Genomic DNA, 72,089 nt, shown 5'->3' with positions numbered 1-72,089 from the left:
GCAAACGTGTCGCTCACATCTGTCCAAACCTTTGTATAATCTATCTGCACAAGCTTGTTTTCATCTCTGCGTACCGTTGCATTGCGATCAGAAGTAATCACCTTGAACCACTTCACATCCAACAAAAACATCTCAAACCGTCTAAAGCTGACTTTCAAGATATCTGACACCAGACCACAATAATCCAGGTTGCTAGTGCTCTCATTCGTGTCTGTGGCACTGGCCCTGCTCTTTTGCATAAAACTAACCATTACCCCACTGTCAAACGTGTTTCTTCTGCTATCATTTTGTTGTGTTCTGAAATGCTTTCCATGCGACCACAGTGCCATGTATGTACGATACCTCCAGTCACATCCAATAGCCAGCTCTTCCTCTTCTGGAGATATTGGTTCTCCGATCTGTCGAGCTTCTCTCACTGTCTTGTCCAACCATGCCATTGTAGGGAATTCAGGTAGAGGAGCGAGACAATCTGGCAAGGGTAAGCCTCTAGTTGTTCGGCTTCGCCTCAGTGCTTGCGAATAGCGAGAATTTTGTAAATCATCCACCATTACCAGAAGCTTCACCGTATCGTGGCCAATCATACATAGTCCACATAAGAAGTCCATGGATCCTTGCATGCTGTTGTCTTGCTGGTTCAACCGCATCTGCTATATCGATCCCATGCCATAACTCCTGGAGCTCGTCAACTAGTGGTGCTAGATAAACATCCATGTTTTTTGCCTTGAACTTACCAGGCACAATCAAGCCTAATATTAAATGACCCTTCTTGATGGAAAGCCACGGCAGGAGGTTGTAATTGACAAGGCACACAGGCCAAGTGCTTCATGACGAGCTTCTCAAGCCAAATGGATTGACTCCATCCATTGCCATGCCCAAGCGCAAATTGTGTGGTTCACTCTTAAAATGTGGCCAGGTATCTTCAATGTGCCTCCAAGCCTTTGAATCAGCGGGCACCCTAAATGTTGCGTCAGTGGATCTATTCCTAGAATGCCACTGCATCAACTTTGCAATGGAACCACAACGAAACATGCTTTTTATCCTCGGAATAATAGGGAAATGCCGCAACACTTTAGCTGGCACTGACTCGCCAACCGCATCTTGTTTGTAGCGCATTGCTCCGCACTTAGGACACGTCAGACAATCTGCGAATTCATTGCAAAAAAGAATGCAATCATTTGGACATGCATGAATCTTGTTGTAGTCCAAGCCAATTGAGGTCAATAGTCACTTTGCGTCTGGCCTGGAGGAAGGCATTTCATTGCCAACCAGGAGTAGTTGCTCCCGCAACAACCTGTTTAAGCCACATTAAATTAAAAGCTCCCCAAGCACGCCACAGTTGCAATCGAAAAATCTCTTTTGTAAGTTACATACCTAAACAAAGCAGTGACGCTTGCATCTGACCACCCGTACACTGACTGCAGATTTAAAAATGACAGACAAGTACAAAGCACAGATATTTTGGCGCCTTCATAGATTGGTTGACGTGTCAACTTTCTCAACATGTCTTCAGGAGATAGGCACACATCATCGTTCTTCTCGCTTGTCTGAAAGAAGGCATCCAGCATCTCCTCCATGCCGTCGTCTTCTGTCTGTAAGCCCTCCTCTGCTTCCATCCTTGGCTCTAGATTGGTCGGACCTTAGAGCGTGCACGAGCATGCAATCTTTTCCTCCACGTTAGTTGATGACGTTACCATCTACAATGATTATGAATGTTGTTTCAATATATATACTTCTCACAATGTAAACTACCTCGCATTCTCTAGCCTTGCCCGATCTCTGCACACCTCGGTCCAGAGGTGTACGGAGTTCATGACCACCGGGTCAAAATCTCGTCTTTATTGGTCAAATCCTATATGGGTAGACACATACGTGCTCTCCCAGGTGTACATGACAATGCATGTAGCGGGCAAAACCCCTTTTCCTCTTTTAGTTCCATAGTTTCTTTTAGAGGGAGAGAAAGAGATAGAGAGAGTTTTTGTCCTTTTCACACAATTGATCAGCCAAGCTAACTCTTTCACGCCGACTTTCTCTATCTACTACTATCTCTCTCTCTCTCTCTCTCTCTCTCTCTCTCTCTCTCTCTCTCTCTCTCCGTAGCTATCTCTAGTTAATTATCTCTCTTTCTCTACCTCTATCTTTGGCTCTCTCTCTCTCTATAGTTTCTTACACACACACACACACACATTTCTCTCTCTCTCTCTCTCTCTCTCTCTCTCTCTCTCTCTCTCTCTCTTTCCTACACACACACACACAAACGATGTAGCTTGAGAGAGAGAGAGAGAGAGAGAGAGGGGGGGGGGGAGACATCAATAATACCTGCGTTACAGGTTTCCAAAGGCTAGATCTGTGCGCGCGCTCAAAGGCGAAAATGATCGTCTGCGCACGGATTTGGTTTTTTTTTCTCAAATTTTTCTCGTCGATATACGCGTGGAAATACTCGCCTTTCGACAGGCACTGCCACATGTATTACCACGTCTGTATCGACGCGTATATCGACGAGGGGTATGCCTGTCAAAATGCGCGTGGAAAGGTACGGTGCGTTGAAAAACACGACCTTGAGACTACTGATACTTTGCTATTGAGCTTCGCCTCGCTAAAAGGTTTTTCGATTGGCTTTCAATTGGTTTATCATAGAAACAACAGTACAAGTGTAGTTACGTCGGTAAAAATCTACAAGTCATAAGAAAGTTTGAAGCTCTTCCATATTTTTGTTAGAAAGCCATCTACGAATGGCATCCACTTTGGATTTATCTATATGAAGATCGGCAACCGAACTTACGAGTCCCAAATAGTGACTCATCTTTGAGAAAATTACACTTGGATTCCTTGGCATATAACTTGTTTTGTTACAGTAATTCAAACATCTGCTTCAGATGTTGTAAGTGCTCTTCTTCAGAGGCACTATACACTAGGATGCCATCGAGGAAAACGATAATAAGTTTGCTTGGATATGGTTTCAAGACATTGCCCATAAACGTTATGAAAGTAGCTGGTGCATTGGTCAACCCAAAGGGCATAACCAAAAACTCACATTGTCCACATCTTGTTCATAAAGTAGTTTTGGGTATATCAACAAGTCTATTGTGTACTTGATGATACCCCGACCGCAGATCTATCTTTGTAAAGATACGAGCATGGGGTGAGTTTATCAAATAAGTTTATCAACTTCGGGCAATGGATACCTGTTCTTAAAAGTAACGGTGTTTAGCCACGATAATCTACACATATGCGTATACTACTGTCCTTTTTTTTCACCAGCAAAATTGGAGAGGCCCATGGTGAAGAACTCCATTGAATGAACCCTCTCATGAGGTAATGAATAAGCTAATGTTCCACCTCGATAGCCTCAGAGTGATTCATTTTGTAGGGTGGTTTAGCAAGATAACTAGCAATTGTGTTTAGAAGTTAGTGAGATAATTTTGAGAGAAATATTATAGTGTTAGATTCATGACAATTACTTGATAATTAGTTAATTAGGTTTACTAATTATCTTGGCTTAAAGCCTGTTTTTAGCTGAAAATTAAGCAAGATAATTAGCAAATATGTTTAAAATTTAGTGCGATAATTTTCAAAGAAATATTTAGTGTTACGAACTCGTGATAACTACCTCATAATTAGTTGATTAGTTTTACTAAGAGGACATATGGAAGAGGGATATCCCTCCATTGCAACCTAAAGATGAAAAAGTGACAATGAGAATAGTTGAAAAGTTTTATCTCTGAGAGACCCTTGACATACTTGAGCTTCTGTTCAATTTTCATTAAATCATGACCAGGGCTCGGATTAGAGAGGCAGAAGAGGCCACCGCAGCCACAACTAAAGCCAATCAAGAAGTGGCACAACTCAAGCAACTAGTGGAAGGGCTACAAAAAGAAAATCAAGAGTTGCAAACAAAGCTAGAGAAAGCAAAAAAGGATGTTGAAGACACCTATAACTATCTTGAAAAGGAGATTAATGCCAATGCCCACTTTCAAATGGAGAGTGACAAACTTGAAGAAAAACTCGAAAAGGAGGGGATAAGTACTCAAAATTATGCAATCCATATGATGCTATAAAGCAACCCTCTCCACTCTACTTGCCAACCAGGATGCGGCTCCAACAGTGAATGCACCAAGACACTGACTCCTCTTACCTCTACTACTCCTACTACAATTCAAATGAGATCAAAGTACTCAAATCAAAGCTAGAACAAGAGAGGTTGTAGAGACAACTGATGATGATAGGAATACTGACTATACAAATGCCCACTATGAGCAGCAAGTTAAAGAGCTGCAAGAACAAATTGCAAGGGTGAAAGTAGAATTGGCAACACAAGCAAAGATGCATGCTTGGGAGTTGAAGGCAAAAACTGTGGACTTGGTAAGCACCTCTCAAATACTTGAACCTATGCCAATAGTCCAAGCGAGACACATTGAGTTTGAAAGTGTTGAGCAGATGTCATTGATAGACCTACCTAGTACATCAACTATGGGGGGTAGGACTTGGATGAGGACATACGAGATGTAGATGCTAGAGATGAGCTAAAGTAGCGGATAACAGAAATGCCAAACAATGTGGCTTTATGGAGTTTGAACAACGTTTAGAGTCTGTGGCATTATTGATGATCCAGCTAGATGAGCAGACCAAGAATTTTGGCCACAACATGCTAGCTTTGCCACTAATGAAACATGGAGTTGTCTTGCAAAAAAAAGAAATTTCTTCCTTCTTTAGAGCCAAATGTCCATGGAGAATATGAGGGAGTGGCAGTAACAAAGAAAAAAATTTTACTCATCCTTGAGAGCAAGCCCCTATGGAGAAAGAAATGGTTTGAAAAGCGGCCTCAGGATGAAACAACATAAAGGAATGCACCATAGCACCTAAGGATCAACCTGACCTACTGTCCTATTCCTAGAAGGTGATCTTGGAATAGCTATGTAGTGTGGAGAAGTAGGAGGGAGATGGTGTTGAACTATCCAGTCCTTGCCAATCCTAAACCGAACACTAAGCCACTGAAGGATACAGGTTTCACACGCTTTGGACAACAACACTTGTATAGGGGATTTTGATGGCATAGACAAGGCAGACCACCCTTGGAAGATTTTTGTTGAGGGAACAAACGACATTAGTTGGGATCTCCAGAAGGCTCTTTCCAAAAATGTTATTATGGGCATGTATGTCCGCATTATGTTTTTGCCATCTCACTACATGCACATTTTTTAAGAAACTTTTATGATTTGAAATGGATTCAAACATATTTAATCCATTGACAAAGGAGCTTCAAGTAGGACATGTGGCCTATCAATGTACCCTGCTCAACAACCCTCTTTGAGATCTCTCCTATAGGTAGACATATTGGCACGGGCACCAAAATTCAATAAAGCCCTAAAGTCCCTTGGGAAGCAACACTTTGAAAATTACAGATAGATCGTCTATCTATCTGTAGCATGCACGAGGATATGCATTGGCAAGGAAAGGGGAGTGTTTGGCCATTATAGCTTATGGGCACCCTCCTAGCTAGGCACAAAATTTTGATCCACATTTTTGATACATTGTACTTTATTTTTTCCAAGGGCCATGTACATGAGCTATTGTAATTTTGGTCCTAGAGCTACAGAGTTTTGAGTGTGAATGTCTTATTATGTATGTAAGGCCCAAGTAGCCGACCAATGGCCATTTTTTAAGGCCCTATGTATATAAGACAATACCTCTACTTTGAAAGGATAGCTTTTTGGATAAAGAAAGAGCTCCCAGTGTATGTACTGACAAGTGGCTTCTCAGCTCTACTTTGTAATCAATGTAACTCTTGATTGGGTAATCTATTCCAAATGTTGAAACTTACTTTGTGTTCCCCTTCTCTTGCTCTTTCTTTCAAGTGTAAGCATTTCAAGTTTTGTGGTGATTCATGACTAAGTGTCTGCTATGAGCTACATCTTCATTTTTGAGTGCTTAAAACTTTGTTTTATGTCATATTGACTATAGGAGAGTGTTATCAGACCTTAGGGTGACCTGTTTGGATACTTCTGTTGTAGTTTTGATGACTTGGTTCATGATGGATTGTGATTTTTGTGCCTTGTTTGAATACTGCCAGATTTTGTAGACTTGTTTCCTTAGACCTATTAAAGCTTCCCTTAAAGTTTTCTGGCTATCCGAATCCGTTTAGTCATTGAAATAGCGTGATGATCAAGAGTGATGAGATAGGACATAGACATATTTTCTGGTCTTTGAGTTGTTGACTAGCATATAAAGCCTGACATCCTTGCTTGCTAGGTTTACATCTTGAGATTGTCACTCTGAAAGAGCTCCGCTTCCATCCAAATCACTTCCTTGAGTATTGACAAGAGTATGTTAGGGCCAGAAGGATATGTTATGGACATCTGTCGTGGCGGCGACCTGCTAACAACCCACCAATGTGAATGCACTGACACTGATTGAGAAATTACAAATAAGGAGAACACTCACCACCATGACTATGATTGATGTGGCACAAGCGTTGGTAACTTAGTACAAGGGTTTGACTATCTATGACGCACTCTGTAAGTGCAGTGCCATTCATTTCTCAGAGAATTGGGTAACAATGACCCTTCCATTAGCATTGACCAAACCAACATGTAGCTGGATACTTTGGTAGATAAGGTGGTGAAAGCATAGTACCTCAAGGCTCCTATTGTTTAATGAAGGGGTCTTTCAATCAGAAGTAAGGGAGATTTTTGTCCACAATATGTAAAGGGAAGCGATTCACAAATGACACCTCGATCTTTCCTGGGTACGATTTGCCAAAGGCTCAAAGAGGAATAGTCGGTGTAGTCGTGGGGGTGCAAGTAACTGATTTCTATTACTAGGCTTCCCACTTGGCATTTGGTTTGGTCATTGCGCTAGAGAGGGACAAGTCATTATTAAAAAAAATTGGACTCTCCAAGGCCCCTTTTCATTAAAGAGTGATTAGGTATGGGCCAATGGGAGAGGAACTTGGATATCACCTATTACCTACTCATTGATAGGTGTGTAAGAGTTTTCCCCCTCCATTCCTTGGTTTTCTTCGATCGAACAAAGATATTGCAAAGCAATACTATGGTTTTCTTGTGAACAAAAGTCATCTTGGTAGGGCCACACTTCTATGGTTGAGCCCACATATTGCAAGGAAATACTATGGTTTTCTTGTGAACAAAAGTCACCTTGGTAGGGCCACATTTAATGCCCTACTAGGACCACTTTTGATGGGCCATCCTTCAAGTTTCAAAATTTGAACTTGAATGGGGGATGGGGGATGGAGGGGAATTCATTACCATTGTGGCAAGTGAAGGCAAGACCCTTTTCATAGTCTAGTTTTCACATAAATACCAAGTTGGCCAACTAAAGAGCTGAAAAGTATACTAGGATGGTAGCATTTCATTGCCATCCACGTGGCGCTACAAAACCCTCGTTCTAGAGTACACAACATGCACACCATACTATTAGCATAGTGGAGTGATTGCATGACTCGTGAGGAATCGTGACTGCGTACAAATGCATTGGGTGTCTAATGCTCATTGCGTACAAGGAGACTCTAGTGTTCATGTCCAAAGAACACATCAAAGTCAAAGATCCAATTTGAATACTTGAAGCACAACAAACACCTCAAGCAAGAGAAATCACAACCACAACAGGCAAAATAAAAGACCTTCAGTGAGAAAAGCAATGCACGACAAGTGTGGATACTAAAATTAGATTCCAACCAAGCTACCCAGCAATGACGTGTGGAGCAACGACTGATTCCAGTCAAGCCACTAAAGCACGAGTATTTTATAAAGGTAACACTCAAGTATGGTTACCATAAGTCATAGCTCAACCTGGAACAACGAAGATAAGTTAGGAAACACAAGTCTCCACCCTAAGGCAAGCAATCAAAAGGAAGAGCAAACAATCAAGGGTGCTATTACCTCTAGATGGATACCTCATCATCTACTGCAAAAGCAAGCCTTTTAAAATGATAATCATCAGGTTTGGATACCAGACCCTAGCGTCCATCAAGTCATCAAGCAAACGGAGCAAATGCAAAGGACGGTCACACAAGGACCAAAGACAAGGTGGGTTCCAAAATCGCTATTAGGAACTCAATCCCCACTCAATCACAAAGAACCCACAAACATATTCAACTGCTTCACATGGGAGATAAAGCAAAGGATTCATCAATCTCTACTTTAATCATAGGACCTGTTCCACGAAGCAGTATTGACAAACGACAAATAAAGTAAGAGGAGCCAACGTATGCCAACCTTCTGGACAAAATGGTGGCATTCAAAGACCAACACAATGAAAAAGGCCTCAAGAACCTATGAAATTGGGTTTCTGGCCTTGAATAGGTACGTCCAAGTCACCATTAAAAATACATGGCATAAGAGTCAAAGTTGGGGAGTTAAGTCACTAAATGAGCAAGGCATTAGTCCCAAAACTTCAAGTAATATTCTCTCTAGTCTATACGTTTTAGCTATTCTAGGTACCACTCAAGCTGGAAGAGTTCAGCATAATTACGGTGTGCCGCTCATGCTAATATAGGTGAGCCTAAGAGTCGAAGTCTATCTAATTTATGTCTGGTGAAGTGAAGGAGGAAGTTCAAAAGACACTCACACACTGAGCACACTGAGGTATGAGCAGAGAAGCTTCTATATCAAAAGACCTTGGAAACATGGAAGCTATTGCAACATCCTTTGATGTCACATGTGCTACATTTGTTCCTTGAAGCACCGATCAACTCCATCTTTCACATTGCATGCTTTTGTTTGGTAAATTTCCCATATGCATAGAGTGTCTAATAATTGGCACTTGCATTAGGCACTCTTCCTTTGTTTCTGCCAAGCACTCACCTTGCATGGTTCAAGTACTTCAAGTCCAATTATTCAGCTCCAATAAGAGCGTATACCAACGACGCTTCTCTCCCCGGGGTTTTTTTCCTTTGGTCATCCTGGTTTTAGACCCTAATCTCGAAACACTCATTGCTATCCTCTTGTATATATTCCTTCTACATCTACAATAAGGAAATGACTACCCATATCAATTGTCAAAGAATGAGAGCAATTACTACAGGTCTCCACTACCTGTCAAGAGCAAATCTTACCTTCAAGGACAACAACAAGGCTCCATCAAAAAACGGCAAAACAAAGAATTCCATACAAAGATCGTTGTCATAGTTCACAAATTATCCCAAGACAAAAATTCATGGCCATGACCTTCGCTTAGTAATTATGGGAATTTGAAGTCCCTCTTATGGTTTGCAACCTTTCAAATGGCAAAAACATCGTGTAGTAGCTTGGAATTGTCTGCAGCTAGCTAGGCTAAACTGTTAAACAATGGAGGATCGTGTATCTACACTAGTCCTAAAGAGTGATACAACCGTGCCCACTAATGTGATATAGAGTAGGCACATGATTTTGTAACTCTGCTCATTCGGCAAAGTCTTGAGCATCTGCCCAAAAATAATTTCATGTAACATTCAACAATTAATTAAGTGACTTTCCTCAACCTTCCCAATTTGGCATATTCCGTGTTGATTTCCCAAGCTACATATTCCGTGTTGATTTTTGTATATGCACAAAGCAATTTTAAATGCTCGCTCTTGAACTTCCACAGAGAGAGAGAGAGAGAGAGAGAGAGAGAGAGAGCCCAATTAAAGACGTCATGGGAGTGAGGCTTCAGTTGCATGCGTGTGTGGTAAGAGGGAATTAAGGGACTCAGCTACAATCATGATGATCATAAGGCACCCTGGAGTGCTCCTCCACTCGCTTCACGACTGTCTCTTGTCATGCTCCTTCTCGTCCACTGCTTGCTCCTTCTCTGCTACCTTGTCTAGCCCTTATCTTCCATCCATGCGCATGGCCTCATCAGCTCTTCCTCAACACGGGGGACACACACAATAAGTGCATCGGTTCCATAGGAGATTAGAGCTCTTTGTGGTGGATAAGCATGCAAAAGGGGTGGGGTTCCGCAAGACCAGTACCAACTTGCTTGGCATCTTGGGCCTCCTAAAATGGAACCTCACACCTCTTACAATTAACACCATGGCATGGAGCTCAATACTCTAGACCTGAAACAATATAACTGAGCGCACAGTTTTTGTCGATGTGGAAACAAATTGAATAGCCTCAGGTAAATAGGCCACAACGATGAGGTCCTTGAGCTTGGAACGATGGTATTGAATGCCCAAGCCATGCTACTACGTTTACTTAGGGGGCTATTGCAACAGCTTGTGAAGCGTAAGAGTTCGCTTCAACGAATCAGTAGTTGGTTGCCATACACACCAAGCAAGGAAAACTCTAGCACACAAGGTGGTGTAGCCATAGCCGCATTTGGGATGCCATAGCAGCCAGAAACGACTGGTGCACCCAAGCTCGGTGCAGCCTCCATGCATGTCGACAGGAGGGCTTGAGAAGAGTTTGGGACGGTCGGTGCAGCCTTGCATGCATGTCGACAGGAGGGCGTGAGAAGAGCTTGGCCAGATGGCCTACAACCAACGAAGAGAGAGAGAGAGAGAGAGAGTCACCTACATCTGCTAGATGCCGTAGCAGTGAGGAGGAGGTGAGGAGGCAATACCAGCCAAAAACGATGTAGTATGGGTGCAGCCATGTCGATTGAGGAGACCATGAGGGGTGATCTTGGGACGGCTTGCAACCAACGAAGACAGAGAGAGAGAGAGAGAGAGAGAGAGAGAGAGTTACAGGCATTGCTTTCCTCCTGCAGATGCATTGGAGTGATTGGACTCGCCCAAATCCTTTCTGGCATGTGCAAAAATGGCGAGACTTAAGAGATGATGTTGCACTGTTGCATGCATGTCTGTGCTTAAATTTGGAAAAAAAATGCAAGAGGGTACTGCAACATTCAATGGGTGCCGTAATCAATAACCTGTTCAGTATGATAAATTATAAATTCAATGGGAGTCTGGGATAGTCCTCTTTCCGTGCGCCTGCGGCTTCCTCATTCCGAGAGAGTCGCCTATATTTTTGGGCTCCTTGGAAAATGGGTTGTATATCTTCCTGCCACGCTAGGCACGGCAAGCGACTATTCAATTTTTTCAAGCTCTTTTATTATTAGGATCCATATATAGCATAAAAATATAAATATAGATATGGATAGAAGAATAGATGGGGTGCTTTTGGATTTCATGTTAGATGTTTTGTAAAATGAAAAAGGAAGTGATGGGTCAAAAGTTTTATACATAGTACAGATAGGCTATGCGTAACAACCTTCATATTTGACCTTATCGATTTATTTATTTTTGTTATGAAAAGTTCTCTATCTGTGGACCTTTTTTCCTTGAGTTGAAAGCTTTTTTGGCCCTTGGAGAAGTAAGGAGGGAGTGACACGTGGAGGGGCTCTTTGAGCTTGAAAAATTTAAGCTGCATTATAAAGAGTATAGATGCTTACGACACAAGGTATCCAAGAATTACTCTCTTATTCTTCTTGCACTCACGACGGGCAGAATATTGGCAATCAAAGTAGAATCTGTGCCATTGCCCTTGATGCAATTCTTAGAGCTGCAAAATTTTAGCTGCCGATCAAAGTTCCTCTAAGGTCTGGGGTCTCCAACGTAGAGTCTAGAGGAGGTACATGAATTCATCAATGGAGTTGGGGTGAGAGTTATAGGAGTTATACCTACAAACTCCAATAAAGTCCGCAATTCGCTAGAACCACTTCCTTGAATTTGTATGAATACAAACACTTGACCATGGAGGCAATCTTTGGGCCCATTCACATGGCTCTTAATACTTGGAGGGATGAACCCACTCAAGGAATTGCTAAACTGAGATCAACCCATAAAAATTTGGTGGCATTTGCAATCTAGGCAGGTATAGAGCCTCAGAGACTATTGATGGCCATTTCTAGCATTGTCAGTTGTTGCATGCTCCCCATGCAGCCAAGATTCTCCGTGTGAGCTAGTTGTTGGAGAGTAGGAGCCATTGCATTTCAATGAAATTGGAGAGCCCATAATAGACTAGAAAGGAAGTATGTTCTTATTTAGAATAAGAACTCTCAGTTTGAACAACAACCCTATATTCTGTTTTGGAACTTGTCCACAGTGAACTACATTGAGAAGCCCTGTAGTTTTGAAAGACACCCGAACTTAGGAGGTATCTCCGTGTAGATGATTGAAGAGCTAGGTCTAGCACCTCGAGCTCAAGTGCTGCAATTAGCGAGGGCTACTGGAATTTCTGCTACAAACCCATATTTCTTCCACAACGCAACAGCCTCCTACTAAATTACGAGAGGAGAACAATTTTAAATGCGAAAACCATCATGATACAATAAGCTGGAAGCTACATCTCTAACCTTTAAAAAATCATTTATTGAAGTGATTCTCCCTTTCCCTCTTTGTTCCCTGCTTTCTCCTTCCTCCCCAATCACATGTGCCTCCTCCTACCTTCCTCTTCCACCTCCTGCCCCCATGTTTCATCCCCCCCCCCCAAAAAAAAAAAAAAAAAACCCACAAAGGGCATGCCTCTCTCTGCCTCCTCATCACCATACCTTGCGCTTGACTAGTAGTCTCCATGTGACACCATACCTTGCGATTGACTAGCAATCTTCATGTGACACCATACCTTGCGCTTGACTAGCAGTCTCCATGTGACACACACACACACACACACACACACACACACACACACACACACACACACACACACACACGCGCCCCAAATAAATGGTTGGTAGCAAGCCGTGAAAATAGCACAGTTCAACTTCCTTGGCATTTGGTGAAAAGGCCTACCCTTCGCATCTGCTGAAAATAACTCAGAGCTTTTGCTTGACATAGACGCCAACGGGGGCGGTTATGGAGCGAGCTTTCGAACGAGCTTTTTTTTTCCCCATCCCACCACCACTACCGCCCATTCCCACCCCTTAGCACCCATGAACACCACCATCCTAGCCAACCATTGATTGTTGATGGTTCTAACTTGCTGCCACCATGTGCCGCCCCTACCTCTACCACCACCATCCATTGCAGCTCTCCCTCCAGTAGAGTACCTCTCTCTCTCTCTCTCTCTCTCTCTCTCTCTCTCTCTCTCACACACACACACACACACACACACACACACACAAGTGTGGTAGATTGGTTATGCCATTTCCCTCTTGAATAACAGATATTGAGTTCAGCTCTCCTCGTCGAATAGATCTTTAAGGTCTCTTGGGATAGTTTCCTACGACATTAAGATTCTCTTCTTCTTCTTCCTCCCTCTCCCTCTCTCTCTCTCTCTCTCTCTCTCTCTCTCTCTCTCTCACACACACACACACACACACACACAACTACCTCCATCCTCTTTGTTTGGGTCCCTCTCTCCCTCTCTCTCTTTCGCTCTCTCCCCCAGCCGGCTACCTCAATCCTCTTTCGGCCCCTCTCTCTCTCTCTCTCTCTCTCTCTCTCTCTCTCTCTCTCTCTCTCTCTCTCTCTCTCTCTCTCTCTCTCTCTCTCTCTCTCTCTCTCTCTCCATGCAGGTTCTGAAGGAGGTCGCCAAACAAGCGAGTGTAAGATTGCAGGCCTGATCGCCAAGCGGGGCAAGAGAGGCCTTATTTGTAGAGCACAATGTTCCTGAATCAGTCTTGGCCTAGGGGTTATACAGAAGCCTGCTGCAACCGGATGTAGGGTTGAGGAGTAAGATCTTATGAGCATGCTCAAACTCAGGCTCCTTAATTCTTGTCGTGAAGGCTGGTGTGCCAGAGAGTCTAGCAAGCGGGTGTAAGATTGCAGCCTAGTGGGCGATTGCAGGCCTGATCGGAGCACTAGTAGGCGCCTGTGAGTGATTGCAACGAGATAGTCCATGAGCTAGCATTAAAAAAGATCGTTCACAACTAGCGGTAGACTCAGCTTGCATAAAAAAACTCACTTAAAAAAAAAAAAAAGAGAGAACCGAGCAATAGCGATATCGCTAGTGCTTGGTTCTCTTTTTTGTTTCTTTCTAGAAAGCGATTCTCTCTAGCTTTCGTCGTAAGAAGTCTCTCTCCCACTTTCGTTGCAACAACGCCTCTCTATCTCTCTCGCGCTATCCATATCCCTCTCGTGTGCTCTCTCTCTCTCTCTCTCTCTCTCTCTCTCTCTCTCTCTCTCTCTCTCTCTCTCTCTCTCTCTCTCTCTCTCTCTCTCAGCTAGTTTCGGAGCCTCAGATGAAGCTCTGCCTTTTTAACACCTTGGTGGCCTCCGCATTACTCTATAGTGTTCAGATATGGGGGCCCCTCTTTGGACCATCATGGGAGGTCGGGTCACGCTGGTGGGGATGGAGAGACATGGAGGTTGAGGCGCTCACCATATCAGTCTCCTTTATACAACGCTTATGGGACCTCCCCAGAGATAGATATACGCGCCTAGCACTTGAGTCCTCACTACATTTAACTATGCAGGGAGATACAACATGCTGGTATGGAGAGATGACATCATGGTTTCAGGAAAATGGGTTCATCATGGATAGATTTCCCCCTCTCTCTGACTCTTACACAGTCTGAGATCATGCAGGCTCATCCGCTAGGACTTGACTTTGCTTAACACCATGAGGACTTGGATACAGCCAGCATACGAATTGGGCACGAATATGGCTTTCTATAGAGAACATCTTCTCCACCTCAGTGAGGATGGTTTTCTGATGAGGCCCTGATACATAGACACCTACTTATCTGATGGGATACGATGCGCTATTGGCCACATACGCACATCTTTACACCAGCTTTGGATCAAGACTGGTAGGTACAACGAGTACCAATAGAGGCCAGGACATGTCTCCTATGTCACATGGAGCCAGAGATAGAGTTGCAGTGAAAGGTAGAGAGAGAGAGAGAGAGAGAGAGAGAGAGAGAGAGAGAGAGAGAGAGAGAGAGAGAGAGAGAGAGAGATACAAGGTAGAGACAGCTGGAAAGGGAAAGAGTCAGAGAGAGATAGAGAGTGAGAGGGAGGGGGAGAGAGGAGTTAGAGGATAGAGGGAGAGAAAGAATGAGAGACAAATGGGGGGGGGGGGGAGAGAGAGAGAGAGAGAGAGAGAGAGAGAGAGAGAGAGAGAGAGAGAGAGAGAGAGAGAGAGAGAGAGGGTAGTAGGGGAAGAAGGGAGAACGAGAAGAGGACCTTGAGGAAGGTAGGAGGAGATGGAGAGAGAGCGATTGGAGGAGGAAATGGAGGAAAGTAGGGCGGCTAGAGGAGGAGATGGAGGGAGAAAGTGAAGGAGAGGGAGGATATTGAAAGAGGAGGTTGAGGAGGAGGAGCAAGGGAAGAGGAGGAAGCACACGGGCGGTGAGAGGAGGAAGGGGAGGTGGGGAGGGCGACCCTCAAAAAAAAAAAAAAAGCTCGTTCTGAAGCTCGCTCAAAGACCTAACTCGACGCCAACAAGCTGACATGCGCACGTGTGTGTGTGTGTGTGTGTGAGAGAGAGAGAGAGAGAGAGAGAGAGAGAGAGAGAGAGAGAGAGAGAGAGAGAGAGAGAGAGAGATTTTTCGATATATTGCTATAATTGTGACTTATTCAAGTCCCTAGTCTACCTTCCTTTTTTCATTAGCAAAAAGGGGAAGCATCGAGGCCTCGCCCCTTTGGGGTAGGCCAAAAAGAAGAGGCATCCACTCTTGCATACGTATTCCTTTCATGAGGATTCCAACTCCTCTTATCTGGGGGGGCAAGGCGGCTTTAATCTCGGCCGTCGGATCGTGCAATGAACTGGGGGTGAACTAAGGGTGAACTAGGGGTGGGTGAACTAGGGGCGGGTAAACTAGGGTGTGATCATGTGCCATGCCAACATGGGCATCGACGCACGCTAGCGTGGTGATAGGGCATTCGTGTGGCAACAGAGACGTCCCGGGTTCGCGACCCACATCCCTCGAGGTGGGTGAAGTGGGAGTGAACTCGGGGCGCCATTTTTGCCTCGAGTTCACCTATAGTTTACCCCAGTTCACAGAGTTGATGGACGGTTGAGATTGCAATGCGATTTTCGCTTCTCTTTCCCACCATAGATCCCCCCTGGTTGGAGCCGTGCCATATAGTGACGAGGGGGGGCCTGACGCTCTGTCCTCTGCACGCACGATCCAACTGCCCCCATTGCCTCTGCCCTCGCCGTCGGTGCTCGCGCTTGTGCTCCCCTGCTCCCACTGTGCCCATCGCTTACGAAAGGGCTCCCTTATTAGAGAGAGAGAGAGAGAGAGAGAGAGAGAGAGAGAGAGAGAAGCACGAGAAGTGCATCTTGTCCCCTCCAAATTCCAATTGAGAGAGAGAGAGAATCTCCACAAGGAATCCTTATATTAGCTTGTCTCAAAACGGCTCTAAAGAGAATCTAGTTTCAAAAATAATAGACTAGCTAACCAATGGTCGCATGTCCCTTACGTAGAGCGACAAGGAGAGCCTGCCTGCAAACAGAGCGAGTGAGCACAATGGGAATGCTGAGCAAAAATAAGGACGATTATGGCGAGGCGCCCATGCCCTCCTCTTCTGAATTTCACGCCTTCAACGATGTGGAGCCAACTGCTTCCCCCATCTCTGCAGAGCCTGACGCCGCAGTGGGGTTAAGTAGTGGTGATGATGAGGATGAGGCCCCGGATGTCTACACTCGACGGCCGCTGCTTCCTCTTAAACCTCCGACTTCCCCTCGCTCCACCTTCACCCTGTCCATGTTTGGGCGTCAGGTGCGACACATACAACCCACGCGGGGCGTCTTCCCCTTTTCATTCTCAGTTTCATGCACGTCTCTCTTGATCTCCTCTTATACAACCTGAGCTTCTTAGCTTGAGCAAGTAAGGGGCATGGCCTGAATGAGCGTGCCCTTGCACCAGTTTAGAATGCATTAGTGTCTACAGCCATGGCCTATACATCCATGGCTAGATGTAGGCCATGGCTGTCACGTGGTTCTTCATGAATCAAACAACAAACAAGGGATGAAATCCAAAGAACCTACCGATGTCACATTAGTTCTAAGCGTAAACTGAGCACCACTAGAAATCTCTGTGACAACAAGAGATGTAGATTCTTTCCAGCTCTCATCTCTTACCACTTGTGCATGTAGCGGATATGATTTCTAATGCCACATATTTTACAGGTTTTGTCCCAAAGAAAGACGGGGCCTACCATTTGTTTTGGAACTGCAGATAGGGCAACAGGAGAAAAGGTTTTATTTATTCTATTGAAATTTTCAATTTCGATTTCTGTTTGGTGTTGTGTGCAATGTTCTTGCACATGTGCATGATACAAGAAAGAACTCTAGATTAAGCTTTTGTCTTAAATCTGTCACATGAATGGGTGTGCAGCAATACTACAGCCAAGAGATGGATAAAGCTAGGGCAGGACTAGAGGGTCCTGGTGTGTAAGATGCCAAACAAAGATGCATTGATGGATCAAATATTTTTAAGTCAAGAGATTATGGTGCTGGATGGAAATTGATCTTGTTTCGAAGTTTTTATTTGGTACCGTGTATAACTGATGAAAATATGAAGGCCCCATCTATGAGATGAAGGTAACATCGATAGGAAAGCAGGTGGCAGCACAAAAGCAATCATTCCCAGAAGTTGGCTTTCCTTTGTCAAAGAGGTTCAATACGGTATTCTCTCTACTATACAGCTGCTCACGCTAGAAAATGTTTTGAACTTTTTTTAACAGTAACTACATGTTCATTGTTTACTCTCAAGAAGGTTTAAATGAGAGAGATCTTTAAAGCACATAGTTATTTTTACTTTTCTGTCCGGAAGAAAAAGTACATACATAATGTAACCTTTGAAATGTGTCAAATATAGTTGGGAAAAATAGAATTTGTATTGTTCTACGTTGTATATTATTACACATAATTCGAGTCTTAGTCTGACTCGAATAAATGGAGATAGGCCCCTGAGAGCTTGACACTAGGTCTGTCTCATTTCCCGGGTCTTATGTTTTTTGCTGCAAAATTTGGAAAATAATGTCCGGCCGCTGTTGATCTGTTCGACCACTCGCCGGAAGTGATTACAGTGGTATTAAAGCTTTAGCTACTTCCTTGCCCTTTGCAAACCCTCGCAAACCGAAGTGTGTTCCTCTCTGTGAACTACCATGACCGTTGCGAAGGACAAGACCGATTAAAATAAATTTCGGACCTATCCACGAGTCTGACCCAGTAGAAGATTTCACACTTGAACGATTGACAATGACACAATTTGATTGATGGTCAGCTTGATGGCTGGAGTTAAATTTCGAGCACTACCTCCAGCGTGGCGGAGGTAGTGCCCTGCCAACATGCAACAAAGGTATATGCCAAACCTCGATTAAATCGAAAATCCTAAACCTCGACTTGAGTACACTCTTGCGAGTGACTTTTAATAACAATAGACTAAAGAAACATGAGGAGGTTAGGGTTTCCTTTTCCCCAAGCCTTGATGGTTGGTTCCTCTCTAGCCAGCTCTGATACGGGTATGCCCTCACACTTTTACTTTCACTCAGCACGAGGTAGTCATTTTTGCTGTGACAAAGCTACATCCACAGCTATATATTCATATGGTCAGTATCTGCGGTGCCAGAGCCATATATACCCATACCACCACACATTACCATCATACCACCACACTGCACATCCCGGTTCTAGATCAGCTTTCATTTCAGCATTTTATTTTCAGTATTTTCTTTTCCGGACACCTGGACTACCACTAGATGTACATTGATTTGTCTCATAGGCTGACTTCGGCCTTTAGAAGACGTAAATAAAGCTTTCTTTCTTTCTAAGTGCATCTTGCCTCCTTGCCTACACTTTTCATTTTTTCTAAGCCACCTATGCCATTCTCTTAAGCCCGAGAGCCCTCTTGTCTTGACTTCTCTTTACAACTTTCTTCTTAATCTCCACATTCCTTATCTCTACCTACATACCATTGTACTTATCTTCTGAACCACCCCTATTAACTCAAACAAGAACGACGGAGCTGCACAAATCATTATTTCATCTATTTTTCATTACAAATCGACAAACGACATTCTAAGTTAGTTTCGAATTGTTGCCCTCTACTTGATTAAATTGGTTTTCACACGAGCCTTTTTACACTTGTTTTAACTAGTATCCACAGAAACCACACTAATGCCAATTTTGTGTGTGTAGTAACGGAAACCCAAATCAAAATCAAACATCCACCGGATAGTCCTTTCAATGCTAATGATTTAGAATGAGTAGACAAAAGGTGTGAAAAGTCTATTTATGGATATGCTTGTGTCGTTTATTTTCCACGGAGCCGTTTAAATGATTTTCTTAAAGGAGAGAAGACTCTTGCAAATATGGAACTAATTTTAGGCGGCATTCGGTGAAGGATTCAAAGGGGAAGCTTAAAAGAAACCTCGATTGACAGCTATTTGGAGGAGGTATTGTTTAGTGTGCTTATGGTCCTAAAGACATGCGTGGGAAGCAAACAATGGTTCTACGCACGGAGAAGACACCAAAGATAGGGAAAGGAGAATCGTATGTGTGGTTGCCAAAGTCACTTCTTTGCAAAGTGGTTGTATCTTCTTGAAGAGGTGACTTGTTTTCGCTACATTGAAATGTATCATGTTGATGAGAATGACGAACTCTGCCACAAAGAAGGCATGGTGACAAGTGTAGGTCGAAATCTATCTTTTGTACCTTGACTCTCTTTACAAATAAAAGTCATGGGTCTTCGACATGTTGTGTAAGGGATACACTCCCATTCAAGTGCATGAAGCTCACATTCAAGTAGTTCAGGATAAAAAAATGAACAATGCACACTACACATTTGCCTGTGATGATTTTCTTTCGATTAGAGACATCCTCAATATAACAAGCAAGCATGCTAGTCGCACGCATGAACTACACTCTACTGATGTCCAAAGTGTTCGAACGCCACGTCCGAGATACTGTAACAGACTTGGACACGCCAAGTCAAGAATCAATCGCGACAGCACCAAATAACCACTTCAAAACAATTCACAGATCACAATAGATTTGCACTGGCCCGGCGGAGTTCCGTGCCTAGAGATATTGGCCGCAAAGACTGGCGCCCCATTCGGTATTTCTTTATGTATTAAATCAATGTCAAAGTACAAAGAGTGGTTAGGGTTTCACTCTCAGACTTTGCGTCCAGATGCTCTGAGAAGTAAGGCCCTCACCACGTGTATAAAGATTACAAGAGATGCCCAAAAGCAGAGCCCCAAAAGCTTAAAATCAAAAGCAGAGATTCTCTCTCTCAAACTCTCTTCTGAGGCTTTTGTAAATAAAGCAAAGCAGCTCTCTCTCTCTCTCAATTTTGCGTAGCAAAAAAAAAAGCCTAATTTGCGTTGCTAGGTGCTTTTTTTTCCCACCTCTGTTATTTTCGGAATCTGTACACTGCTGCCACATGGCATGGCCGCCTGCTTCAGCCATTTTAGGGTTACGGCGAGCAGTTAGGGATAGGGTTTCCAGAAATTAGGGTTTTTGGTAGAAATTAGGGTTTGCATGATTTTTAGGGTTTCTAGCAGAAATTAGGGTTTTTGCTGTCGGTAGCCACGTCATCACTTTGTGACACACCCCCCTCTTGAAAGCATTGTAATCGACCACGATTACGCCTGCAAAACCGACAAAAGCCATAAAAGCCTTAGCAGACACTGACTGTTAGTACCTATGTACTAGGAACACACATCTAGCACATGTACCAAATCGACAATCACATCACAGGACATCACTAGACATCACAGGACATCACATGACATTCAACATTCATTCGGATCTTAGACCATGATTTATCGGCAATGTAGCTAGCGATCGCATCTAGGTCCAATCGGGACCTCATCGTCCGATTGACTAATCCCTATTGCAACCATGTCTATTCGAGATCAATCAGACCAAAATGCTGCAGTCATTTCGTCTATCAGCTCCTCCACTTAAGAGAAGTCAAGAACAAATCAGTATCATAATCAAGAATTCCATTTCATTAAAGTCATACAACAGAATACTGTCAGCTTTCAGTATCCCTGAAGCTCAAAGAGACATCAGTGACTCTAGTATCTAAATCAAGGCATCTGTTGACAAAGGAGTGGAGTGACTCCCCTCTTGTGCATCCCACTGCACCAGATCTCCGGCCAAGCTGAATTCTGGGTTCCGTTTGGAGTAGACTATGCTAAACCAAAAGCATCGAGGTAAAGTTTCACAATCTGAGGAGTATCTGCTAGGTCCTCCTCCATCCACTTCACATCCAATGCAGGATAGTTCTTGAACTTAACCAAGATCCGCCTTCGGACTTTACCTTTAGTCTTCGTATCCTTATGTGCCAAAATCTGTTCAGGAACAAGGATCTCCTCGTTTTCTTCCACTTCGAGTTGCTTATCAGGCTCCCCATCATCACGCACATCACCCTTAAAAGGTTTCAAGAGACTCACATGGAATGCATTGTGAATCCTCCAAGTATCTGGCAGTTGCAAGCGGAAGGAGACATCATTTATCTTTTCAGCGATTTGGAAAGGTCCATAGTATCGCATACTAAGCTTTGGAAAAAGCCTCTCCTTTTCCTTTTTCTTTCGTAGGCGTGCCTTCTCAAAACGTAAGAGCACCCAATCATCCTCCCTCAATTTCAAATCGCGACGATGGCGATCCGCTGCCTTTTTCTGTCGTTCTTGAGACTTCTGCAAAGTCTCACAAACCTTGGCAAAAGCCGTATCCAAATCTCGCGTGTATTCATCCGCTTCAAAGATCTTATCTTTCGTGCTTAGGAAGGGTGGAACCTTCGCAGCACCTTCAACAATCTCAAATGGCGCCTTTCCCGTCGAAGAGTGTATCGTGTTATTGTAGGCAAATTCCACCAAAGGTAAGTACTTTTCCCATTGAGTCTTCTGATCAGAGATATAAGACTTCAATAAATCTAGAACCACTGAATTTGCAATCTCAGATTGCCCATCAATCTGCGGGTGGAACGTTGACGAGAACTGCAATCGCGTGCCAATGTTCTCCCAAATTGCCTTCCAAAACAAACTCGTAAATCTGGGGTCTCTGTTGGAGACAATCGTCTCAGGCATGCCATGTAATCTGAAGATCTGGGCCACAAATAGTCTTGTTAAGTGATCCGGCTTGACTGTTTTCTTTACTAGAATGAAATGAGTCTGTTTGGTAAATGTGTCAATAACAGTCTAGATACCATCGTGACCACTTTGTGTTCTGGGGAGATAAAAAATGAAATCCATCGCAATACTTTCCCGGGGGGGGGGGGGGGGGGGGGTGGGTATGGGTAAAGGCCATAACAATCCCTATGCCTTATGCCTATCAAACTTGACCTTCTTGCATACTAAGCAACTGCGCACAAACTCTTCCACATCCTTTTTGAGTCTCGGCCAACAGAAGTATCTCTCTACCCCCTTCATGGTGGTAGCAATGCCGCGATGACCCGTAAAAGGTGGACAGTGGCATTCAGTCATAACCTTTTCCCTCAACGGTTGTGTAACGCACAACATGGTTTTTCTCATCAAGTAGCCTTCCCGAATGGAGTATCTTGCTACTGTCTCCCCATCCCGTATCCGTGTGAAAATATCTGCAAAATCTGCATTTGTGGCATACTGATCGACCATATCCTCGAAGCTCCTATGATGTATCGCGGAAATAGCCAGAACCAACGGCTTCCGAGACAAATCTGCCACCACATTTTTCTGTCCCTGCACATGGACAATCTGGAAGTGAAACTGTGATAAGATGTTCGTCCACCGCATCTGCTTTTCCGAAAGCTGCTTCTGTGACAAACTCTGATGGTCTGTAAGGACAGTAAAATCCGCTCCGAGTAGGTAATGCTGCCACTGAGTAAGAGCATGGATAACCGCCAAAAGCTCTTTCTCATATATCTATGCTATCATCTCCGGCCTAGAGAACAATCGGGTCTCGTAAGCAATGACATGGCCTTCTTGCATCAAGACCACACCCAGACTACGACCACAAGCATCACAATATACTTCGAATGACTTCTCCAAGTCCGGCAAAGTCAAAATTGGTCCCCTAGTCAATTTCTCTTTCAAAGTCTGAAAGGCAGTTACCTCTGTGGATCCCCACGAGAAAGGGACTCCTTTCTATGTCAAGACATGGAAAGGGGAAGCAACCTCTGCAAACTTTCGTATGAACCGCCTGTAGTACGAACACAGTCCCAAGAAGCTTCTAACTTCATGGACATTCTTCAAATCGGGCCAGTCACGAATAGTCTCTATCTTGGCCGGGTCCATTTGCACTCGTGCTGCTGAGACAATGTGTCCCAAAAAGTGTATCTCTGGTAGGAAAAATTCACTTTTCTTTGCATTAATCACTAACTTGTGATCTCGTAATGCCTGAAAGACCTGAAGCAGATGATCTCTGTGTTTTGCCTCATTCTTGGGGGAAACAATAATGTCGTCAAAGAAAGTGCCAACAAATAGCATGTACTCTCGAAAAATCCTGTCCATCATCTGGTTAAATGTTGCAGGAGCATTGGTTAAGCCAAAAGGCATCATCAAAAACTCAAATAACCCAAAAGTAGTCCGAAAGGTTGTCTTGTAGAGTCTCCCGACGCGATTCGGATCTGATGATATCTACTCTTCAAGTCAATCCTGCTAAAGCACGAGGATCCCTGTAACCTGTCGAGTATATCATCGATCCTAGGAATCGAAAATCTGTTCTTGATGGTGATTTTGTTGAGAGCTCTATAATCGATGCACATCCTCCAAGATCTGTCTTTCTTCAAAACCAACAACACTGGAGAGCAATACGGTGAAGTACTAGGCTGGACAAGACTCTTTTCCAAGAGGTCTTTCACTTGGTTCATAATCTCTTCATTTTGTGCTCGGCTTACACGGTAAGGTGGCCGGTTCGGTGGTGTGCTTCTAGGTATCAGATCAATGGTATGATCTTCAGGACGAGCACGTGGTAACTCTCCTGGTAGGCCCTCTGAGAAGCAATCGGCGTGAGAGTGGAGAAAATCTTGGCGTTCTTTATCAAGTTTAGACATATTTGTCCTATCCTTATCGCTCAATTCTTTCATAAAGATCGAGTAAACAAACAGACTGGATTTCATTAATTTTGAAATGGCCGAAGCTGATACAATAGGGACAGACTCGCCCTTCAGTTTAATATCAAGTACAATTGTTCTGCCCTTCTCTGTAGTCAAAGTCGCTTTTCTCGCCCGATAATCAACCACGGCGTTGTTCTTGTGGTACCAGGGAATCCCTAAGAGAACATCACAACCCTCCAAAGGAATTATGAATAAGTCCTCATGCCCCAAATACCCTTGACAATGCAACCGAAGTTTGGAAGTTTGCCAATGACAGGTGTAATGGCTACGTCCCTGCCGGGTGCCGCTAGAACTGCCTCCGCAAGTGGTCGCATCTGATCGGGAGTAATCTCGAGCTGCGCCGCCAATTCCAGTGAAATGAAGTTGGCCTTGGCTCCTCCATCAAAGAAGATCAAGGCCTCTTGATCTTTCACTTTGCCCCAAACTCGACAAAGTTCTGTACTCTCGTCCATAGTGCCGGGATCGGTACCCACACAATCTGGAACCAGTCTTGTTTTCATCTTGCCTTTTCGTCCACGTTCCTCAGCTGCTCTCGAACTCTCAGGCCTATCGTCGTCCTTATCATTCTGTTCTTTCTGTGCCTTTTTAGGGCACTTCACGGAGATGTGTCCATGTTCCCCGCATCCAAAGCACTTCCCCTCCTTGATGAATCGAGCTCACTCCTGAGGAGTAAGCTTGGGTCGTGCATCCTTTTTCTTTGGGTTGCTCTTTTTCTTTCTACTTTCATTCCCAGAAGTCTGTTCGGCTCGTTGTGTCATGGCCTCATCTGTGGGGTAGGTCAGACTGCCAGAGTGAATGTCAAAGCCCCGCTTAGCATGACTCATCAACTCCTGAATAGAAGCTGACTTCTGCTCCAAGCAGTGATCTCGGATCTCTATAGGTAGACCCAAGGTAAACCGCTCAATCTGTTCTTTGAACGAGGTCTTCTTGAATGAAGAGGTGGGTAGAAAAGAGCTCCAGAATCTCTCACAGTAAGCATTGATTGTATCTTTCTTGGTCATCCGAAGATGGTTCCAAGCAGCTCGTATATCTCGTTCATATTCTTGCGTCAACCAAGAAGAAATAAAAAGCTTCTTAAATTTCAGTCATTTAATTGGCGCAGTCTTGTTTAAAAGAAGCGTGGACCACCAAGTGCGAGCATTCCCCTTAAAGTAAGAGGCAGCTCTCCGAATCTTGGAGTGCTCTGAATAGCGTCCTCCCGCGAAAGCGATGTCAAACTGCTGTATAAAAGACAAAGCCTTCGAAGCATCTGAGTATCCTGAAAAAGTATCATACTTGATCGAGTGGCCACCTTCCTTAAACTCTCGGACTTTCTTGCTTTTATCTTCGAGAAAGTCATACTGGTTGGCTTTGTAAAAATTCTTCTTGTTCGTATAAAAGTTTCCTCATCGGAATCTGAGCTGTCTGTAGATGAGTTCTCAGTAGAACTGTCAGTCTCTGGGCGAGATTTAGCCTTCTTTGCCTTTTTCTTGCCCTTTCCGAAGTGTTGTTTTTTGCTTCACTTTTTACCTTTTCTGTCTTCTTCGCCCGAATCTGAAGAGCTAGAGGAACTGTCAGAAGAAGAAGAAGAAGAAGAAGAAGAACTGGGTACTCCTTCAAATCGAACACTGTTTCTTTGCCTTGTCAAATGTCGACTGATGACCCAAATATCCCGGGAAGTCAGTCCCTTTCTTCTGCTTTTTGCCGTGCTTTTTGGCTTTCTTTTGCGCGTCAAAAAGCTGAGCAATCCGTGCATCAACCACCTCTTGTAATTCCTTCTCTGAATACTGTATGTGATCAGAAGGTTTCTTGAGAGCGGGTTTCAGGGGTGGTGTAGTGGTTTTCTGCCACTGCGCATGCACTTCCTGAAAAGAAGTCTCGCTCATATATTTTGCCAATTTCGGATCCTTCGCAAAACTGAGCATCATCTTTGTTGCATCGTCGATCAATTGACGACGCTTCATCTCTCTTTGCTCCGCTCGAGTAGGCTAAGGCGGGCCATACTCTCTGTCGGAATCTTCGTTGTGATCCTTGCCCGCATCTCCAGATGCAGAGGGAGTCTACTGATCCTTGCGTGAAGCCATAGGTGCCGCGGAAAAAATAAATTGGGGATCGGATTTCCCGTAGAAGAGAAATCGGCCGTGCTCTGATACCACTGTAATAGACTTGGACACTCCAAGTCAAGAATCAATCGCGATAGCACCAAATAACCACTTCAAAACAATTCACAGATCACAATAGATTTGCACTGGCCCGGCGGAGTTCCGTGCCTAGAGATATTGGCCCCAAAGACTGGCGCCCCATTCGGTATTTCTTTATGTATTAAATCAATGTCAAAGTACAAAGAGCGGTTAGGGTTTCACTCTCAGACTCTGCGTCCAGATGCTCTGAGAAGTGAGGCCCTCACCGCGCATATAAAGATTACAAGAGATGCCCAAAAGCAAAGCCCCAAAAGCTTAAAATCAAAAGCAGAGATTCTCTCTCTCAAATTCTCTTCTGAGGCTTTTGTAAATAAAGCAAATCAGCTCTCTCTCTCTCTCAATTTTGCGTAGCAAAAAAAAAAGCCTAATTTGCGTTGCTAGGTGCTTTTTTTTCCCACCTCTGTGATTTCCGGAATCCGTACACTGCTGCCACGCGGCATGGCCGCCTGCTTTTAGGGTTTCCAGCCATTTTAGGGTTTCAGCCAGCAGTTAGGGTTAGGGTTTCCAGAAATTAGGGTTTATGCAAAATTAGGGTTTGCATGATTTTAGGGATTTTGGCAGAAATTAGGGTTTCTGCTGTCGGTAGCCACGTCATCACTTTGTGACAGATACCTTCTACTATGAGGAGATCTCCATGGACTCGAGGAGATTTTAGCATTGTTGCCATAGAGGTTAAACCTCTCAAGTTGCCAATGCGTTTGAATGCCAAGCACAAAGGGTCTACTGTGTGTAGTCTCCTCATAGTAGAAGACATCGTTGAGTCCACATTCGAACACTTTGGGCATCACTAGAGTATAGTTCATGCATGTTACTAGCATGTCTTTAATCGAAAGAAAATCATCACGGGCAAATGTGTAGTGTGTATTGTTCGCTTTTTAATCGTGAACTACTTGAATATGAGCTTCATGCACTTGAACTTACACAACATGTCGAAGACCCATGACTTGATTTCTAAATAGAGCCAAGATGCAAAAGATAGATTTCGACCTACAGTTCTCACCATGCCTTCTTTGTGGCAGAGTTTGTCATTCTCATCAATATGATACATTTGAATGTAGCGAATGCAAGTCACCTCTTCAAGAAGATACAACCTCTTTGCAAATAAGTCACATTGACAACCACACATACGATTCCCTTGTTGAGCACGTGGGCGATTTCTTTTCCCTATCTTTGATTGTGGAACCATTGTTTGCTTCCCATGTATGTCTTTAGGACCATAAACACACCAAAACAATACCTCTTTCAAATAGCCATCAATCGATGGTTGTTTTAAACTACCCCTTTGAATCCTTCTCACCGAATGTCGCCTAAAATTAGTTCTCATATTTGCAACGGTCTCTTTTCCTTCAAGAAAATCATTTAAACGGCTCCATGGAAAATAAGGGACACGAGCATATCCATAAATAGACTTTTCACACCTTTTATCTACCCATTCTAGGTCATTAGCATTGAAGGAACCATCTGGTGGATGTTGGATTTTGATTTGGGTTTCCATTATTACAAAAAAAAACCTTGTGCCTACATCATCGCCCTCGACAACCATGTCTTCTTCATTTTCATACCTTGCTCTTGAAAGCATATTCGCGACCGGATTATCTTTTCCTGCAATATGCTTAAATTCTGGATTTAAGGACTTTATGTAGGCAATCCATCTTAACATAGCAATGTCAGGAGTTGAGCAGCTTGTGATCATTCCAAGAAGAGGTAGACAATCAGTCTCCACTATTACATTTGCACCTATCAAATACTCTTTATCACATTTCAGGGTTGTAACTGCTCCCCATAATTCCCTTTTCACTTGTTGATAATTGCGTTGACGAGCACTTACGACTTTTGCTCCAAATCTCACTACATATTGCTTACCATCTTCATCATCTTGGCCAATCGCCCATCCAATTCCTGTGGGGCTATTATCTACTGTCACAATCACATGTCTTCCACAATCATAGTTTACTTTCCTCAAAGTTGGTGACATAAGTAACAACTTCTTTAATTTCCTCATGGCATGTGTATGCATTTCTTCCCATTGAAACTTTTGGTTCTTTCTCAAAAGTTGATACAAAGGCTCTGCTACATGTGCATAATGCGGAATCCAGATAACATAAAACACGTATGCACCCAAGAACCTTCGAACCTCAATGACATTTATGCATTTCTCTTTCATTCTTTGAATTACATCAATCTTTGCAGGACAAGGCCTTCTACCATATGGCCCACACATATGTCCTACAATAAGAACTTCATTCACACCAAACATTGCCTTTTGGCCAGACAAGGTAAGGTTCACGTCTTCCAACCTTGACAAGATCTTTTCACAATCATTGATATGGTTTGCCACATACTTGCGACACCCCTTCGAGTCCAGAGCCACATCTATATCACCTACATCACATTCTTTGATTGGCACATCATCAAGGAAAGGCATTGTAGTTTGAGGTATGAAGTCACGTAGAACTTTGTTCATACCATTCATCATATGTGCAACTGAATTAGTTGCTCCCTGAGGTAAGGTGCACGTCCTTACTAGGCCCAAAGGTGTCCTCATGGTAGTCAAGTCCCTGCTTTCCATTGCTAGTTGAAACTGATCATACCCTGAGTACAAATCTCCCATAGAATATATTGCCCTTCCTGCAAATGCCTCTGCAAATTCATCTACAACTGGCGCTGTACCCACATTTCTGATTGTCACCTTGTTTACAGGTTGCATATTCTGAATAAAGCGTAAAGAACCATTTTTCTTCGGAACTGCGAACCACCTGTTTGAATATGGAGCACAAGAAGGCTCCAAAATACCCATCTTGATCTTTTCATTAAGCAGCTTAATGAGTTTTGGCAAATGAGCCTTTGGAACTGGAATAGGTCTCAAGTTCCAAGGTACATGAGGGATAGTGAAGATCACTATAAGAGCAACAATGGATGGATCAACAGACCCTATCTCATGAGGCTCAAATGCAAAAGCTTTTCCGTGTTTGGCAAGCATGTCTTCAAAGCATATCTTTTCAGCTTTTGTCAAACTGTTCTCGCAACCAACCTTTAACTCCTTCAAAAGATTCCTGTGTGAACTTGTGTCCAATCTTGCTTGGGTCACGAAGGCTAGGTTGCAAAGCAGCTTGTTCCATTTTATTTTTGCAATCTTTTGGTAGAGGTAATGCCACTGGTTTCACTTTCTTTGCCACGGACTTGTACTTGGTCTCCACTTGTAAATCCTCAATGACTTTATACATTTCTATTGAGCAAACTTTGACAACCTCACTTCCCATACGCAAATTGCAATCCACTAAAGACTCCAAGTCTTGCATAGTATCCACAAACAAATACTCATCAAACACTCCTGTAATGCATTCATCATTTTCTAGCAAACCATTCATCTTCAAACCTCTTTGCACACTATTTACATGTTGTCGTTCACCCCGCTTTAAGTCCTCACACTTTGTAAAAGCAATAGATCCATAGTCTGTTAATCCTACAAAACCTGTATAAAATGTTTCCTTTGGATATACATCATGCGAGAACTTTTCTCTTCTTGTACCACTACAATCCCGCTTTACAATGGTACATGGCCAAAACCCCTCATATCCCTGTAGTCCTTGAATTCTTTGTTTGTCTTTGGCAAGGGTTGCTCTCTAAGACTTTCACTGTTCCTTTCATGGTCCACACAAACTGTAAGGAATTGTACTGCACGCTTCCCATCCTTGCTCCTTATCCCAACATAAGCTGACCCATTGTCCATTACCTTGGTTTCCATGCGAGTAGCAGTGATGTATGGCTGCCCAAAGATAAGAGGGTATGTAGACATCTCCTGTGCAAAGAAATTCTGATAATCTTTCACATCCCCTATAGTCACCTTTACATTTGGACAAGCTCCGTACAACTCTCGTGATGAGTTGTTTCCTGCATGGATCATCCATCCATGATTTATATCAATTGGCCATTTGCCCTTTTGATATAAACTCTTTGACATAAGATTAATTTCTGACCCATGATCTATCAACGCAATGTATGGCTCTTCTAAGTCTCCCACTTTCACTAGGGTCTCAATAGTTGCTCTTGCCCAATGACTCTTCAAGTAGTAACTCTTGTGAGTGGTCTCGACTTCATCTTCATCATCCAAGAAGTGAACCTGTTTTACTCCTCCCCTAGACTTGTAGCATTCAACAATAGTTTGATCACCTTGCTCACCATAGACCTGTACTCCTTGTGTATTTAAAGTCTCTTCTTCACCCTGTACATGGATAGATTCAGTAAGAGACTGCCGCTTCCTCTTGATGATATCAATTATCTCTTCATGAAACTCCCTTTTTGCTATTCTAAGGACCTCACCCAACGTAAATTCCACCTTACTGTTCAAAATTCTCTCTTCCAAAACCTTTTTGAGGTCTGTTGCCACCTCTATGTCAGATTGGAGCTTGTAGGCCGGACCCTTTGCTTTGGCTTTTGTTGCATCCTTCTTCTTTTCTTTAGAGGCTTCTTGCATATGCACTTCGGGGAGAGGCATCTGTTGTGGGGAAGGTGATCTAGGAGGCAATGTGTCATTTTTGCCTCCACTCCTCGTCGCCCGTTTTGAAGGCCCTTCATCCCCATTCTCATGCCTATGTTTCTCTTCGACAACGGCCTCATTGGCTTGACATTTGGCAATGTATGCATGCACTGACAAAGAGTCAACAGGGTCGTTCCAACCTGTTTCTAGCAGAATGCAGTCTCCAGCTTCATGTAAAACTTCTTTAGTCATTTTACCTTTCACAGCAGACTCTATTGCCCATGGCCACAGTTCTCCAATCCCATTAGATGCTTCTTCTCCAACCTTGACTCCTTTTTGCTTTATAGGCTCCACCTTCAGCCCATAGGCGGCTGCCTCAACCATTAAGATGGCATGGCTAGTAGCCATGTCCTCCACTAGCTTCTTCATTCCACCTTTGCCAAAGTTTGTACCCAAGAGCTTATCTGTTTCACTTAAGTGAATTTTGCCATCTTTAAAGAAAACAAGCTCCTTTGTCAATGCATCTTTGAAACTTTCACAATCCCTCCTTCCATGGTCAGTACTATCACACCATATGCATCTGTTTACAAAACCTTCTCTGCTTTGAGGTCGTTGCACTGTAGATTGGCCTGATGGTTGCCCCTTCTCTTCTAGCCTTGTAAGCTTTAACTTCAATTCTTGCATTCCCTTAACAATATCATCGAGGATGGATTTGTCACTCTTTGGAACCACAATCACAGGCTTCATGGGACTCTCGGGAACACTTGAGGCTTGAGTAGGGTTGACGATCATCTTGTCTCTTCTTCGTTGTAGCTTGGCTAGCAGTGAAATTGCATCTTCGACCTCATTCCAATCAGTCTTTAAGCCCTTTTCCGCATCCTTATCCTTAAGCAGTAACTCTAACTTCATTTTAATCTCTTTGCGTGCAGCTTGCAAAAAGAGCTCTGTCTTCTATGAGTTTAGGGTAGCCTTCTCAGTCCTTGAAAGTTGATCATAGCAGCGTTCAAATTCCCTTAGCAGCTCGGTAGGCGAAATTCCCTCTTTTGGCCGAACTACCCACTCTAGAAAAGTCCTCTTTGTCACCCTTTCAGAGTCTTCCATGAAATACTCTTCTTTCAAGGCTAATTTGAATGCTTCCCAAGTTGCCCCATGCTCATTTCTAATTCCCCCTTACATGTTCTCTGATCTCGGGAACCACAGCTAATTCAAAACTTTGCACCATCTCTGCTTCGGGCACTCGATGAAGCTCCATCTCCTCTACATATCCACATAGATACTTTGCTACATCTTTACCTTCAAATTGGTCCATTTTCTTCACCACAGATTGAAGCGCTTTAGTTGAGGAGCTCCCTCCTTTCCGCAGCTTGTTGTTGCTGCATAAACACTGTCACCAGCGTGTGACTACTATCTATCCTTTTTTTTGATTTCTTTCTTATTATTTATTTACTTTCACTTTTTGGAAACACCCCTCGGGAAATCTAACTGCCCTGCATTGCATAGCTAGTGTGGAACTGTTCAGAGGGAGTCCAGGCCTGAGGGCAAGAGAGCACTAAGGTTGGACAAAGACTATGGTTAGCCAAAGTGGGGTCATTGACTAGCCAAAGCGAATTCTTTGCTACAAAGGCTACATTTCAGTTTTGGGTTTGGCTGCAGTGTACAAAGGGGGTCAGATGACCTAGAAAGATACAATGGCAGCATCTCCTAAAATTTAGGAAACTGCTAATTGGGACCTGAAAATGTGTTTGCGTCATTACCTCCGGAATGACAAGGAGAACATTTTCTTACTCTGTCGTGAAGTCAACTGGGCGACCGGTTGGGAGATTTTTAGGCGGCAACCCCGAAACGGGAAAATGCTTGTAAATGTGCCAAGTGGCACATTCTTGTGCACTTTCCTCATGCAAGAGAAGGTGGCGCTGAATTTTAAGCTGGGAGAGGCTCATTTTCAGTTTTTGTCACAAGTTAAGAGCTATGGAGTGCTTGCTTTCCCTCTTATGTACAGTGCGGTGCAAGGAGTGATGCCCTGCACGCTACGCATTGCCCTCTCTCTCCTCTATGGCAGTATGTTATGCCCCTCTAGTGGGCTTTTCAATTGACCAATGTACAGTTGTGTGGGTTCATGTGCGATTGCCGAGGCAAGAGCCTCTTGCACAGGTACTGGATTAGCTAGCGGCTAATCCCCCGCAGGTACAGGTGAATTCGGAGAGGTTTCACGCCAGAAATCTCGTCCGATTCAAAGGGCAAGTAGCCCTACAGGTGCGGGAGCTCGAGGACTTGCTACGGATGCGACCGGCACGCGAAACGGAGCCCGAAACAGTAAATTACAGCCTGCTGTGTATTTTTGCAGGTTTAGGGTTTTGGCCCTAAACGGACCCTAATACCCCCAGGAGGTTCGGGGACGCGAGAGGACCGTTGTACAGGTGATCTGGCGCATTTTCGGGGCTGAAAACAGAGAATTCAGCGTGCTGCAGATTCTCGCCAGGTCTTGCAAAGTGCCCGTATGCGTCGGAGAAGTTAGTCAATGCGTGGGAATACTGACTGTGAAGGGTCCTAGTACAGTTATGTTACCGAAATCGGGCCGGAACAGTTGAAATTCAGCCAAGTTTGTGCGGGGCAGCTTGTAGGGAACTACAACGTTTATTCCCTCTTTTGAACAATAAAGAAATACCGAAAGGGGCGCCTAAGTTAGGGGCCAATCTGGTGTCGGTCTACTCATACAGGTGCAATCTAGCAGCCTGTATCCCTCTCCCCTTTGTTGTGTCTTGAAAGTACAGGTAAAGTGGACGACAAATTAAATGGGTGAAAGCAAATAAGGTTTAAGTTTAAAGTCTACCGCCCTTTTTGGATATTACAGGCCGGTTTCATGGTTCCATCGACGGGATTAAATCACTTTTTCCCATAGAAGTGAGCCTTGGTCAGTTTGGGCTTGAAGACACAGGGGATCATAGACCAGACACAGGGAATTGCAATTATGGTTGATAGACTAGATGATGTGATTGAAGAGGTTTCCTCTTCACAGGGTCAACAGACACATGAAGTGGGTGAGTCCTCAAGACCACCACAGACGGATGATGATATATTCAGGACCCAGTTGGCTACTGCTGTGGCTATGTTCACACAAGTAATGCAGAACCCGAGGTTTTTAGCCTTTCTGCAACCTCCTCTTCCGTCTCAGCAAGTTGGGTCACTGGATCATATTCAAAAGCCTGTTAAGGCTCAAGCACATGTGATTCATCTTGCACAGTCAATGGAAACACCTATACACTTGACGGAGAACATGCAGTCTCCACAACCTGTGCCTAAGGTGCAAGAACAGGTGGCTGAGATGCCAGTCTTTCAAGCTGTACCAGTTCAGCCAGCCACTTTTTAGCAGCCTATAGCCGGTTCTAAGGGGCAGAAAAGCAACCTACAGGCTATGCAACAAGTCTTCCCCCCACCTTCAATACACCCTGGCTATTTTGGAGGTGGATCGGTATTCCAGAACATGGCTGGTCATGCACCTGGAAATCAGTTTTACACGTCAGGAACAGTGTTCGGGGGTGCTCAAACGATGATGCCTAACCCCATGTATGGTGTCACGGGCATGCTACCAGGATTTCAAAGTACTCAGGGCCAATTTCGGATGCCACATGCAAATTTTGGTATGGCTGGAATTACAAATCAGCAGCCAAATATGGCGTTTCCAAGTCAACTTAATTGCGGTCAGGGAACACAAATGAACCCTAACAGTGTTCCCATGTTTGAGTCACTTCCATATGACAATTTAACGCCGCTGGAGAGGCCAACTCCGTACAAAGAAGGTGGCAAAGGTGTGACTTTCACGACCTTTACAGGGTTTGATGACAGGAAGAAGGCTCTCTCATTCCTCCAGCAATTTGACAAGGCCTATGCAAGGGGAAACTTTACAGAGGCTTCAAAGGTTCGCAAGGCAGCCACTTTCTTGACAGGGAATGCGGGACAATGGTGGACAACTTTATTGCTTCAAGGGCAAGCTCCGTCCACATGGATTTACTTCAAGCAGATTTTTGCAGCAGCATGGTTATCTGATGACTTTGAAGCGGATGTCATGACAGAATGGCACCAGCTTAATGCTGCCACTTGCAAGAATTTGGATGATTACAATCGGAAGTTTTGGAAAGCTCTACTTCCAGTAACTTCCTATAGGTTTGTGCCATTGACAGAACAGATTGAAAAATACTATTGTGGCCTACCCAAAGGATTGAGAAAATACTGCACGAAGACCAAAGTCACTACTTTGACGCAGCTCATCGAGGTAGCAAACACTGGCAATGGTTTGCTCAAGGGAGAAGATTGTGAATTCAATACTGGCGTCAAGGAAGGATCAGCCAAGAAAAATTCAGCGAAGAAGTATGTTCCCAAGGAGGCTCTGAAAGGGACTCAGGAGCCAGCCAACGCAGGGAAAGACAAAGCTACGGCTGAATCAGAAAAGGGACCTGCGAAGAAATGGAAAAGACGTTTTCCTCGCAAGTCGGAAGAGCAAAAGAAGGTCCTGAGCTCAGAGAACAAATGCTTCATCTGTGAGCAGCCTGGCCACATTGCTTACAACTGTCCTACAAAGAAAAGGCCAGTTGATTCTGAAGACAAGGAGGACAAGAAAGGAAAGAAGCCCATGGCTGGTCTAGTGCCAGATATGGTGGGCGACAAGCCAAATTCAGATGCAAGTGAGCTTTGTAGAGCATGGGGAAAGGTCAGGGATCAAACAGTACTTATCTTCTTTGATCCAGGTGCCAAAGCCAACTTCATTTCTCCAGAATTGGCTTCAAAGTTGGGAATCAGACCTGAAGAGATGGGGTATACAGCAGAGGCAGGTTTGGCATGTCCTAGCCATACAGAGGCTGTGACACCAATCATTGGAAAGTTGCGCCTACATATCCAGTCCTATGTAGATGCTGAAGAATTTTACATCATGCCACTGGACGGATGTGATGTGTTGTTAGGTATTCCTTGGTTGTTTCATGTACAGGGAATCATGGATGCCTACAACAAAAAGATCACTGTACAGAGCAGGGGAAAGACTCACATTCTGGATGTAAAGCTTAAAGTGGAGTCTATTCCCACTGTATCAGCTTCTGCTATTACTTCTGTAATGAAAAAGCATCTTTTTGCGTACTTGGTTTTTGCACGTGAAGTATCAAATTGTGATGAATCAAATTTATCTGTGCTAGATAAAGAAAGGTCAATGTTTTTACAACAGTATAGTGACTGTTTTTCCGATTCATTACCGTCTCAATTACCGCCAGAGAGACCCGAGGACCATGCGATAGATTTGGTGCCAGGCAGTAGCCCACCAAATAAGCCTCCGTACAAGATTAGTGCGGCTCAACAGAAAGAGATAATGGGCCAAGTACAGGAGCTGTTAGAAAAGGGGTTGATTCAACCCAGCTCATCTCCATTATGTTCTCCAGTGTTGTTGGTGCAGAAAAAGGATGGCTCATGGCGTATGTGCATCGACTACCGTGCACTAAACAAGAATACCATCAAGAATAGGTTCCCTATACCTAGAATTGATGATATTCTGGACAAATTAGGAGCAGCAGCTATGTTTAGCAGGATAGATCTAAAGAGTGGGTACCATCAGATCCGCATTAGATCAGAGGATGTGCACAAGACTGCTTTTAGAACAACGTTTGGCCTTTACTGATTTCTAGTGATGTCCTTTGGTCTCACAAATGCTCCTGCTACGTTCAATAGGATGATAGACAGAATTTTCCGTCCACACCAGCAGTTTGTTGGTACATTCTTTTATGACATGATAGTCTACTCAAAGAATGAAGAGGAGCATAGGCATCACTTGGCCATTGTGTTCAAAGAGCTACGCAGGCATAGGTTGCTCATCAATGCAAAGAAAAGTGAATTTTTTCTGGAAGAGATTCACTTTCTGGGACACATTGTCTCAAAGGATGGTGTCAGAATGGATCGTGCAAAAGTTGAAGCGATCAAGTCATGGCCAGATTTGAAGACGGTACACGATGTCCGAAGTTTCTTGGGACCATGCTCCTATTCCAGAAGGTTTATCCGAAATTTCGCTGAGATTGCTTCACCTTTACATGCTCTTCAAAAGAAGGCAGTCACCTTTAGATGGACACAAAAAGAGATTTCAGCTTTTAATCTCTTAAAGGAAAAGATGACTTCGGATCCAGTCATTGTGTTGCCAGATCTTAGGAAGTCATTTGTGGTCCTGTGTGACGCCTGTGGTAGTAGCATTGGTGCAGTGCTAATGCAAGATGGCAGGGTAGTAGCCTATCAGAGCAGAATTTTGCAAGGGCCAGAGATGACCATGCAGGTCTATGAGAAAGAGTTACTGGCTGTGATTCACGCGCTCTTAAGTTGGAAACACTACTTGCTAGGTGCAGATTTCGTTGTCCAAACGGACCATCAGACCTTGCGATACTTCTTGACACAGACAAAGTTATCTGAGAAACATATGCGATGGGCAAATATCTTGTCCATGTTCCATTTTCAGATTGTGCATGTGGAAGGCAAGAAGAACGTTGTGGCTGATGCCTTGTCAAGGAAGCCACAAATTTCAGCTGTGTCAATTCCTTATCATCATGAACTTGATGATATGAGAGAACAGTATGGAAATGATGAAGATTTTGCAAGGGTCTTCGAGCAGCTAATGGATGGACAACGTCATGAACACTATCTTCTTAAAGACCGGTTCATGATGATGCATGGCAGATTGTGTGTCACAAAGCCATTGCGACGCAAAGTGATGGAAGAGAGTCATGTCCCACCGTATGCAGGGCATCGTGGTATCGATGCTACAGTTAAAGCGGTTGAGACATTCTTCTATTGGCCTACATTGAGAAGAGATGTGGATCCCTTTGTGCGAGACTGCCTAATTTGCCAGAAGGTCAAGTTTGACAGGCAAAAGGCACCAGGGTTATTGCAACCACTACCTATTCCAGATAAACCATGGGAAAGTATTGCTATGGATTTTATCTTTGATCTATCGAGAACGCAGACAGGAAACGATGGTATTTGGACCATCATTTGCAGATTCAGCAAGCAGCCTCATTTTATTCCTGTCAGGAAGAAGATAAAGCCAGATCAGATGGCACGCTTGTTTATGAGCAATATTTTCAAGTATCATGGCATGCCACAGTCGATTGTTAGCGACCCTGATCCACGCATGACAAGTTTGTTCTGGAGAGGCTTGTTTGAGAATATGGGCACAACGCTCAAATTCTCTTCGTCATTTCATCCTCAAACAGATGGGCAGTCAGAAGAGGCAAATTCTACTGTCCTAGATCTGCTGAAGTGTTATGTGTCAGAGCATAAAGGAAAGTGGGAGCAGTATTTGCCATTGGTAGAGTATGCATACAATAATACAGTGCATTCATCAATTGGCAAGGCACCTTTTGAGATAGTTGAAGGTGGCAAGAAAGTTCCTTCCATACTGCATATAAAGGACAAGATATTTGAAGCAGATAAGTATGTTTAGGACATGGATGAAATGTACAAGAAGGTCAAAGTGGCCTTAGAAAAGACTTCGGCAAAGCAAAAGAAAGCAGCTGATCGTCACCGTCGTGAAGTGGTATATTCACTTGGTGATTGGGTGCTTTTGCGCTTTGAAAAGGCAAGGTTAAAGAAGATGAAGGGCAAGGAAAGACTGTTTCCAAAGCTCAGCATGCGTTATGGGCCTTTTCAAGTGTGCGACATAATCAGTGATGTTGCATATAGGTGGAAATTGCCTGACAGTTGGAAGATTCACAATGCGTTTCATGTGAGTCTTCTCAGACCCTATGTGGGTGATGTGCCAGAGGATATGCCAGCTGAAGATCAGCCGAAAGTCGAGGAACGTGACGAGATCTTGGTCCCAGAACAGATTTTGGCACATAAGGAAAGAAAAGTGAAAGGCAAGGTTGCTAGGCGTTACTTGGTAAAGTTCAGAAATTATCCACCAATGGATGCTAAGTGGATGGAAGAAGGTGAACTTGCAGAGTCACCAACTGTGTTATCACTTTACCTTGAAGCCTTAGATTTGCAACCTACCTTGACCCCTTGAGTTTCAAAGCTACATGGATTGTCAGTGTGACAGTGGCTTCTGAAACAAATGATGTACATGGTATTTAAAGTGAGCTCAAATGAAATACCTGTTACATGAATGTTAGAGCTGTACAGATTGTCAGTTTGGCAATTGCTCTTATGGAATGTCCAAAAGTGTGCTTAGTGCTGTAAAGGTGAGTATTTCTTGTCAGTTTGTCAAGGATACAATAATTGCTTCTATTCAAGGGTACATGTGTAAGTGCATTCTTGAATTGTCGGTTTGGGTATGCTCGAAAGTGTTACTGGGCCCAACGTGTACTATAAGACAGTGGCAAAATGTGTGGCTATCATTTTGTCATTGGAAAGTTAGTGACTCAAAGCAATGGCAGAGTGCGAAGCTACCACTATGTCATTGGGGCAAGGTTCACATGCAGGCAATACATGTGTCGACGAGGTGTTGAATACACCAGGGTTGACAATGAGCATGTATGTGTCGTACATGTGTCGACAGGTGTTGAATACATCAGTGTTGACTGTGAGCATGTACGACATAGATGCAAACGAGGACGTTTGAGATTTCAAGAGGGGGGTATGTCACCAGCGTGTGACTACTATCTATCCTTTTTGTTGATTTCTTTCTTATTATTTATTTACTTTCACTTTTTGGAAACACCCCTCGGGAAATCTAACTGCCCTGCATTGCATAGCTAGTGTGGAACTGTTTAGAGGGAGTCCAGGCCTGAGGGCAAGAGAGCACTAAGGTTGGACAAAGACTATGGTTAGCCAAAGTGGGGTTATTGACTAGCCAAAGCGAATCCTTTGATACAAAGGCTACATTTCAGTTTTGGGTGTGGCTGCAGTGTACAAAGAGGGTCAGATGACCTAGAAAGATACAATGGTAGCATCTCCTAAAATTTAGGGAACTGCTATTTTGGGACCTGAAAATGTGTTTGTGTCATTACCTCCGGAATGACAAGGAGAACATTTTCTTACTCTGCCGTGAAGTCAACTGGGCGACCGGTTGGGAGATTTTTAGGCGGCAACCCCGAAACGGGAAAATGCTTGTAAATGCGCCAAGTGGCACATTCTGGTGCACTTTCCTCATGCAAGAGAAGGTGGCGCTGAATTTTAAGCTAGGAGAGGCTCATCTTCAGTTTTTGTCACAGGTTAAGAGCTATGGAGTGCTTGCTTTCCCTCTTATGTACAGTGCGGTGCCAGGAGTGATGCCCTGCACGCTACGCACTGCCCTCTCTCTCCTCTATGGCAGTATGTTATGCCCCTCTAGTGGGCTTTTCAATTGACCAATGTACAGTTGTGTGGGTTCATGTGCGATTGCCGAGGCAAGAGCCTCTTGCACAGGTACTGGATTAGCTAGTGGCTAATCCCCCGCAGGTACAGGTGAATTCGGAGAGGTTTCACGCCAGAAATCTCGTCCGATTCAAAGGGCAAGTAGCCCTACAGGTGCGGGAGCTCGAGGACTTGCTACGGATGCGACCGGCACGCGAAATGGAGCCCGAAACAGTAAATTACAGCCTGCTGTGTATTTTTGCAGGTTTAGGGTTTTGGCCCTAAACGGACCCTAATACCCCCAGGAGGTTCGGGGACGCGAGGGGACCGTTGTACAGGTGATCTGGCGCATTTTCAGGGCTGAAAACAGAGAATTCAGCGTGCTGCAGATTCTCGCCAGGTCTTGCAAAGTGCCCGTATGCGTCGGAGAAGTTAGTCAATGCGTGGGACTATTGACTGTGAAGGGTCCTAGTACAGTTATGTTGCAGAAATCGGGCCGGAACAGTTGAAATTCAGCCAAGTTTGTGCGGGGCAGCTTGTAGGGAACCACAACATTTATTCCCTCTTTTGAACAATAAAGCGCCTAAGTTAGGGGCCTATCTGGTGTCGGTCTACTCACACAGGTGCAATCTAGCAGCCTGTATCCCTCTCCCCTTTGTTGTGTCTTGAAAGTACAGGTAAAGTGGACGACAAATTAAATGGGTGAAAGCAAATAAGGTTTAAGTTTAAAGTCTATCGCTCTTTTTGGATATTACGGGCCGGTTTCATGGTTTCATATTACAGGCCGGTTTCATGGTTTCATATTACAGGCCGGTTTCATGTTTCATGCTTCCCAAGTTGCCCCATGCTCATTTCTAATTCCCCCTTACATGTTCTCTGATCTCGGGAACCACAGCTAATTCAAAACTTTGCACCATCTCTGCTTCGGGCACTCGATGAAGCTCCATCTCCTCTACATATCCACATAGATACTTTGTTACATCTTTACCTTCAAATTGGTCAATTTTCTTCACCACAGATTGAAGCGCTTTAGTTGAGGAGCTCCCTCCTTTCCGCAGCTTGTAGTTGCTGCATAAACACTGTCACCAGCGTGTGACTACTATCTATCCTTTTTTTTGATTTCTTTCTTATTATTTATTTACTTTCACTTTTTGGAAACACCCCTCGGGAAATCTAACTGCCTTGCATTGCATAGCTAGTGTGGAACTGTTCAGAGGGAGTCCAGGCCTGAGGGCAAGAGAGCACTAAGGTTGGACAAAGACTATGGTTAGCCAAAGTGGGGTCATTGACTAGCCAAAGCGAATTCTTTGCTACAAAGGCTACATTTCAGTTTTGGGTTTGGCTGCAGTGTACAAAGGGGGTCAGATGACCTAGAAAGATACAATGGCAGCATCTCCTAAAATTTAGGAAACTGCTAATTGGGACCTCAAAATGTGTTTGCGTCATTACCTCCGGAATGACAAGGAGAACATTTTCTTACTCTGTCGTGAAGTCAACTGGGCGACCGGTTGGGAGATTTTTAGGCGGCAACCCCGAAACGGGAAAATGCTTGTAAATGTGCCAAGTGGCACATTCTTGTGCACTTTCCTAATGCAAGAGAAGATGGCGCTGAATTTTAAGCTGGGGAGAGGCTCATTTTCAGTTTTTGTCACAAGTTAAGAGCTATGGAGTGCTTGCTTTCCCTCTTATGTACAGTGCAGTGCAAGGAGTGATGCCCTGCACGCTACGCATTGCCCTCTCTCTCCTCTATGGCAGTATGTTATGCCCCTCTAGTGGGCTTTTCAATTGACCAATGTACAGTTGTGTGGGTTCATGCGCGATTGCCGAGGCAAGAGCCTCTTGCACAGGTACTGGATTAGCTAGCGGCTAATCCCCCGCAGGTACAGGTGAATTTGGAGAGGTTTCACGCCAGAAATCTCGTCCGATTCAAAGGGCAAGTAGCCCTACAGGTGCGGGAGCTCGAGGACTTGCTACAGATGCGACCGGCACGCGAAACGGAGCCCGAAACAGTAAATTACAGCCTGCTGTGTATTTTTGTAGGTTTAGGTTTTTGGCCCTAAACGGACCCTAATACCCCCAGGAGGTTCGGGGACGCCAGAGGACCGTTGTACAGGTGATCTGGCGCATTTTCGGGGCTGAAAACAGAGAATTCAGCGTGCTGCAGATTCTCGCCAGGTCTTGCAAAGTGCCCGTATGCATCGGGGAAGTCAGTCAATGCGTGGGAATACTGACTGTGAAGGGTCCTAGTACAGTTATGTTACCGAAATCGGACCGGAACAGTTGAAATTCAGCCAAGTTTGTGCGGGGCAGCTTGTAGGGAACCACAACGTTTATTCCCTCTTTTGAACAATAAAGAAATACCGAAAGGGGCGCCTAAGTTAGGGGCGAATCTGGTGTCGGTCTACTCATACAGGTGCAATCTAGCAGCCCGTATCCCTCTCCCCTTTGTTGTGTCTTGAAAGTACAAGTAAAGTGGACGACAAATTAAATGTGTGAAAGCAAATAAGGTTTAAGTTTAAAGTCTACCGTCCTTTTTGGATATTACAAGCCGGTTTCAAACACTGCAAAAGCTTGAAACATTTGCATTGTGACAGGATCAAACCGAACCCCCTGTTGCTCTTGTTGCTCCATAGCTTTAAAACTTTGTTTTGAGACCTTCAATAAGGCTTTTGAACCCTCACCCTAGCCTACTTCACGTCGGGTTCACCAAACTTATGTCAAGAAGTGCAGAGTGCGGCTAGGAAAGCGCTGGGCCTCTGACTGTGAGAGTTCGCAGCAAAATCAAGCAAGGCGTAGATGATTTGAAGCCAAAAACACACTAAAAAAGAACAAAACTCCAACCATGAAAGATTCTCTTTGAGAAAGAACCAAGATCAACTCAAAACTCTTGTGTGGGTGATGATTTGGTGTAGCCTCACTGCCAATTACACAGTTGCAGTGCTCTTTCGCCCTGATAAAAACCCTACACAAACGCTTCAATTCTCCGTCGTAGCCATTTATGGAAGCTTCAGAACTTCATTATTCATTCCCATGTGGTTATTTGAAGAGGGGAAACCCTATTTGGTGGCCTCACAGCCTCGAATACAGGGTTGGAACAGCACGGGACTGCACTAGCATACCTTAGGTGCAGGCTTTGTAACCCTTCATGGAGGAGCTTGTAGTGCTGATATTGATGTTTTAAAATGCTCCCTCACTTCTCATAGTCACGGCACCGTGAGTGATGTGGCATTTTGAGCCATTTTTGACCAATTTTGGGTCTTTTTTTGACCATTTTATGACCATTTTTAGCCCAAAAAATGCGCTTTTTGCCCGTAAAAAGCCCAAACAAGCTGGGAAAAAGCCCTAAAATTGTGGAAAAATCCCATTGGGCTTAAATTTCATCTTGAACCTCATTTTACCACTTGCTAAGCACTTTGGATGCATCTCTTCCGTCCGCGCATGAAACCTGCTATTTTTGGCCGAGATCGCCCGCATTGAACTTTCTAGGAAAAACGAGTGTGCCACTTCGATACACTTGACATTTGTACATTGCTAAGGCAAAATAGGCATATATTTGTGTGAAAAAGCATGCCATAGTGCCATGTCGAGGGCCTCGCTGTCCCCGCAAGGTATATACAAAGCTGCAACCGTGGCATCTATTTTCGCATATATCACACTATGTACAGAATAGCATTTGGTCCCACATAGCAAAAGCATTGAAAGTGAGGTAGATAATTTAGTTTCACATTATGCACGTGGCACGGCACGACAACGTAGCAATGCCAAAAAATGTGTACGTTTTTTCTTGAACGTTAGCAAGTTTATAGCAATGCCAAAAAATGTGTACCTTTTCTTGAGCGTTAGAAAGTTTATACTAAACCGTTAAGGACACCCTCTACATGTATAAAAATCAGCTCTACTATTTTTAGCTAATAGCAAGAGGTTTTTTATGATCTTGCAGACCCTTATCTCTTGGAAGTTAAGTTATGGATAATCAGTACGGGTAAAAAAGTCAGATCTACTACTATTAGCTAATAGCAAGAGACTTTTTACGGTCTTGCTCACCCTCATCCCTTGGAAGTGAAGTTTTAGTATTAACGTTGAAGTTTTGAATCTTGTCAATTTGATTAGTGAAAGCTGAAAGTTGAATCTATTTATGAATTTTCGTGTTTTGTCATACAATTCATTATACTATATTATACCTAACTTATACCTAGGGCTATGCAAGAAAATTCTATAATAAAAAAACCACTTTTTTTATTTGGGTCCTTGAAAAAGACGTCTAGTACACGTATAATACTTCAATGTATTATACATCTCGTCTCGTACCTGGCAAGGTGCCTCTAGAAAGGCTAGTGAATCACACATTGAGCTGATTCTAGGGAGTATCTCTCCAAAAGGACCACCTTATAGAATAAGTGGAGCTCAACAAAAAGAAATTATGAGCCAAGTCAACGAACTTTCAGAGAAAGACTTTATCCAACATAGTTCTTCACCTTTTTGTTCACCAGTGCTACTTGTGTAGAAGAAGTGGATGTGTATAGAATACCGGGCTCCCAGTAAGATTACAATCAAGAACATGTCTCCAATATCCAGGCTCGATGATATAATTGATATATTACCGGGTTCTTCTTGCTTTAGCCGAACCGATATTAAAAGTGGCTATCATCATATCAGGATTGCTCTTGGATATGCATAGAAGACGGTGTTCAAGACATCTTTTGGATTATAGGAGTTTTTGGTGATGCCTTTTGGTCCCACAAATGCTCCTGCAATGTTCAACAGTAGGATGGATAGGATCGTTTGAGAGCATAGACAGTATGCGAGTACTTTCTTTGACGATATCATTGTTTTCTCCAAGACTGAAGAAAAGCATCTAGAAGAGAAGACCTTCAACCAGTGTTGCTAAGAAACGCTTTTCTTCACTCATGAAACGTACGAAACGTTTCAGAAACGTTTCTGTATGAGTTTGGACGTTTCAAAGGTAAAGTCAAGGCTCATGTTACATGTAAATCTTGAAGCCTCTTGTTCTTTGTTTTAGTCATGAAATCCTCAATGTCATGAATGTAGCTTCTGTCTTGCTTCTAATGATGAAAGTTAGTCCTATTCTCCCTCTTTTTGATGTTTAATTGTAAGGTAATTCTTAAAACATAGATCTCAGCTTATACCACTTAAACTTACGTACATTTCTTTAGTTTGCACGAAACTTTTGTTTTGGCGTTTCTTTCTCGGACGAAACCGTTTTGAAACTTCTGAAACTCGTTCAAACGAAACGTTTCGAAACTTCGTGGCAACTATGCCTTCAACTACCACTACTTTCAGCACCCTTGTATATATTATAGTTCAGGTTCTTGTCTGGTGGTGGCAGAAGTAACTCCCAGAAGCAGATGAAGGACTGAGGGACTCTTGATATCCTGGGTCGTTGGTTTCCTATAAGTATCTCATCCAATAAGGAATATTCAGTGGTTGGCACATCACAATGCAACACGAACGCTCACATATGCACGTTACAAGACATAGAAACATAAAGCCACCGATGAACACTCCCCTCGTAAATAACCATCCAAGTACTGGCCATGAGGTGTTCAATGACTCCCTCATCACTCCTGCCGCATAACCTAAAAAGGTCCGGGCCGGGAGATATAGAGGCCTTTTACAACCAAACGTCCCCTAGACCGTAGCTTGGGTTATTTGGAGATGTTGAGAGTAACCACTGCTCAGACTTCTTTATGCTCCCTCCCGTAAATAACCACGAGGATCCGGGCCATGAGTAAAAACAACACTTTTTAAACATTCAATACTCCCCTCGCAAATAACCTCAAGGGCCCGGGCCATGAGTATGAACAAGCATTCTCAAACATCATTTCTCAGTACTCCACCCAAGAGTAAAATCACCAATCATTGAAACCAGTATTAAAACGAGAGTCAAACAATTCAAATCGGCACCAAGATAGGTTCAAAACAGATACCATCCATTTCAAACAAATCCCAAACAGGATCATTAAACAAGTTCTCAAACGGAACTCACACTTAAAAAGCAATCTCAATATCAGTCGAACTTGAAAAGACAACTGGCGTTCCATTCTGAAATCTGCACCAAGATTAGGGTTAGATTTTGTAACAGGCTTGGACATTCCAAGCGAGAAATGAATAGCAAGACACGAACAAAAACTTCAAAATCACTGAACTTTAATAGAGCATATGGACACAGAGACTGAGAGCAGAGGTCCCTCGGGAGTTGTACTTTGCAATGATTAATGATAAAGAAATACATTTTTCCTTGTAATTTGTCTAGGTTGTCATGCCACATCATCATTTTGTGACAGATTTCTTCCATAAGGTTGTGGCCGTCCGTCGCATGGTCCATAAACTCTTGAATAGTCGAAACAAGCCTCGACAAGCAATGTTCCTATGGCGGTGATTGTAGTCCCAAAACCTGGCAATCACACTGGACCTCCAAGGTTTTTAGCTCGGGAAGAGGCACCAATTGAGAGATGTCGAGAAATTTCAAGTCGTAATCTGAATCTGTAAGGGCTTTTGTGGCAAGCATTTCAGGATACCCCACTTTGCCAGAAGTTGCCAGAAACCATATAACTTTGGGCAAAAATTTTCTTGAAAGCTTGCCAAGTCCTTGGAGTGTGCGGCTTGGTAGCTATAGACATCCACCACTGCATGGCACTGCCTCTGAGAAAAACGGCAGCTCGATTTTTTTTTTTTTTTTTTGATTCTTCTTTGCAAGTGATCTTTATGGCTTATGCCCTGTAAGACAAAGCGATGAAGATGGGAGCGCGCCCAATGGGCGATGAAGTAAGGGTGGGAGTGGCTAATAACTCTGGGGTTTGGATGCGAAGATTCTTTAATAGAATTTCTAGCAAACTTTGAAGGACCGGTATGCTTCAGAAAAGTCCACGCTTGAAGCTCTGAAACCACTGTAACCGGGCTGTACGATGTGCCAATAGAAAAGAACAGACTGAACAGACTTTCCGAGGTGGAGACTTGAAGATTCTTTAATAGAATTTTGAGTAAACTTTATAGGACCAGTATGCTTTCAGAAAAGCATACGCATGAAGCTCTAATACTGCTGTAACCGAGGCGGCGCGACGTGCCAATAGAAAAGAACAGACTGAACAGATTTTCCACGGTCGGGACTTGAAGATTCTTTAATAGAATTTCCAGTAAACTTTGGAGGACCGGTATGCTTTTAGAAAAGCACATGCTTGAAGCTCTGATACCATTGTAACCGGGGCGGCACGACATGCCAATAGAAACGAATAGACTAAACAGACTTTTAGCACTTCAACAAATAACAACTGAACTGAAAGAGATGCACGACACACAAGACGGGGAGTGGCGAAATTCCACCCCAAGAGAGCACTGGCCCGAAACCTTGGCGCCCCTTTCGGTATTTCTTTATATTGCTTGAACTCAGTACAACTCCCATGGCTCTGCTTTGCATCCCCCGCGTGTAGACTGCCAGAGTGAGAGCCCATGGGTCATATTTAAAGGCCTTGGCCTCTAAAAGCAGTTTACATGAAAAGCTGTCAAACTCAAAAGCAACTGGTCCAAAAACTGTCTTCGCAGTTTTCGAAAATTCGTACAATTGTCACATCATCAGCGTAAAACGTGGAAATTTGTACTGACTGCCATGTCAGCAGCTCTTACGCAAGATAGGTCTTTAGGTCACTAGGGCCCCATCAGACGGAGTCCCGTAAGATGGTGGGAACAACTCTTAAAAAATAGGCCACTCGTCAAGACTTTGCAAGTTGGTAAAACTTCTTCTGCTGCTTCTTCTAGAGTTTATGCCCCTCGGGTGAGATCTGCAAGCTGGCTCCGCTTTTCAGTGGCTTGACACGTCAGCAGTTTGTGACAGAGCACACCCTAACTGCGATGAGGACCTCAAGGCAAGTGAAGGTTCCCATCTAGCTGGGAGCCGTCGGCTCGAAAGGTGTGTGCCACTTTGCTAGTAGAGCCTCGACGATGTCCTGACACATGCTCTGTATCCCCCTCACGCCGCGCAGCTAGGTGCTCTGAATCTCCTCAGGAAATGCTATAAACTGCAACTAGTCTCTCAGGGTGCGGATTGGACCCTCCGTTGATACAGGGTGAAGATACTACTCGAAGGTCCCGAACTGAGTGTGAAAACAATTCCTTGTCGTGAAAGAAGTGCCAATAGACCTGCAAGTGTCCTGCCCGATAGGATCTGGGGACCATCTGAGATTGCAGCATTTGAGCCTCTAAAAGAGAAGTTGACAATTGGTCCATTGCTGATACTACTAGATTTGCAAAAGCAATTTGAGGTTTATTGTGATGCGTGTGGTCACAATTGGCGTGATGCCGGTATCACACGACGATTTCAACGTCTTTGATGTGCTAAGGTAGATGGGACTTTATTACAGGTGAACTATGCTTTGATGTCGATAGGGATCAAGGATATATTCCGATGCCTGATAACCTTGCTAATATCTTCACCAAACCTCTTCCACAGGCGACCTTATCCTCTCATGCCAGCTCCTTGGACTTGTTCCCTTCCAGGAGCTGGGAGGGGGTGTTAAGAGTTCAGATTCCTGTCCGATGGTGGCTCAAGTATCTCCTAGGAGTAGATTAGGGAGTGAGGGCTGTTTTGTGGCCGTATCTGAGGTAGATTTACCTTTTCTCGCGATGCACTCCGTGGTGTTGCCCTGATAGGTTGGCATGAGACGGGACCTCTATTCCTAGGGTTACCCAAGGTCAAAGTCTGCTGTGTCCTAGGTCACTTTTAGTGAGTTTACATATTTACTAGCATTTTTAGGCCATTTGTCAGGATTGTGGGGTTTTCGAGTAGGTAGGGCAATTCTGGTGATTCCCTATATATGCTCCCCCCGGTACTTTTTGACATGTTGTTCAGTGCAGAGTTCCAACGTTTTGGGCACACTCTCTCTCTAGCATTTTCACCTCTAGCATTTGGTGTGTGCAACCTCTCTCTCTCCAGCATTTTGGTCTTGTGCGACGGAAGAAGTGAGCGTTCCCTATCTTAGATGGAGAGATTTATACCAGTTGTTCTTGAATGGAGATTCAGAAGAGGCATGGCGTCTCTTCCATGAACACTCATCCTCCAATGATTACCTCCCCTGATTTGTGGGGTCAGTATGCAACATCCTTATAAACGGTCCTTGGAGAGACACCCCTTCCAGATCCTCCTGAGCCATGCCCATCTACGAGTACCTTCTTTACCATTGAGATGGTAAAGACGGCCATTGACAGGATGAAGACAAGGAGGGTATATGATCATGATGGTCTAGTAGCAAAGCACTTTATACATGCTAGAGATATGCTGACAAAGGTTCTTGCAGTTCTGTTCCATCGTGTCATGTATGAGGGTCTACTTGAGACTTGGGGATTGTCTACTAGTGTGCCTATCTTCAAGGCAGGGGATCTTACGGTGCCTGGAAACTATGATTGGAAACACATTGGCATGGTTATATGCATCTATCCTTGAGCAACAATTGATCAGATGAGGAGAGAGTGGGGGCATACAGGCAGGGGGACAAGCCGGTTTTAGGAGAGGCTTCTCCACTCTTGACCATATTTTCACACTACGAGCCATCATTGAGGAGGGCACATGGATCTATTGTAGCTTTGTGGATTTTCGCAAAGCATTTGACATGGTGCCCAAAGCCAGATTGATGCGGAGACTATAGGGATGGGAGTGCCCAATGAGTTGATTTGGGGGATCATGGCTCTATATAGATCAGTGATGGGGCATGTACGTACTCTAGAGGGGATATCTGACTTACTTCACTCCACTATTGGAATGAAACAAGGTTTTCCAATGCCTCCTAGATATAGATGAGGTTTCAGATTACATTGATAGAGAAGGTGACAAAGGTGTCCAGCTAGCAGGGACATGGGTTTCATTGTTGTTATATGATGATGACATTGTGTTGATCTTTGACTCACCGGAGGGTATGCAACAACATTTGGATGCACTACATAGGTTTGCGGAGGGATTGTCTGTGAACCTTGGTAAAACCAAGACTATGGTGTTTAACACCACACCGCAATGGATCAGGAGATCAACACCTACATTCACTTATGGTCAGGAGATCGTGGAGTACACAGATGCATACACCTATCTTGGGGTAGTCTTCACCGGGCCAAGGTTTTCTTTGAAGAGAGCAGCAGAGACTAGTCACTAGGCTGACCAAAGCATATGTGGTCTTGGGAGGATTGGAGAGGATGTGTTTAGAGGTTCAGTTCCAGGAACCCCGAACAAAAGTTTGGCTCTTTGATACCTTGATGGCTTCAGCTATGCTCTACGGGGTTCCGGTTTGGGAACCCTTTGTCGGTTAGGATGGGTGGAGAGTCATGGAGAGGCCCTTGCCACTTGGTATCTATGATTTCCCGATTGATTAGAGCCAAGGCATCCTTGCCACAAGAGACCATTAGAGCGGAGTTAGCAGCCCCCCTTATGGTGATAGATGCGCTTACCGCATCAGTCTCCTTCATGCACAGCTTGTGGGATACTACCAGAGATAGATATGCCAGATTGGCCCTTGAGTCCTCCAGACAATTAGCGTCACAGGGGGACACATCATGCTGGTATGCACAGATGTCAACATGGTTCCAAACACATGGCTTCAACATGGACAACTTATCGCCCTTTCAGTACTCCCTTGGTGCACCATCGGTGCCTCTTACTCGGATAGAGGTTATTAGACTCATTCGCTAGGATTGGACCCAATTGGACACCAGAAGAACATGGAGAGAGCCGGCATAGGAGCCGGGCACAAAGATGGCTTTCTATAGAGAGCATCTTCTTGAACTCGCAGGGGATGGATTTGTGATTCAACCTAGCTATATGGATACACATCTATCTCATGGGTTACGGTGTGCCATTGGTCAGATACGAACACCTTCGCACCAACTCGAGATTGAGACTGGTAGATCCAAAAGGATACCAACAGTAAACAAGATATGCCGCCTACGCCACATAGAGCTAGAAGCATGCATACACAAAGTTTGGTGCACTTTCATCGTGAAAAAGTCCTCTAATTTGGCATTGGAACGTGCATAGGTAAGAATTTCAGGTTATGTGCAGAAAATTACAGCAAGCATATGTGTGTGCGTTTTGCGTGTTTCTTCCTTGTGGTCATTGCACAAATAATTAGGTATGAAGGGGCCCAATAGCGGAAGATAGACACCACTGTAACAAAACTTGGACACTCCAAGTCAAGATTCTACCGCGACACAACAGAGATTCACTTCAAAACAGTTCACAGTTCACAATTGATTTGACACGGCCCGGCGGAGTTCCGTGCCTAGAGATATTGGCCCTTTAGACTGGCGCCCCTTTCGGTATTTCTTTTTGTATCAATCTGAGTTCAAAGTACAAGGGAGTGGGAGGGGTCTCACTCCTCAGACTCTGCGTCCAGATGCTCTACAGAGTGGGAGCCCTGCCCACTTATTTGTAAGTTTACAAGGGATGCTAAAAGCAGAGCCCCAAAAGCTTTCAGTTTTTTTTAAAACTTTTAAAATAAAGCAAGCTCTCAAAAGCTTCTAAAAAAAAACATTGCGTAGAATTTTCTTGCGCAAAAGCTGAAATTCCATACAGCCTGCCGCAAATCCCGGAATTCCGTACGCTCAGCCAAGTCAGCCTGTCAGCAGAAAATGCGCTGCCATTTCCGGAAAGCCGTACTGTTGCCACGTGGCATTCCTGCCAGATCTGCTGCCAGCCGGGTGTGTGGCAATGCTCTGCTGCCACGTCACCCATTTGTGACATAGACTCTCTTCTTTGAGAGCTTCCGAGGAGGTTTGTGGAAGATAGACTCTCATTTAAGAGAGCTTCCAAAATCTCACAGAAGAGGGGAAAATCCTCTTAGCAATTAGAGAGTAGTTCTCTCTCTCTCTCTCTCTCTCTCTCTCTCAATTTTAAGCAGAAGAAGAAAAAGAAAGAATTGAGGACGGGTGTTTGCCCCATTCGTGTGCTTGTAAAGATTCTCCCTTAGTAATGAAGATATTGTCTTTATGGGAGGGAACCAACCCATCTTCTGGTCCCCAATGATGTGTCAAGCTTTTCTCTCACTTCTCAGTTCTCTTGAGTATATGGATTTCATTTAAAAGTTAGTTTACGCTTTCGTCTTTTGTGACAGTGGTATCAAAGCAAGGTCATCTCTCTCTTTCTTAAGAGAATGACGGCTCTTGGCAGATTGCACAAATGGGAGGACGTGAGATAGAGTTTGTTCTTCTCCAATAGCAGGTGGCAGAGTTGCAGAAAGCTCTCCCCCATCCAGAAGTTAAGAAGATTCTCCATACCCTTGAAAAAGGGAAGGAGAAAGTGCAGCTGGAGTCGAGAGAAATCCTACATAACTTCAAAATGCAAGAATCTCAGAAAGATCCTCTAGTTGGAACCTCCCACATGCATGAAAGTCCGAAGAATGCTCAAGAACGTCATGAGTAGTCTAATCTAGATTCCAAATATTCAAGAACAGAATCCTCTTGATTCTCCTCAGTTCTCTTTCATGAAGGATATGGATGACATAGTCCCTCTAGAGGACATGTTCATTGAAGATCCGCAGTCGCAAGAAGTGCAGTCAAAGGAGAGGCCCTCTGTCAACAAAAGATAGAAAGGAGCATCACAAGAAGAAGCATCGCAAGCAGAAGTCCTTCAAGGTAGGGGATAAGGATGTAAAATTTGATTCCTACAATGGACGGCGGGATAATGATAGCTTTAGCTTTCATCCTCTAGTTTGAAGTAGCATTTGCAGAAGGGGATTTTACAGAAATTTCTAAGCTTCGCCATGTCAGTATGTGCTTGAAAGGCACAACCAGTAGTTGGCGGTTGACTTTGATCCTGGAAAAACGCAAGCCTCAAGATTATGAGCAAGAAGTAAAGAAAGAATGGAACCGACTTTCTCGGTTAGAGAACGAAACTGATCCACAATATGTGGATAGGTTTCTGGATGTTCTCTTGAAAGTTACTCCATTCAAGAAGATTGAAGATTCAGAGAAGATGCGAAAGTTTGAAGCCGGGTTGCATGAAGCCTTGCAAAAAGGCTATAAAGCTTTATCCATGATGTTACAGGCTTGGACACTCCAAGCGAGAAATCAATAGCAACACATGAACAAAAACTTCAAAAACACTGAACTTAAATAGAGAGAGGAGAGATGACACAGCCCGGCGTAGTTCCGTACCCAGAGAGATTGGCGCCAAAGTCTGACGCCCCTTTTGGTATTTATTTTTATATTAATCTTGACAAAGTACAATATCCGAGGGTCCTCTCTCTCTACTCAGTGCTCCCAAGATAATCCGAGACAGAATGATGCCTTGGCAATCCTTATAAAGGCTCTTGGCCTTCCATAAGCAGTTACACGAAAAGATTGTCCAAAAGCATATGGTCTCAATTCCCTAGCGCCAAAAGCTGCTAGCGCAAATCGCGAAAATCCGTACAGACGCCACTTTAACAGCCAACGCAAATCGGGGAGCTGTCTGTATAACGCTGCCACATCAGCAGGTTCACAAAGCAACCCACATATTTTAACATAGTCACAAGGGATGCATTCTAGGACGGGGAACGGGGGACGGAACTCAAATGAATTTTTAGTGTAAAAAAGAGGGAGGGATGGCAAGTGGGGACGGGAAACCTGAAAAAGGGCGTCCCCTGTTACTATGCATATTTAAGCTCGTCTCAAAGAAAATCAGCCCACTGGTGTTTTTGCCTTTGAAAAGCACTTGTTGCTTCAGGGACCTCTTATTCTTTTCTGCCATGCAGATAGTGTTGGTGCACTTTTCCTACTTTCTGGGGTCGTCCAGATGCTCTGCTGCATCTGCTGCTCTGCCAAGCCCCATACTGGATATCTGTACTGTAGATTTTCTTTGATTTAAACATAGACAACCAGGGAGAAGCCTATACCATATTACATCTGAATGCTGCAACTATCCCAAGACAATGTTCCTGGAATGTTTTAGGCTTGATCCTTTTTTAATTTTGGGAAAATTATCAAAATGCCCTAGAAATTTTTGGAAATTCCCAAAATTCCCAATATACCCCTTATATTTTACCAGAAGCTCCCAAATGCCCCTCAGTAACCTCCCAAACATATCTAAAGACAATTTTTTTTTTCCAACTCTTTATAGGAAGATTGGTTCTCCCTCAATAGAAGATGATAGAAGAAGTAGGATTTTGAATGGTCTTGTGGGCTCTTAAGATGAAATTGTTCATCATTCTTAGACACAAATGACTCTATTTGTGAGCTCATTGGTAAATAGTTTTTTCAAAGACACATAAAGATAGAATTTATTGTCATAAAGATTAGAGTATGCAAAAATTGGGGCAAAATGATACAAGGGTATATTGGAAATTTTGAAATTTGAGGGGTGTTTTGGGAATTTCCACAAAGGATAGTTTGGTAATTTTTCCATGGAAATCTTCTAATAATAGATGGCCCATGAAGTAGACATATGCCTTGCTGGACAAATCTTGGTGCACCTTAGCCATGGATCTTCCCAAAAAAATCTCCTTACCTCCTTGTCGTATTTGCTTCATACTAGTCTTAACAGCTAGTAGAGTAATTCCCCATGTGCAAGGCATTGCACTGCTCCTCAAACCTCCCTGCTAAACTCTCGCAACCATCCACTCCCTTCCTGTATGGAGAGGGTCACCAGATCGGCATTGAAGAGGCATCACACGGTGGGATACTACCCTTGCGGTCTCCAGTTTTATAGGCTGTCTTTCTTGGAAGCAAAGGTAGAGGGAAGGGATGCAGTAGACAGCTTCTTAGAGGTGCGTTTTTTTTAAAATAAAATAAAATAAATTAAAACATGTGTTTTTGAATTAACTAGGAAGAGACATAAGATGTACATCTTTGGAGCCCAGAGGAAGGGGCTTGGGGATTGCTTGTTTACAGAGAAACAAAATTGGGGGATATGATAGGGAAGATATATAGAAACTGCTACCTTTTTCCGAACATAATTACAAATCTATCCAGGGGGGACAAGAAGTCACAGCACAACCAGAAGTTCATTGGTCCGAGGCAGATAGTCCAACTCCTTTTGAAGAGTGTCCAAAAGGGCCTGCCCTTCCTGAATTCTTCCAATTAGCCCTTGAACTTGAAGATTTCTCGGGTCCATTCTTCAAGATGAGCAAAGTTGCCTATAATAATCTTACCAGCCCTGCCTTCATCCTGTAAGGCTTCATATCTCATAGAAGTTTCATGAAGAAAGGCACACCTCTTTCTCCATATTCTGATATGACCCAAACACAGCTGCAAAAAGATAGTATCAAAATTTTTTCCTAGACTAGGGAGTCTGGTAAGCACTTTCATACACACAATAATTTCTCTGTTTCTAGATATCCACAAAAACTCAAAGCGGGCCTTATTCCAAAAGTAAGAAAGGAGGCCAACACATAGTTACTTGGAACGGGGAACAGCAACGGGCATGGAATGCCATTCCTTGTTACGGATACTCACGCTTGAAACATGGAACGGGGATTTGGAACGGGAAGTTGGAATGGGAACGGGGAACGAAAACTTGGAAATGGCCAACACTTTCTCCTGATAATAGCTGCTGCCTAGAAGGGGTGAAGCCTAGGACCTCAATCAGAGGAGCCAGGATAGGTGGATTGAAAGGGCAGTTGATGAACAAGTGGGTTATATGCTTTGCATCTAGGACAGAGGCCTTGGCTTTTTGAGCAATTTAGTAGCCGTCCAAACAGATTTGTGAAGGATGAGCCACAAAAGGATAGCCTTTTGTGGATGGATGCCCCAAATACTCGAAATTCGAAGGCCCAAAATTTTCTGTCCTTTCTCACTAACCATCTGCGGTTGAGGGTGGTGTGACTTATAGGGAGGGCGACCAAGCTTGAACCCCTGTACGCCTTTAGTGAGAGTCACTGGTTCTAATCATCCTACGAGGTCTCTTTTATGCATGGGTAAGTAAATGTGAGTTAATGTGTCAGGGAGAATATGAATGACATGCTTGTGTTCAGTCATTCAGTTTTTGAGTTCGAAGGCATGCTTACACAATTGTATTGTCGGATGGATGTGTAATAGCTTAGAGATGGAGATGGAAACCCAGGACCGGGAGCTTACTCTTCCTCTTCAGCCTTTGGCCCTCAGGTTCTCTCTCTCTCTCTCTCTCTCTCTCTCTCTCTCTCTCTCTCTCTCTCTCTCTCTCTCTCTCTCTCTCTCTCTCTCTCTCTCTCTCTCTCTCTCTCGCGCGCGCGTGCACACACTTCCATGCTCGCCGATTCACACTCACATGCACATGAAGAGGAAAACAGTCACAGAAAGCAAATTGTACTCTCGCACTAGTGCACTGTGCACACTTGTGCAAAGATGGAACTCCTTGCTCCCTGATGAGGTGTTTGCCATTGTGACAGGGTAGGGCACGTAGTAGTCTTCCTTCCGGCTTGCATTTCAATGAAAAGCTAACAAGTGTTTTAGAGAGTTGTGGCAGGTCTTGTCAAAACAGAAGTCACCATCATCGGCAGATTTTAGTCGCTCCACACGGGATGAGCAGAACAAGATCTACATGAGTGCGGAGTTTGATAAGGTGTAGTATACTAAGCACAAATTGAGTGAACGCTGCGAATGTAGAGCTGAAAACATGACACATGCAGAATACATAATGTGAATTTAGAGCTTAAACCTGTATTACATGCAGAACAAGTATGGAGTAGGCTCGCCGGGTCCAACCGTGTGTGATGACTCATCTTCCATGGGTAACCAGATTATTACTCCACACATATCAGCACCAAGGTTCCGTTTTGGTGCGGAGAAGAGATTTAAGGTGCAGTGCTCTGTAAATTTTACTACTGGTTTGCTTCTTGAAGGCTTGAGCATTAGCTCAACTACTAGATTGGAAAGAACTTTAGGTCTATGTATATGCCATACCACAAAGCTACGAGCAGAGGTGACCTTTTAGAGAATGGACTTGCATGCTAAGAGTATCGTCTTTCAACGACAAAGATCATCATCTACACGAGTGTTCCGAATTAAGATTTTCCGCTAGAACTTGTAATCCTCGGTAAACAGGGCTCAAATATGTGATGCGTGCCTGGTTATGCAATCCGAACTTTTGAGCAAGTTCCTAGTACAAAATATTTGGAAGGAGAACTTGGTCTATTAAGGGCCTGACCAGTAGGTGTCGAAATTGGAGTCTAGAATGACCAATGGAGAAGATTTGTCCCTCTTTTTGTCTGCTTTTGATCCAGCATGTGGATAATGAATGCTCTCCTGGTGTGGGCAAGTATGAGATTGTAAGCTCTTTTGGGAAACAAAAAGAGTCCAAAAAGAAAAACCTCCCCTCTTTCTCTTTCGCACACAGCAACCGAGATCAGCGAGCCAAGGTATTACTTCACTGCCTCAGTCGATTGATTTTGCATTTATGTTTTGTACACATAGAGCGTGTCGAGGAGCTGTGATACCCTTCGTTGCTCCAGGTCTTCATATCTGCCCAGCATGACAAAGCTCATTATGGAGAAGCGTCTCCAGGTCCTGGAGCAACTTGGAAGGCATTCCCGTCAATGGTAAGGAATCTCTTTGATTTGTTTTTTGAAAACAGTTGTAATTACACAATAACAATTCTCGGAAAAGATTTTTCTTTGGGGCCAGCTGCTACTTCATTGGGCAAATTTCCATCAATTTATAAATACTGTGTAGGGTGTAATCCTAAAGCGTCGGTAGAGATGCTTAAGTGTGCTCCCCCATAGACCATCAAAAATTTAGCTACATTTGAAGACCCTGATGACAGCACAAAAGGCTATTCAGTCTGATCTTCTGACAATGTCATTTTGAAGTTCACAAAATTGCTGAAGCGAACATCTCTCCGATGTTGCTTGAACTGAGATGTAGGCTCTGATATCTTCTTGCCTATTTTCTAGGGAGACACACAAGTGGACTCACGCAAGGCAACGTGCAATGCTTCTCGGTTTGGTGCTGCCCCAAGATTTAAAGCTTACAACACCGACATTCCAGGCCCAGGCAACTATAATTGTTAAAATGGTAAAAAATATCACTTGTAACTATGATTGTTAAAATGTTTAAAAATATCGCATGGCGTTGTCCTTTTGAAATCTTGGTTCATGTTGTTACCACTACAGCTGTGTGAATATAAGCCACTTTGGTGGCTATAAGCAACTTGTGTAAGTTCTTGTCCTTCCAGAGTTGATAAAATATACCAGGACATATTTTCGCTTGAAATTACCATATCTCAAGGGGCCATTTTTTAGATACAATTGAAAAAAAATCTGCGCAGAAAGTTTGATACTCCCTTGGTAATTTCAATGCACACATAAAATTTTCTGAAAATCACATGGCCAATACAATAAGAATCTATGGGTATCAGACAAAATCTGTTTACTCATTTCACTTCTCAAAAATATATATGCTCTCAATTTTTAAGGCTTCTTTGAGGTGCTCAAGGAATGCTATTTGAAGGGAAATGAATTTACCACACTTGGACAATAGAAAGGATATTCCATTTTCCTCTTCTTGATCAATCAATTCCCCCACTCACACTTAACTCTTGGTAAAGTAGAGAAAAAAGATACACACTTGTAAATAGGTACAACAACTAAGAGATGGGGATTGTTGAAAGAAACCATTGATAACCACCTACCACTAAGTGCTTGATTAGTGTGACAAGGGATTTGGCCAAATTGTAGAGCTTATAATGCCACTCCAAAAAGACAATGGTTATGGAGTAGAGATTTTGGTATTTTACATGTGGTTCAAAGTAGAAATTGTAATTGTAAGACCACAGTCAATAATAGTAATGAGTTCAAGAGGTCTAGTGATAAGGCTTTGCACCTCAAGTTGATTGAAATGGGAATATTTTCTCAGGTTTTGGATTAAACAAAATGATGTTTAACAGGTTCTTAAATGAGCTCTCAAGATCAATTAGAAAGCATAAACTTGTATAATATGCTTATTTTAAACTTCTAAAAGCAAGATAAATTAAAGTGCGCGTCATGGTCAATCGAATCGAAATGTAATTAAGGAGCGAGCTTTGATATTCACCCATGCACTCTTACAAACAATGATAAGTATTTGATTTTTTATGCTGATATATTATACCTGGATGGCATTGACTTGGCTTTATAGCAAGCAATTTGTTATCTCGTTCTATAATACGAGGATTGACGTCACATTTGATTGGACGACTACCAACATAATGCCCCCTTCTTGTTAGAATCTTGCAAACATTCACTAATCACAAATAAATATCTTATGTGATGTATTCTATTCCTTACCCTTTCCAACCTTGACTTGCCTCGAGGTATAGATACCTCGATTGCCTTAATGTTTTCAAATTAACCTTACATACTCACTTTTAGGTTGAGATTTAATATTGGCTTTTGAATTGGGATGTCATGGGATGGGTTTTTGACATTTGTGGTTGAAGCTGGTCCTTTTTTTCACATTTATGGGATGTAGACTTAAGATTGCAGCTTGTAGTTTCAAAGGTCATAGTTGCCATGATTCTGGTGATTTACATAAGATACGCCTTTTAATTTCTCATTTGAAGTAACATAAGGATGGCATGACAATATCTGATTTGATCCTTTTGTTTTTTGGTTTTGATGAGTTTGGGGTTGAACCTCTACTTGATAAGAGGGCATGGTTTTAGCTTGAATAGTGAGAATCATTGGATGCCGTCGTACAATGAGTGTCGAATATGACTGTAATTTTGATTTAAGATGATCATTGAATACTCATACAATGCTCACATGAGGGTCTCTTAGGAGACAACATTTGATTTAAAATTTGAAAATTCACGCAACAAACGCGATGCTAACAAGTATTTTGGGCTTCCAATCATGGGATTTTATGTTTCTAAAATGCAATTGCACACAAGTTTACTCGATCTCTGTTTAGTCAGTTTCTTTGTAATTTCTCACTTTGATAACAAGACGAAGGGGTCATTGACACGTATCTTTCCAAGCAATGCAATTATTGATGTGCTTTTGTTTCTTGAATGGTGACAAGTCTCTTCTTTGGAGTTACAATAGAAACTTCAACTATAGTAGTAGATCCCTATCCATGAACTTTTCAAAGTTCTTTTAACATAGTAGCGATCTTTGTAAAGCTTCAAGTTTTACACTGATATTATATTGTCAACAACTTCTCGTATAGAAATGGTTTGCATAAACCCTCTTAGTTTGTTTGGTGGTTATGTATTGTTATTGAATAGCTTATTGAATACAATTATGCCAATATGGTTCAAAAATGAAAGGATTTTATGTAAACACTCACACATCGCGTGCGCGCACGCACACGCACATGCATGCACACACACACACACACACACACACACACACACACACACACACACACACACACACACATGGTCACTTCATATAACTTTTAATGCTGCCTCTTGCCACAACTTAACCTAGTCTCTTCATCCCTCTAGCTACACAACAAACACCTTGGTTGCTATGAATCTTGGCCTATGAGTGGAAGCCTTGAAATTAATACCTTGTCTTGTAACTTGAAAGAAATGCATCTAGATTTACGTTAATTTGTACTTACAAAGTTGGATATTTGTCATTATATCTTTAGGGTAAATACCCTTAAGTAACCCTAGCTGACAAGAAACATCATATTTTCTTAGCTAAGAATTGCCTCTCAAAAAACTCCATGGGCTAGATTGGAATGAAACCCATCTTCAACAAATATAAACGGATTTTCTTGGATGAACAGTCCCCCCCCCCCCCCCCCCCCCCCCCCCCCCCCCCCCCCCCTTTTTTTTTCCACCTTGGACATATGCCCTATGGCACCATGATAAATCAAATTTCTCTATTCAAATGGAACTGGAAAGAAACACTTTGGCCTTGTATTACCCTATGGGTATGTTCCCTTGGGCTTTAGTAAAAACGTGGGGGTAATTTGGAGTTATAGATTTAAACTTGTACCTGAGCCTTTAATACCATTCCACTCTCCCAAGCCATTGAGTGGCGTGCCCACTCCCTCACTCTGTCGTCACGTTGAGTACCAAAAAAATGATGCTCTTTCGGTTGCAGCCTTGCCCCACTCACTCTGCACCCCATTAACCTATTACAGCTCATTGGTGGGAGACCTGTGGGCACCTGCGTTGACTCTGCGGGTCTGCTTACGTGGTATATGAAGGGGATCGGGGAGCACCACAGACGGAGAGTGAGAGAGAGAGAGAGAAGGAGACACACACACGATGTGGGTGGGGAGACTCCAAAGAGTGAGCAGCCCCCTATACACTTATGCTATGTATAAGGAATACAAGTCAGTGGGCGTCCAGACTCTGGGCGGCCGGGCAAGGCACAGGCACCTATACCCCAACAACCTCCCACTTAAAGGCGACTGTGCCTTTAAGCAAGAGAACCTAGTTTAAAGACTACAAAAGGCGAGAGAAAACCGCTCTCAACCGATGCCCACTGGCTGGCTGTGATCGTGTGCATTCGGCTGTCCTGCTCCCGTGTAAGTCCATACACCACCAGACGTAGCGCACACGTACTACAAGTATGTACGCAATACTTGCATATCTCCCTCGTGCACTATGCCATCATCAGTCCACAAATGACTGACAACCCCAACTGCAAATGCTCCCACTGCAACTGCGATATCCGGTCTCAAGATCAACATCTCATACATGAGACCACCGAATGCCGATGCAATGCTAGCGGGCCCTGCTAGCTCTATGGAGCATGCATCAACATATTTATCCCTGGCAATAGGCATCTCTGATTGACAAGGCGTGTCAGCCACATGCATCTCCTGACTGTCCACAAAAGACGCATCAACCTGTCGTGCATCCTCAGAGCAAACCAGCTGCTCTAGATGTCTACTGGAAGACATATCCTGCACAACTATATCCCCATGCTCACTGTCGAGCATAGAAAGGAATGACTGCATAATCGCTGACATCTCAGTCTCCTCTGCAATCATCCATTGCAAACATGACCACTCAATCTGCTGTGACTCACTAGAGCTCTCATGATCTAACTCCGTATTCATAGACTCTTGCACAACGTCCTCCTGTCGTGACTCACTAGAGCAAGACCGCTCTACCTGTCTATCCTGCATAGAAGTATCTCGCACAACTGACTCTCTGCTTTGCTCAGTCACTAGCAAAGCATGCATGTCTGACTCTGTCACCTCTCTGTGTGACTGCTCAAGTCGTGCCCCAACTGTGTCCACAACGAGCTCACTACTCTGCACTCCATGCAAAGTACCCTGCAACCCATGAGCAAAAGAGACTCGCCTGCTCTCTCGCTTTCTACCTGGCTGCGTGATCACAGAGACAACATCGTCTCTCGCGTGATCCACATGCAATGGGTAACCTGTACCACTCCTGGCACCTCTCGCAATCACTAGCGAACCCAAATGCATCACAAAATCTCGCTCTCGTAGAGAAATCTGACATCCACAATCTCTAAGCTGACCAATCGAGATCAAACTCACTGTCAAATCTGGTACATAGCGCACATGTCGTAACAAGTAAGATGCACCACTCGGTAATGACAGTCTCACATCTCCTGCACTTGCTATCGCATGCACCGATCCATCGGTCAAACGTACACTGCCAAGCATCTCGCTAGAATAGCTATAAAACCATGCACGATGCGGCGTGACATGAAACATAGCATCTGCTTCTAGCAACCACTGCAAAGGGAGTGCACTATCCACATGTATAGCATCTCGTGCATAGCTCGAGGTAAAAGTGACATCCCCGTCACTAGTATACTCCGACACTACATGTGCCTCAACTGTTAAAGCAACTGAGTCCATGGCATCACTACATACATCTCTGAGACTGCCATGTCTCCTACGATGTCGCATACGACGAAAACAGCGCCGTCTAACGTGTCCAGAATGACCACAATACCAACATGTCACCTGTCGGCGTGCTCGTGAATGTACATGTCTCACACGAGTCCGTGATGACTAAGATCTATCATACATATCATGTAATCTACGCCAAAGTGCTCTCGAAGTAGTCTCATACATAACAAAAGCATATACAGATTCCGCAAGGTGCAAAGAGAGTGTAGATAGTGCCATCTCCTCTAGCTCCTGCCACTGATCGTCAGACATGTTTGAAGGTCTACCTGCATCACCACTCAATGGTCGATGCAACCCTCGCTGTGTCAATGCATCAAGCATACACTCTCTCCATGCCGCAAAGTCTGACCCATCAAACACGCGCATCTGTGAGAGGTCACAATCTGATCGATCACCTGTCTCTGCCATGAGCACAAGTAGCAAGCTAGATAGCAAAACCACCTCACCAACAACACCTGGAAACTGTCTACCAATATGGCCAGAAACACAATGTAAAACCTGTGAGACACACTCCAAAATAGAGCTCCCGTAATGTCAATACAAGCCTCAAAATTCAGCTCTTAAACAATTGCATAAACAAGTCACAAACGTGTCCCAGATCAGCCTACAACTGAGCCATACATGGACACCTGCAAAGAGGAAACAATGGCTGAAAATTCAGCACCCAAATAAGCCCTCAAACCTGCCTGTAAACTTGTAAACCTGTAGCTGAAACTTGCTGAAAAACCTCAAGCCATTAGTGCTCGAATCCGGCTACCTAGCTCGTAGCCACACAAGCGTACATCACAATACTCACTCCTGTGAGTGTGCCAAGATAACTGTACGCCTATCAAACCCGTGAGCTAATCACCAAGCCCACACTGTGCGGTATCAATGCATACACACGCACAAATCTCCCACCTGCAGAGAACACCGCACGCAAATGCTGAGTGCAACCCGCAATATCTACCTAGATCGCATAAATGATGCGCATAAAACTCCTGGGAAAATTTCGGCAGAGTTTCGTCAGTAAAACGGCCACAAAACCAGTAACCAAACTGACTGCACACTCAAAACCATGAGCAGCCAAAGCGCATCAAACCGCACTCCAAATGCATGCACCAATCTCCACACTTTGCATACATCATTGCAAACACCTGCAAATCTAGTACACAAATATCTGCTCTACCTGTGACTGCCAAAAAACATGCTCGAGGCATACATTGCCGAGCTCAAAATGCAATCACATTAGTCTCCCTGAGCATCAAACCACATAAGGCATACATCGTATCCTCCCACCTGTGAGGAAACTTGCAGCAAATATCACTCTCACATCTGAGAGCAAACCATGTGTGGAATCTTCGACACACAATAAACAACTGCTGCAGCAGAAAATTCAGCGTTCATAATTTTAAAATTCTGATATGATGAGCGTGTCCGGAGCGTGCCAAAACCCCAAGGTAGACTCTTGGATCACATGTATCCGAGTCCGGGTGTGAAAGCTATGCCAAAAACCTCCGTTTCGACCAAAAAACGCAGCATAAACTGCCAAAAGAGGACTGAAAAATGTAGCTCCTCAACCGTAGCTCGAATGAGGTTTCTGATGGCTCGAATGGCTTCGAAAGGGGGGTAAAACACCAAGACGCCTGGTGGAAACGCTCTCGGAAAGTTGAATTTGCCGATGCCAAAGTCGAAACCCTGTTTGCACTCTTGAAAGTGCGCGCGCGCGGACGCGATTTCGAGAATGAAATTGGCTCTCCGCTGTCATCGTGACTGTGCACATACGCGCTCCCTCCACACCTACGCTCTGATACCAATTGAAGGGGATCGGGGAGCACCACAGATGGAGAGTGAGAGAGAGAGAAGGAGACACACACACAGATATGGGTGGGGAGACTCCAAAGAGTGAGCAACCCCCTATACACTTATGCTTTGTATAAGGAATACAAGTCAGTGGGCGCCCAGACTCTGGGCGGTCGGGCAAGGCACATGCGCCTATACCCCAACAGTATAGTCTGCCTATCTCTAATGTATTAAGCTTATTAGCTGGTTAACCTACCTTGTGTAACCTCATGCCTTGGTTGCAAATTACACAGTACTTAAAGGACCATCCTCCTATAAGGCCCTAGCCGCTAGAACCAGACCCTTTCTTCGTATAATAGCTAAAAGCAATATGAAATTATATCCCAAATAAACTCCATCTAATCTGGCAACTCTGTTTTATGGGATATATCCCTATCCCAAGGACTTGAGCTACCCTTTGAACCCCTTTCTGTCTCCACTTCTCTTGTCCTTCGATGTATGAGCAATCTGGATTCTTCACAACTTATCTATGGATCAGCCATAACAACTGACAAAAAGTCGTCTATTCTACATATGCCCTCTTTCCATGAATGGGTAAAGATTTTGGCTACTTTGGATAAAGATTCAGAGGATGGTGTTGCTATGACTTCTCAATATATAGCCCAAATCCCTTTCTTAACTATTCAATACAATCAAGAACTTGCTCAATTCTCTTCATTTGGTGTTGAACTTGCTAACTTTCTTAAGAAATGTGGACTTAACCCAACTTACGCTTGTGGTTGTGCAAACATGCGGATTGTTTTTCAAAGACAATGCTACTCTTGAGGTTGTTAAAGAGTTCCAAAGCAATCTTTGCACCCTCAGTGACTTCACCCTTTTGGAATTGGTGCCTAAAGTCTCTAAAGTCTTTCCTTTCTTACTAGTTAGGCAGATTGAAGTTGAATCTTTTGGAGTGGACCATCATTTATGGATCCTCCCCAACAAAGCCTTTTCAACACCCATACTAAGTGAAGCTTGGGTTTATCTGGCCAATCTTCCGACATCTATTGTGGAACATTGCAGGCTCAAAATTCTAAAAGGTGGACAATTCTTGGATAAAGGGCAACTCATCAAAGCTCCTTTCAACCTCAAATTTATTGATCGCATCAAATGTTCCTCTAATGCGGGCCTATGTATTCGCACTAAACGGAATATGAAGTTTACCAAAAGCAAGCTTGACTTCTACACTGAACCAATCTGGAATGTCTTTCGACCTTACAGAAAGTGTGTGTGCAAATTGCTTGACCGAAACACCTCCTGTGAATCCATCGTAATGTGGTTTGGTCATGCAATTTGGTACATTCTCAACAATATAGGACATCTATTTGCAGAAAAACCAATAGATTTCCATCTGTCCTTAGTTTTCGCATGGCTTGGTGGGTAGGCCAAGTCCCTGGTTGTCGCACATATTGCTTTCAATGCCTTTAGAAACCTTATGCTAGACATTCTTAAGAAACTAAAATCTGAGGAGACCTGCACTTATCTCACCACATATGCCAACTATAAAGGAGTCAAGATTGCCACTCGTCTTCTCAAGCCTTGCATCGAAGATGATGACTCTCCATCTCTCAAAAGACCAACTCTTTGACCACCCGTAATAACTCTTTTACATCATTTTTAACACCTAGCAATTCGACTAGCTATAATAGAGGTAAATCTTGCAGTTTTACGAGAGGTAGAGGGAGAAACATCCTGTTTGACATCTCCTTGACTTGTTACTTAATTTGATATGCAGGTGATCCCAGGTCCTTGCGAAAAAAAAACCATTTTCAACTAGACATCTGCAAGAATTTTTCTTTTTGTGCACTGCTTATATCACAATGAACTCCTCAACTGGTTTTCAGCTAGATCTTCTTTTGTGAATGTTTTAAGCTTCTTTTTGGTAATTATAGCATGTTAGATAATGTCATGTTTGGTTGGACGTATCATCAACCTATCAGAAGTTTAGTTTACAACAATGACTTTTTGCAAGACAATACTACTCCTGAATGCTTTTGTGAAGAATTAGATAACTTTTGTAAAGACTTTGGAGATTTCGGTAACATGTGTGTACTTGTGACCTTAAAATTATTCATAATTTTGCAATTTGGAAAATTGTGGATAAAGGTTAAAACCACATCTCAATGTTCCCAAAAAACCATACCTTGTTGTTTCATCTTTACTAAGTTGCTTAATTGACCTTGTCAATACTCTCCAATTGGAGATGACAGTCCTATTGGACTTAATAGCAATACTAAGTTGCTTAATTGACCTTGTCAATACTCTCCAATTGGAGATGACAGTCCTATTGGACTTAATAGCAAGGTATGGGTTTTTTGGGAACATTGAGATTTGGTTTAAACCTTCACCCACAATTTTCCAAATGGCACATTTATGTTTTTCTCACAAAATCGCTCTCCTACCACAAAACTGGCTATCTACTAATAGTACATGGATTACTCTAGCTATAGGATTAGAATTTCAGAGACTTTCACAAAAATGGTGTATTATTGGTCTTGGCAAAGCTAGCAGTTGTCCAACTTTATGTGCAAAAGTCTGGCTTGGACTACAACACAAACAAGGCTCACTGGAAATGAGTTTTCACTACTTAACCTATTGCCCAGGGAGACCACAAACCATATCATTAGAGATTGTTTAAAGTTTGGCTATTCTATTGACCATGTCAAACCACCTGTGCCCTTTCCAACCTATAAACATCACAAACATAAATTCAGATGGATTTTGAATGCATCTAACTGTGTCTTTACTAATATTACTAAGGATATTAGCTCCTGCCTATATCTTATATTATCTGAATTTGAGCTTGTATGTTCAGTCAAACAAAAAGTTTGTTTGGATTTTCGAAAAATATAGTATAGCCCTTATTGGAGTGTAAAAAACTTAATTGAGGTTACACTCAATCTACCCAAGAAAATCTTCCATGTATTCTCTGCAGATATCACCCAATGTTACGAAAATATCCCCCTTGGCGGAGACCTTGTGCTAAATGTTGGGATATTTAGGGTGGATACTCATGTGAAGCATTCATACTTGTGTGTGTGTGTGTGTGTGTGGATGAGAGAGAATAACTCTTAGACAAGAGGAAAGCAACCTTGAATTACTAGAATGAAAAGCTTGAAAATACATGCTTGAGAGAGCCTTGTTATATAGGCTTGAAGATGAACTTCTAGAGAGTTCTAGGATATGTTCCCACACGGCTAAGTAGGTGGAGTGAGCATAGTGTTTATCCCCACAAATCCCCCCTTAAACACGTGCTTCTACAACCTAAGGTTCACAATGGAAGGAGGATGAGGTACATAACGGTTCTCATATGGATACAACGTTATGTCCTTCATTATAATCATAAGGGATTCATCACTTAATGATCATTGATGGTTCTCAATTGGATTCATCATCATGTCACAAGTGGTTCACACAAATAAAGTACTATAACCTTCACATGGATTCAACAAAGGGGTAAATAAGGTAGCAATTCCTCTTCAAAGTATGTCATCACCACTTTCATAAAAGTATGTTTTCTTACCCTTTTTGGGGCTGTCCTTAGCATGAATTTTATTAGAAAAGAGGAGCTAGAAGAAGTGGATGCACGAGGAGAAGAAGTAGTTGAAATAAAATGTAGCTCATCATTTGTGAGAGTGCCATTGTCATCATTTTCGTCTTCATCATCACTATGAGTGTAGAGAATACGTCTTCCCTTGGAGGAGGTGTTGCCGTTGTTGCCGCCATGACTTGGAATGCCGCCGCTACCACCTTTAGGGCAAAATTGGGGTGGATGCCCAACCTTACCGCACTTCACACACTTCTTGATCTTGTAGCAATTGATAGAAGCATGATTTGTTTTCCCACAATGGATACATGGCTTGAAGCTTTTAGAGTTAGAAACAAATAATGCTTGAGATGTAGGTGCTTCATTGGTGTGAGTGGCATGAGTATGCTTGTTCTCTTCCTCTTGAAGAGAGTGAACAATGCTCTCAAGTGAAGGAATAGGTTCCTTTTCCTTGAGCACGGTGACAATATTCTCATATTGCATAGGCATGGATTTAAGTAGAATAGCAATTTTATCATCCTCATCAATGTTACACTCTATATAGGATAATTGAGTGCATATGCTCTTAAGCCTATTGACTATACTTGAAAGAGTTTCATTCTAATGCATAGTGAGTGCATATAATTGCATCTTGAGAGAGATTTTAGAGTGTTTTTTCTTAGCCCCAAATGTTCTTTCAAGAGTGTCCCATGCATCTTTAGCGGAAGTGGCTTGACCTAAGTGATGAACAATCTCATCCGCAACACTAGTGAGTAGAATACCTAAAGCTTTCTCTTCCTTTTGGTGACGTTCTCTTTGTTGTGCAGCCGTTAGGTTATCCCCCCTTCGCTAGTGATTATACTCCATAAACCCTTCTTCATTAGGTAGCCTTTAAGCTTGACTTGCCATGTATGGAAGCCAATGCCATTAAGAGAGAGAGAGAGAGAGAGAGAGAGAGAGAGAGAGAGAGAGAGAGAGAGAGAAGAGTGGCTACCACACTTAGCTAAGAGTGCACACACACTACCTTAAAGTGAGCTAGTGGCCCATGAGGGTCTTTAATGCTCTGATACCAGTTGTTGGGATATTTAGGGTGGATACTCATGCGAAGCATTCATACTTGTGTGTGTGTGTGTGTGGATGAGAGAGAATAACTCTTAGACAAGAGGAAAGCAACCTTGAATTACTAGAATGAAAAGCTTGAAAATACAAGCTTGAGAGAGCCTTGTTATATAGGCTTGAAGATGAACTTCTAGAGAGTTCTAGGATATGTTCCCACACGGCTAAGTAGGTGGAGTGAGCATAGTGTTTATCCCCACACTAAAGCATGTCTTAAAAAAGATGATTAAGATTGCATTCTAGTTTAAAAGTTTTTCCATTCATCTCTTTGGTCGGTAAACCAAGATGGATAAAAAAGGCCAACTCAACACATAATGCTCACTACAATGAGATTAAATTAGGCAACCTTGTCGCATAGCTGCTTGATGATGACTGCTCTGTACAATCAAGAGGATGTTGCTACAAACAAAGGCTTGGTATCCCTATGGGGTTTTCTTACTCGCCCCTCATGTGTAACCTATACCTAGCTTAGTTTGAGTACAAATGGTTCCTTAATACCGTCAATGATACAAGTACCAAACATAAGCTTTCTAATTTCAATCACACCTACAAATATATGGATAATATTCTTAGCCTTAATACTAGATCCTTCTCCAAAGAAATTTCATCCATTTACCCAAAGTGTCTCACGATTGAACCAACACTAGGAAAAGGTTTTGATACCCCTACTGGGCTCTTTTTTACTTCTATACAATTCCTAAATTTCTCAATCTTGCTACATAGCCGCTACAATGGTAAGTATGATCTCTTGTTTGTATGGAAAATAGACAACCTTAAGATCACTTCTACATAGTTTATAGAAAAGAAAAGCAATAGGCCACCTAAAGCTGCCCAAAACTCATGCATATGTTTGCTATACATGATCTTATACTCCTCTTTAGACAACTTTACTGCTTGGGAGAAAATCAAATGCGTTATTGACAAATACTGCCTCAATGGTTTCAATAGAAATGAGTTAATCAACACCATTACTAGAACCATTTCTCGAGAAAAATGGCCTAACCTAAGAATCAACCCTAATAATCTCATTGCACTAATTATAGGCAGTATACCCATACTCAATGGGCCTACTGCTAGCTCATTGAGTATGGTGCATAGGTAAGGGTGGACGTGTGCGCGCATGCACACACACAGACACACACACTTGGTCACTTCATGTAACTTTTAATGCTACCTCCTGCCACACAACTTAACCTAGTCTCCTCATCCCTCTAGCTACACAACAAACACCTTGGTTGCTATGAATACTGGCCTATGAGTGGAAGTCTTGAAATTTATACCTTGTCTTATAACCTGAAAGAAATGCATCTAAATTTATAGTAATTTGCACTTACAGAGTTAGCTATTGTCATTATATATTTAGGGTAGATACCCTTAAAGTAACCCTAGCTCACAAGAAACTTCATATTTTCTCAGCTAAGAATTGCCCCTCAAAAGACTCCATGGGCTAGATAGGAATGAAACCCATCTTCAACAAATTTAAAAGGATTTTTTTTGGATAACGCCAACAGCCCCCCCCCCCCCCCCCCCCCCCCCCCCCCTCTTTTTTTCCACCTTGGACATATGCCCTATGGCACCAGGATAAAGCAAATTTCTCTATTCAAATGCCACTGGAAAGAAACACTTTGGCCTCGTATTACCCTATGAATACATGCCCTTAGGCTTTAGTAAAACATGGGGGTAATTTGGAGTATTAGATTTAAACTTGTACTTGAGCCTTTAATACCATTCCGCTCTCCCAATCCACTGAGTGGCGTGCCCACTCCCTCACTCTGTCCCGCCGTGTACCAAAAAATTGATGCTCTTCTGCTGGCTGCAGCCTCACCCTGCTCACTATGCACCCCATTAACCTATTACGTTGTGCATAGCTCATTGGTGGGAGACCTACGTGCACTCGTGCTGACTCCATGGGTCTGCTTACTTGGCACAACCTGCCTATCTCTAATGTATTAAGATTATCAGATGCTTAACCTACCTTGTGTAACCTCATGCCGTGGTTGCTGTACTGATTTGAGGAGGATTTGCTGGCAGGAATCTTTCCCCTCTTGATTGCTACTGGCGACTACCCAAATACTATAAAAACAGGTAAGGGATGCCTTTCCCCTCACTTAGCATTCGCGTATTTAGTTGTGTGTGCGTTCTGTAAAGAGAAAGAGTGTGTTATTGGTGGTCCTCTGTTGCTGCTCTGTCGCTTGACTTATCACATACTATGGAACTTGTTGAAACTCAGTTGTCGTCTCAGGTTGATGTCGCACCTATTGCATATAAATATCTTGTTTGAACAGAAAGTTGTTGCCTATTGATTATTGTACTGCCGTGCAAGTAGTTTTGTGGATTCTATTATTGGGGAGTGATTGAGAAAATGTCGCTCCTTCCCTGGCAAGGTATGCTTTGTTTTACAAGGTTTTTTATGTTTGAAAGAAGAAAGGTTGTTTTTTGGTTGTGGCCTTGACACTACTGGCCGTGCACTTATTTTGTTAGCAAGCAATACTTGGTCTGGAAATTTTGAAAAAGGGGGTATTTTTCCCTGATAAAATCGTGATTGTGGTGGCACTGCTAGCCCGCTTTGAATTGTGCCTTGGTGGATATATATTTTTGATTTATTTACTTTCACCTTATATGATTTAGGGGAGAATAATTGTAAATATGGTCTTCAATTAGTTTAGTTGAAATACCTTATATTTTTCCTTTTGATTCATCTGCTAAGGCACTTATTTATATAAAAAACACACATATCCTAGTTCACAGGATAGAGTGCTTATGTCTGATATACTAAAAAAACCTATTTGGTTGCCTCTACTTACCTAACTTGCTTGCCTAGAGTATAGCTTATGAAATACGATAAGCTTGGAATGAATCCTACTAGCCTATACCATATTTGAATGAATTGAATTAAAAAAAACAAAAGGTATTTATGTGGATTTTTTTTGCAACATGTATATAGATTAATTATAAACAAGTTCTCCCCGTATGGGTA

General features: G+C 43.3%; 1 protein-coding gene across 1 annotated transcript; it reads left to right on the top strand.

Moving 5' to 3' along the window:
• The first annotated feature begins 16,264 nt into the window (after positions 1-16,264).
• LOC147447985 (uncharacterized) lies at positions 16,265-58,070 on the top strand. Its single transcript, XM_086523878.1, has 10 exons — positions 16,265-16,590; positions 17,001-17,069; positions 17,209-17,260; positions 17,395-17,498; positions 55,879-55,944; positions 56,285-56,380; positions 56,492-56,617; positions 57,042-57,176; positions 57,270-57,356; positions 57,711-58,070. Exons 1-10 carry the CDS (start codon positions 16,273-16,275, stop codon positions 57,825-57,827), a joined length of 1,170 nt encoding a protein of 389 aa, XP_086380004.1. The 5' UTR covers positions 16,265-16,272; the 3' UTR covers positions 57,828-58,070.
• Positions 58,071-72,089: the final 14,019 nt, after the last annotated feature.

The sequence above is a fragment of the Adiantum capillus-veneris genome, chromosome 11 (genome assembly GCF_014529385.1).
Source record: "Adiantum capillus-veneris isolate H3 chromosome 11, ASM1452938v2, whole genome shotgun sequence".
NCBI classification, from domain to species: Eukaryota; Viridiplantae; Streptophyta; class Polypodiopsida; order Polypodiales; family Pteridaceae; genus Adiantum; species Adiantum capillus-veneris.
Note: the sequence above shows the minus strand (reverse complement) of the source record. Positions and strands in the feature narration are given on the sequence as shown.

Excerpts from the sequence above, each read along its gene's own strand:
- LOC147447985 (XM_086523878.1), top strand. The coding sequence starts at position 16,273 with ATGGTCGCATGTCCCTTACGTAGAGCGACAAGGAGAGCCTGCCTGCAA. Across the intron at positions 17,070-17,208 it reads ATAGGGCAACAGGAGAAAAG|CAATACTACAGCCAAGAGAT; the intron begins GTTTTATTTATT and ends ATGGGTGTGCAG. Across the intron at positions 57,177-57,269 it reads ACCGAGATCAGCGAGCCAAG|GTCTTCATATCTGCCCAGCA; the intron begins GTATTACTTCAC and ends TCGTTGCTCCAG.